Source organism: Nicotiana sylvestris, chromosome 7, assembly GCF_000393655.2.
Source record: "Nicotiana sylvestris chromosome 7, ASM39365v2, whole genome shotgun sequence".
Classification (NCBI taxonomy): Eukaryota; Viridiplantae; Streptophyta; class Magnoliopsida; order Solanales; family Solanaceae; genus Nicotiana; species Nicotiana sylvestris.
In genome coordinates this window covers 100,147,400-100,219,488 of record NC_091063.1, presented here as the reverse complement: position 1 = coordinate 100,219,488, position 72,089 = coordinate 100,147,400, and the positions used below count along the sequence as shown (strand labels likewise).

The 72,089-nt window shown below is 40.3% G+C and overlaps 1 protein-coding gene across 1 annotated transcript; it reads left to right on the top strand.

Annotated features, from left to right (window-relative positions):
* The first annotated feature begins 46,836 nt into the window (after window positions 1-46,836).
* On the top strand, window positions 46,837-47,606 carry LOC138873510 (uncharacterized). The gene is made up of 2 exons (XM_070151980.1): window positions 46,837-47,135; window positions 47,180-47,606. Exons 1-2 carry the CDS (start codon window positions 46,837-46,839, stop codon window positions 47,604-47,606), a joined length of 726 nt encoding a protein of 241 aa, XP_070008081.1.
* The last annotated feature ends 24,483 nt before the right edge of the window (window positions 47,607-72,089 follow it).

Sequence of the window (72,089 nt, the reverse complement as noted above, 5' to 3'; positions counted from 1 at the left end):
TATACATATATATACATACATATATATACATATATATATATATATATATATATATATATATATATATATGTATCTATTTTACTCTACCTAGCCACGCTATAGTCTGCAATGTACAACATTTATTGTGCAACTATTGATTAGTTGGTTTTACCAAGCTCCACGTTGCCGAGTACAATTCTATCAATCCTTATGATGGCCGCGTACATTTTTACCGAGCCTATTACGACTGGGTATGACATGATGATACCCATAGAGGCATATGTTTTTAAAGTTTATGTGTGTGTGTGTGTCTATATATATATGTATATGTATATGTATCATGTATTTTATGTTACTAGCCCTCAGAGGCACTCAGATGTTATAGGTTGTATCTTCTCTATCTCTCATTATATTACCATTCTTATTTATGCTTTCCAGCCTTGCATACTCGGTACTTTATTCGTACTGACATCCCATTTGCCTATGGATGCTGCATTTTATGCCCGTAGGTCTCGATAAAAAGGTTGAAAGTCCTCCTAGTAGGCTATCAGCTTAGTGGAAGGTGTTGGTGCACTCCACTCTCTCCGGAGTTGCCTATTTGGTCAGTATGCTTTGGACATGTATTGATTGATATGGTGGGGTCTTGTCCCGACCTTTATGACGTTTATGTACTCTTGGGGACTTGTAGACAGATGTCATGTATATGGATAATTTTATTGCCTTGTCGGCCTATGTTTTGAGTATACAAATGACGGTCTTATAGGCCCATATGTCACATATATAAGTTTGTATATCATGTTGTCCGACATTACCTTTTGTTTTATTCTAGTTATCAAATGATGACCTTTTCAACTCATTTACCCATGATAGTATGATAAGAAAGATACATTATGTTGGTACTCTGTTGAGTAAGGCACCAGGTGACCATCACAACCATTTGGTTTGGGTTGTGACAAACTTGGTATTTGAGCAATTCTATCCTAGGGACTCTACAAGCTTTATTTATAGATGTGTTGTGCACCACATTATATAAATAAGAAGCTACAAGGCATTTAGGAGTCTGTTACCCTTCTTTCAAATACAAATTATGCTATGGAGATGAGTTATAAGAGCTTAAGCCATGACATATGTTTGCTAATGATATAGAGATGCTTGAAATTAGACAAATTACAACTATACAGAAGGCTAATATAGCAACAGGTAAGGGCACTAATAGGGAGAAAGAGTTCTCGATGATGTGGCCTTGTTTGAGGCCCTATAAGGTCATGCGTACCAGATGTGCAAATTTCCAGCTTAAGGCCCTAGGATGGGAATATCAAACACACCCCGTGAATAGTAGGCCATGGGAGTATCAGAAGGTAAAAATATAAGTTTCAACTAGTAACAGAAGCAAGGTGAAGGAGGGTACAAGGTACCTAGTTAGTGAATATTATCAGTATTTATAATTCAGGTAGAGAAATAAAAGCATTCTGAGTTACCTTCAACAGTAACAAATGTATGTACAATTGGCCACACCAAACTCAGTTATGCCCTATGAGAGCTCACATATATAGTTTAAGAGATGGATGGGATATCATGATCCAGCTGGGGTTAGAGTAACCCAAAATGGTGGACGGGTTGTTAGGGTTAGCTGATATGAATGTGGTAATATTTCTCCTTGTGAGACACCGAGATGGCGCATCTAGAATAGTAAAGTTATGAATACTAGAATGTTCAGAAAATTCAGAAGATAAGCATTCGAATCCTAGAAGGGATAAATATTTACCTTAGTATGGCTCCTGTCACTAGTATAGAGAGAATGTTAGGAGACCTGAAGAGGCAACCCGAAGAGCTAGTGGATGGAGAAAGGGGAGTTAAAAGCAAAAGAATATTTTGTTGAAGTTTTCAGAATAAGGTAATAGACAGAAATATTAGCAAAAGAATAAGAAGAGAGTAAATGAAGTATTATGAGTAAGATGTGATAAATGGGTGATAACGGTAAATCAAAATTTGACATGATGATAGAGTCTATAATCAGGTGATGGGAAAGACAAGAGGTGACAGGCCTTGAGACAATGAAAGAGTATAAGTCATAAAGTCATATCCTCATTTCGAGAAATGAGTTGATAACTCCAACGTGATTACCAGAAGGAAAAGAGAGACCCCCCTGAGTGATAGAAATTAGTATGGGATAGTAAACAAGATAAAAATTGAACATGAATTAGGACTGAAGGATATGATATTAGTCGGCATCGTGAGAATTTTAGAGATCGCGTTCCGGCAATGATAGAAGGGACAATATGAGAATAACCTTTAAAGGTCATTAAGGAAGACACTTCCCTAAAGCAAGCACTGTGAACACAGTTAAGCTTAAGGAACTTGTGTGCCAGTTACACTAGGCGTCACCCTCAGGCATAAGGAATTCAGCTGTCCTTGGTACATAAGGCCTACTGCAAGGCGAGTAAGAGTCATTGAAGATGTGAAAAGATGCAAAAGATGAAGAAGTAACTATGAAATAGTAAATAAGAATGCAGTAAAAAGACGAAAATGATAAGATTGCGTTTAATCAGATCCTACATATATGTTACGACTGTAGAACGTTATGAAAGCACGACGCGGGGGAGAGGCAGCAAGGGTTCCTACCCAAGATGTTATTGATAAATAAGTGCGAATGAATACTTGATACATAAGGATCCAGTGCGAGAGGTAAGTTAAGACAAATGAAATAACCCAAGAGAGATTACGAGGACTATAGATATGAGAATAGACCAACGAGTAGTTAGTAGTTGATTCGGGAAGAGTCTAGTTATGGCTAGGCAAGAGGATACAGATAAATCAGTAGATCGTGCGAGATAAACTTCGCAAACCCTAACATAAGGAATTCAGTCTCGCAGATATGACATCGTAATCCTTGAGAAATATTCAGATAAAAGTTGGGGTACTTAAAAGTACCATATAAGTGTTATGGAAATAAAAGAGAGTGCCAATGGGGAGACAGTCAAAATTTAGTTCAAAATCCACCATACGAGCACAAGGGCACGGAGGTAAGTAACTAAGGATAATTATAGGAGAGTAAGAACATTAAAAATTTCGCGGGGTATACAATGTAATAAGTTCACAGCTTTACAAGAGTTAGAGGGTCTCCCCTAAGTACTACAATGAAAGAATAGCTGAGAAAATAAGCAAGAAGGCTTAAACCTAGGCATAATGATCTAAAGAAGAAATGACCTTGTAACAACTATCTCACTATAGTATTGTATGCACTCCATAAGAAAGTGACACCTATTGTGACTAATGAACGTGATGTAAAATCAAAGGTAATGTTTGAGTTTATATGGGTTGCATGAAATTCTGATATGTGTGGACACTAAGATAAGCCAAGTATTCATGCAACAAGAGGCAGAACGGCCAAGAAAAGTAATTTCATACATTTAAAGACAATTGGGAAGGTACGGAAAGACATATATGGCGCTAGCAAGTTAGAGGAAGGTTGCAAGTAGTATAAACAAATATATGTAGGTTGAAAGCTAAAGTATGGTAGAGAGACAAGGTTTTAGGTAGATAGGAGTAAGTATTAAGACTAGGTAAGGCCCCAGGATTAAGACTATCAAAACAAGAGAGCTGATGATTTCTTTAAGTTATAGAAAAATCAATATAGCCTGAACGAACTCGGAGGAGCCTAAGACTAGGAGATTTTAGAAGAGATGAAATGTTGTCCTGGTAGTAGAATGAGGGTGTAATTATGATAGACAAGATGATGATATTTAGGCCTTTGATTGGGTAATGATCCAAAGAAAAGGAATTTAATAAATTCCACTGGATTGTAATACCCCCATAAGATGATCACGTTGGGATGATATGAAGCACGGTTACTGAAGTATAGTATCTTCCCTAGGTGGATCAGGCAAATCACTTCAAATGTTCCCCGATGAGACGTGAGTCGTAGTGACAAGGTATTATGTAAGCGGTTTCAAGTTATCAGTGGTAGATTATAAATCAACATTAAGGTGAATCAATAATGGATGGATAAAAGTTCCAAAGCATGAGAGGAGATTAGGATGACATTCTTTAGATGAACAATAATAAGGAAATGTTAAAGGATTTAGATTTATACATATAGGATAAGTAGTGAGAGAGTAACCTGGAGTTGTGTAGCAGATGTTGATACCCAATTTTTTCCTCATATATTTTAAATATGCATAAATACATAAAAAATATTGTACACACATTTACAAACATGCACAAGTGTTTTACAATTTATTTACAATTTTTAAAGGCCCTAAGTCCATTTATTTCTGTATTTTTAATTACATAAATGTTCAAAACTATCCCTCCTATTATTTTATGATTTTTTAATCATCTAAATTCATCATTTATGTTCATTTGAGTGTTCAAATGTTTTAATTATATTTTTTATAATTATATTTGCATTTTTAAGACTATAATTGCATATTTTGCAAATATAACCCATACATATGCATAACTACATTATTTATACAAAAAATGAATTTTTATATTTTGATAATAATAAATAATTATTTTAAATCACCTTCATGCCTGAAAATCATTTTTATCATTAAATTAGCTATTTTTAAAATTATTTTATTTAGTAAAATGGGTATTTAACAAATTGCCCCTAATTTACACCAAAAATCGGACCCCCCAAATCCAATTTAATTAACCCAATCCCAATTCAAAACAAGCTTAAACCAATTAAAATCCTACCCGACCCAGACCCCTTCTCATCCTGACCGTTGATCTCTGAGATCAACAATCCCCATTCTCTCTTACCATTTTTAATCCAAATAACCCCCTAACCCTACCCATTTGTCACACCTCACCTCCTTTGAATCCCTCATCTTCACTTCTCTCTCAAATTACCCTAACCTTAATCGCCATCACCGGCGGGAACCTCCTTTCTATGGTGTCTCTGACCACCACCAGTCTCCTATACCCTCTGGCTGTTTGATTTCATGAGTCCTTGAGAAGATCTCATGGAAATCCAACATGTTCTGGCTTGAAAGTTGTTTACCGGACTGTCTCATGCCACTTTCGTTTGTGAGTATGGATTTCCTCTTGTTTCTAGTACGAATCCATGGGTTTTCGACCGATTCTCTTCATCTCTACTATTTTCTAAAAAGCCCTAGTTTCACTACTATTCGAATCTTCTCAGATCTTTCTAGATCTGAAGTTATTCGAGTATTATTGGGTATTTTCCTTTAAAAATCCCTTTGTTAAATTAATTATTTCGACTTTGTTTACTCTTTCTGAAATTAGGGTTCATCCCAGACTTTTCTTCAAAAAATTTTCTAACGTCCCAGTATTTTTATTAATTGTTTCTTCACTATCTTGACTAATTTCCGCATGCATGCATGCTCAAATCCTAGATGATTCTATGTGTTATACTAATTTCTTCGATTGTGTTTCGATATTGTGTTTATCTCTGTGAGCCAGTCGTATTAACCTATTCTATTTAGAGACCTAAATGATTTTCCCTGTTAAAATAAGTATTTTGTGGAATTTGTTTCTTAATTTATTTCTGTTAAGGATATGAACGATCTTCTTTCTTGTTAAAATCAGAACCCTTTGGGATTTTTACTTGGTTAATTTCTATTTAAGGATTCAAATAATTCTTTCCTATGAAATTAGTACTCTTTGAAGATTTTTACCGATTGTTTCCTGTTAATTTCCCTGTTAAATTTAGTGTGCTGGGATTACTGGCTTCCTTATTTGTGACCTGCTTCCCTATTTTTCTTACTTGCCTTAATTAGTCGACAATAGTTTGGGGATTTTTTGCTGACTCCCTACATAGTATAATTTTGATTCATTGCCTTAATTGTACCCCTATTTTGACTGTTAATTGACTATTCCCCAATTAACGGGGTCTTTCCCAGACTTCCCTATAGAAATTGATTCTATGATTGGTTGATTGATCCTTAATTGATTGAACTCTAATTCTCTTTACCTTATTTTTTCTACTCCCTAAGTGCTATATATACACTCTCATTCTGCCTCTCAAGCATATGAACAATAGTTCAACACACACACAGAGACATAGAAGAGTATACACGTTCTTGCCCTCTTCTTCTATCACAATTTTCTACTAGTTGTTGTTACATCGTCTAGCCGGGTGGAAGCCAGGACTAGAACTTTGGATCTTGTTTGCTTCACTCTTCTATTCTAAATCCTTAACTGGTATGCTCCCACTATTGCCATTCAATTAAACCTCTGTGTTTTTCTTATAATCAACATGTCTTTCTTCTGAACCTGTATGTTTTTTCCTACTCAGCATGTCTACTGCTATTTAATTCAAATATGTGCCCTGTTATCAACATGTCTACTTATCTCATTAGACCCATGTGCTTCATGATTATTGTTCCCAATCAGCACGTTCACTGCTGGTCAATTAGACTCTATGCTTACTGCTATTCAATTTGACCTATGTGTTTCCTTATAATCAGCATGCCTTTCTTTTGCTTAAGCAAACCTATGTGTTTACTACAATAAGCATGTATACTTCTGTTCAACTTATGTGTTTACTACAATAGCATGTCTACTTCTGTTTGATTGAACCTATGTGTATCCTACTTTCAACCTGTTTACTCCTGTGCTTCTGCTCTCACCAAGTCTGCATGCTTGTTTATATATAAACTAGACCTATGTCTGTTTACTTCTCCACTAGCATGTTCTTTCATCTTATATTCACCTCTCACAGGCTTCTGACCAACATTGCTCCTAAGCCCTACTATCCCTCTGTAATTGACTGTATGCTCACCTAGTAATAGTTAATAAACTAAGTTGAAACTCTAAGTGATCCTATTCCTGTATATTGTTTAATTGCTGGGACCTTTGTTTGAGTCACTAGAATTGAGTGACCCTGTTTGCTTTTTAATTCCCAAGAATCCAAAACTATTTTCTTAAACACTATCTCCTGTGTTCAACTCCTATTCTTAGAACACCTAGGGTCTTTCCCCTCCAGTGTGAGCATTGCTTAGGAGTCCATGAGACTACTGTGAACTTTGATGCACTGGGGGTTGGCTTTCCAAACTTGCTCACAAAAAGGGTTCCTTTGAAAGTTTTCTGGTGGGAGCATTGCTTTGGGTCCCCGAGGCCCTTGGGAACTTTGACACACCAAGATACCACTGGGTGCACTATGAGAATATTGGCATGTTCATACTTGGATGAAGGCCTGATTTTTCAGGTTTATTGTTTGGGCCTGTTCGGGCTCCCTATAGTTGTAGCAGTTTCACTTCGGTAATTCAGTATTAATGTTAGTTTGTAATAATAATTCCTTTGTAAATAGATATTGGGGAGATTAGTGAAACTGGGAAGTGTTCTTATACATATCTTGTTGGGAAAGGGTAGATACCATGCTTATAGCTTGTTACAATGTTTGTTTATTTAGATACCACGCCTATAGGGTTTTAAAATTGATCATGCATTCTAGATAACATGCTTGTAAATTTGCTTATGTACATTCAGGTACCATGCCTATGAATCACTCCTGCATTCTAGATACCATGCCTATAGGGGTTTAAAATCAATCTTGCATTTTAGACACCACGCCTGTTACTTTGAAAAAAAAAATCAGTCTCTACATGCCAACAAGTTTTAAATTAGTTTTCTGCATGTCATAAGATTTTAAAGCTAATTGTTGCATTTAGATGCCATGTCCATAGGATTTTAAAACAATTTTTTTTGCATTTAGCCATCATTGTCTATAAATTTAAAACTAGTTTCTCTACCTAGACAGCATGCATATAAGGTTTAATCAGTTCTCACATCTATATACCATGTCTATAAGTCTAAAATCAGTCTCTACACCTAGATAGCATGCCTATAGGATATAATGAATCAAACTGCCTGCTTAAAATTGTTTTGCTGGTTTATTGCACTTCTAATTAATGACTAGGTACCATGTTTATAGGACATCACTATTACATGCCTAGGCAAGCCTGTAGGGCGACTGAAATCCTACAAATGGTAAAATTGTGCTTTTGTTATTTGTGAATTATCCAGATTTAGCAAGCCCTAAAATTAGTAGGCAAACTGATTAGGTCCATATTACCTTGTGTATGTGGTGAAATCAGAGGGGTCTATTTCTCGCCGCTAAGGTGCATTTGGGGAGTCATATCAACATCTTGAGGCTGCAAGATTACGATCGAGCTCCCTCCTTTGAGGTTCGTCCGCGACCTAGTAAATATTCCCAGGATGGGGGATTCCCGAGGCGAGCAGCTAGAATTAGCAAACACTAGCACCGTGCCTTGCCATCCCATCCCAGTATCTTTACATTTAATGCACTCTGTACTATATTGTATTCCCTCTCCTATATAAGGGAAATCCATTCCACTTTGTAAAAGGCTGATGTTGCTCCCACGATTCTACACAATATCAATAATATCTCTCTCTTTCTTCTCTCTAACTTGCTTGTTCTTATTAGCTCGAGGCCACTTTAGCACTTACTGCTCTCCCAATTGTTCTTCATTTATAGCTTGGTATTGGCCATAAAGGGCCTTGTTTAATCATGTCTTAACTATTATCCCATTCCTGACTATCCCCGATAACTCAGGATCGAGCCCAGGTATCGACCCCGAGGTCCCCCATCGACCAGTCCGAAGCCAGGGCTGTAAGCCCCTCTGTCCGATCACTGTCTAGTTTTAGCATGCATTTCATCGTTTAACTTCATATTCTTAGCATCATCTACTCTAACAACTAGCAAGAAAATAGATCACATATTTTTAGAATCCCATTTATAATTTTAATTGTTGTTACCATTTTCACGATAAACAGTTTGGCGCCCACCATGAGGCTAAAAATAACAGTGATTATTTTCTTGTTGGTACCATCACAAAAACACAAGTTATCTTTCACACTTTTTCTTGTCCAAGATCTCTTGATTTCAGGTCAAAATGTCTGGCTCGATGAACAGAGTTGAGAACGACAACCTCGAAAACCACGGGGAAAATGGCATGGCTGCTCCATCTTTCGGAGATCAACCATAAAATCCTAATGACGCACTCGGACCAGTTCTAGCGGATGCGGATTCATAGGACGCACAATAGGTCGATGAAACCTTACACACCGATAGGAGCGTACGACATAGTGACCGACAGGAAGCCCAAAGAACCCCAACCCAGGAAGAACATGAAGTTAGTCTTCATGTTATTTTTGAAATGCTGCAGGCACAACAGTTGGCCATTGATCAGTTACAAAGCCATCCAAAGACTCCCAGCACAGCAGTGCCGGAAATAACTCCCCCCGCCGAACAAGCACCCGAGAGGTCAAGCAACGACGGATCGATAACCGATCCTGCCATCGTGAGAATGCTGGAAAATCTCACCAAAAGGATCGAGTCAGGCAAGAAAATGGTAGAAACCAATTGTAAGAAGGTCGAAACCTATAACATCAGAGTTGACCAAATCCCGGGTGCACCCCCGGTCCTGAAAGGGGTAGATTCGAGAAAGTTCATGCAATGGCCTTTCCCAGAGGAAGGGGCTCCGAAACCTATTCTGAAAGAGTTAAGAATGCCAGAACTCCCAAAATACAAAGGGCCCTCGGATCCCAACGAACACGTCACCGCCTACACGTGTGCGGTAAAAGGCAACGACATAAAGAACGATGTGATCGAGTCAGTCCTACTGAAGAGATTTGGAGAAACGCTCTCGAAGGGGGCCATGATGTGGTACCACAACCTAGCTCCCAACTCCATAGATTCGTTTGCCATGCTGGCAGACTCCTTTGTAAGGGCGCACACCGGTGCCATCAAGGTAGCAACAAGGTAGTCCGACGTGTTCAAGATTAAGCAAAAGGAGAACAAAATGCTGCGAGAATTCTTGTCTCGTTTTCAGAAAGAACGAATGGGGCTACCCCAGGTGTCTGATGATTGGGCAGTACAAACATTCACTTAAGGCCTGAATGAACGAAACTCAGTGGCATCAACGCAGCTGAAAGAGAATCTGATCGAGTATCCCACCGTAACCTAATCAGATGTTGACAATCGATACAGAGTCGAGGATGACCAGTTGAGAGCCCCTTCGGGCTTAGTATACCCGAGCAGGCTCTAGGCAAAGGAGTCAAGGTTGAATAAAGAGAGGTACCAACCATACCCTGATGATAGGAGAAATGCTCCAAAGTGCAATCTGCCCCGTAACAACCGATTGGTAAACCAAGGACAGAACCCTCGGGGACCCCTTAACAGAGATGGCTTTGACGGGTACGTAGGGCCAACAGGGGCTCCTCGCTTACCAGAGTATAGCTTCAATGTTGATGTGTCAGATATCGTGTCACCATTAGCAAAATCAGGGATGCCAGATGGCCCAGACCGGTACATTCGGATCCTTCTCATAGGAACTACAGTTTGATTTGCGAGTTTCAAAACTCGCACGGGCACCGAAGATTGTAGGCAGCTATGAGGGGAAGTGGCCCGATTGCTCGATAATGGGCACCTTCGGTAATTTCTCAGCAACCGAGCTAAAAACCAATCGTATGAAGGAGAAATATCCAAAAGGTACAAAGCAGATGATCCCCAACACGTCATCCACACGATTTTTTGATGGTCGACCCAGACACATTCAAATGAAGGACCACTTAGCTATCGTCAAATAAGCGCCAGAACTCGAGAGCATTGTCGCCACCAAGGTATAATCACCCATCCCTCTTTCCATATTCTACTTCACGACAACTCTTACATAGGCCAACGACCAAGGTAATCGGGATGCCACTCCGGCTCAAAGACCCTGAGGCTTCAAAGTATCCGTTGCACTCTTTTCCTTTGATCGGTGTTTTATTCTGAAATGGGTTTTTACTGGCAGGGGTTTTTAACGAGGCAATGCCTGTGCACTTCCCAAGAAGGAATCAGCGAGCCTGCGGGACTTTCTCTACAACCAGCCCCACTCTGGGAAATGACAAACGGAGCTACAATGGGAAATGGTGCACCAGACCAAACGGTCCAAGGAGACGCGCCCGCACGGGCCGAGCTCGCAATAACAAAATAACATGTATTTACGCCAAGAAATAAAGAATATCTTTCAGCATCTTGTACTCCAATAAAGGGAATTTCAACATGCTCACGACAAGGATCCCTCCACCGAATGCATCCCGAAATACTCAGAGACTTAGAGTCAACAATTTGGCACCCGCACGACCCTAGGGTCGAAACTCCGACCTCTTAAGGCCCCAACGAGGCAGTTCCAAGCTCATGAATAATAGCCTTCGAGCCTAAGCAAACTCGCTGACTCGGAGACTATCACCAATCGCCATGCAGTGGAAAACCCAAAATTGTAAGACCTCGAGCGGGCAGACTCGGCATAACCAGATCTATTCTACATAGCAACAAAAAACTGTAAGACCTCAATAGGTATGGCAAACTGTAAGACCTCAACATGCATGACAAACTGTAAGACCTCAACAGGCATGACAAACTGTAAGACCTCAATAGGCCTAAAAATTTTGTAAGACCTTACGATAGGAGTAAAACTCAATCTTGAAGTTTAGGCTATATGTCGCATTTGTAAGAATCCCGAAAGGGCATACCCTCGGTGTAGACGCCTAAACTATCACTCGGGATCAAAAACGGCTCCGGCCGAACACATATGACTACCGTCAATACGGCTTCTCCAGCCAAATTAATGCGACTCGGGGACGCCCGACTGTTGCTAACAAAATTGCAGGCCATTACTTTGAATATACTTTGAAAAGAACCGGTTAAAACATGCTTCCCTCAACAGGCAAAAATGAGCTTCGACCATGTCAGCTCCAAATCACAAGGATTCGAGCTACTCAGCCTATGAGCTAAGAACCTTCCGAGGTGCTCGAACATCTCCGCTAACGACTTGAAATCGAGGTTCTTCCAGAACCGGCGACGGGTCAGGCAAAATCATTTCAAAAAGACCTTAACGAGAAGAAAACAAAGCCTACAAAAAAGCCCATGGGCAAAAGTGTAAGAGCCATTGTCGCCAGCCAAACCAGCCTCTGGGCCCCACACCAAAAGGTCTCAATGACCAAACAGCGTAAGAGCTATTGTCGCCAGCTTGAAAATTGAAAACTTGAGGATTAAAATGAGCTCGACTCGTAACCCAATTCGGAAACCGGATCCAAAATAGTTAACTACATATGCCTAAGGTCCATATATATAAAAGGTCGCTCCGACCCAAGTCGTAAGAGCTACTATCGCCAGCCCATGCAAATGCAAAACTCGAAGGGTAAATTGAGCTCGAGTCGGATCCCGACTTGGAGACTGGACCCGAAGAAGGTTAAAGCACGCAAGCCTAAGGGCAAAAAATGAAAGCCTCTATCGCCGACCTAAAAAATATCGGGGCCACATTGCGAGTTTGGAGGTTTTTGCCAATCCAAGGTAGAATTGACTCAATTGAAACTCCGACGGGCAGGAATGTAGAAGATACAAATTGCAGGGTTCCCCCTCTTTTTCTTACATATTGGCGGTGGAGCACTATCTCAACCTACGATATATAATGAATGCTATATACACAATGAAGAAGGCAGGGAATAGACGTTCCCCCTTTTTTCGGCAACTATGGTCCGGTGGTCTTCTCCTCATCATCCTCAGCATTGGACAGAAGGAACTTGGCATCATACTCCTCTCCTTTGGCTTGCTCGATCTCCCTTGAGAGATCGAAGCCCCTAGCATGAATCTCCTCGATGATTTCCCTTCGAGATCTACACCTCACATACTCCTTGCTATTGTTTGCACGATCGAGGGTCTTCTTCATCTCAGCTTTAGCAGCGACAACATTCTTGAATAAGCCGTTATTTTCTATCCCGCCCGGGTATTGTTCATCACAACCTCGACTTGGACATTCACTGCCTTAGCTTTTGCCCTCGAAAGCTCGGATGATAGTCTTGCGACCATCTTCGCCCGAGCGGAATCATTCCCATGGGCGGTATGAATTTGTGCCTCAAGAGCGGAAGCCCCGGCCTGAGCCCTCTCTTTGGCCACAAAATGGGCATTCACATGCACCTACAGCTCGGTGAATTCGCGTTTGGCTTTGCCAACCTCACCCCAGAGTTGTTCAAGCTCATCCGCCTTATCCTTCAACTGAAATAGCAAAATATCAAGGCGACAAGACAAAAGGGAACATGCCAGCGTGAAATGCAGGGTATCTGTTTCTCCAAGAGGGCCTCTCGGGCCCGGCTCCAGTCTACCTCACGTCGTAAAGAGATGAGCTCTTCTTTCCTTTGCCACATAAAGAAGCTTGAGGGATTTCTCCCTATATCGAGCCTCCCACAACAGGGCCTCGCAATGAAGAAGTTCAGCTTTAAGCCTATCGAAGGCCTGTGAAAAAAGCCAGATAAATAATAGAAAAAAGGGGAACACAGGGCCAAATGATTCTTACAGCAGTCGAAACTCACCATAAGGACAAAACGCTAAGACTCGCTGAAGGCCGAAGTAACTTTCGATGGTGTACCACTCCCGGAAGGTTGTTGATCGACCGATTTGCTTCCCCTTAACTGCTGCGAAGAAGTCGCCTCGCTACGAGCCTTCTCGCACCCCAAAACATCTTTCCTTTTACCGGCACTCCTTGGCCCCGAGGCCAGCAACCTCTCCTTCTCGCTTGAAGGACTTGGCCTCGCCTCGAAAGGACTCCCGTCACCTGCAACAGATAAATCAAATAAGCTGGCAAGAAGGAAGCCATCTCTTAGGAGACATAATGCCGAGCTCCTTCCATGATGCTTTGCCTCCCATCTCCCTTTTGACAGATCTCGCCACCGACACCTATCATAAATCGAGCAAGCTGCTAGGTTACGAAACCACTCGGCTAAATTAGAGATCTCACCGAGCGACCAATGAGTTTCTATAAACAAAGAACAGAAAGATATCATTACGAGGCCAACCTCAGGTTGAGATAAAGGCAGTTCAAACGAAGCATTAACATGTGAAGTTCCATTTCTTAGGAAATGGCAAAAATTCTCCAGGGATAACATCGGTTGTTTGGATTCGAACGAACCGATTTATCCATCCATGATCCTCATCCTCTTAGCTACCGATTACAGGAGCTCGGGTAGATCGATATTGAAGAGCAATTTGGCCCCAATAGTGTAATGGCCGATACAACCTCCCAAGGTGGCTGAGGGTAAATTCTATCCCGGCCTTGTCAGCAAAATATCTCATTGACTGCACTATTCTACAAAGAAAGGGATGAACTTGCGCCAACGTTACTTGATATCTCCTACAGAAATCAAGCACGACCCGGTCCGGGGAACCTGGCGCAAGAACATGAATATATACGCTCAAGAATCCCTCAACATATGTCATGATACTCTCCTCGGGGGGAAGGTACTTGCAAAATTGCGCCTTCTCCCCATCCGCATTCTTTTCTGATCATCTCGAGGTTTTCCTCCCTCACCGATGAAATGATCCTTGACACATGCTCTCGATGGTTCGGCACATTAGGAGGTTTTCCTAGTATAACAGCCCTCCTTAAGGCAGGGCACCTTGAGCCTCGATCTCCCGATATTGGAGGCAAGCCATTGGTACCGACCGAATGTGGAGCACAGGAGAGACTCCCCTTCGCCCGATGATCAGGCGTCGAAGCAGCGGCCATGACTATGGCGGAATAAGGGGGAGAAGGTGAGGATTCAGGCAAAAAATTTCCTGAAATAGGGAAGCGGAAAGACTAGCACAAAGCGCCAGGCTTTGCAGAAGAGATAAGCTTATCAAGAACTGCAAAATCACCACTTAAGAGGCAGATGAGCAAATATATAGGGGCAAAGCAACAACTGCCCGCTTACCCAAGAGGGACAATTAATTTTAGCCGCATTAACATCACCCTCTCCTAGGGTAGTGTACTGGCGGAATCACTCCGACTCCCACAATGACTCAGAAAACTGCGGGACCTCGGGAGACCCCCGACGTCATAAACATCGGTTCGAGAGAAGCTATCGATTCAACCTCGGGACACGTCCAATTTCAGTGCCCTGGTTTGTCCAAAGAGCAGGTCCCAAAGGGCCGACGGAATGCAAAAACAAAAAGGCAAGGAGAAGGTCTGACAGAATGAAAGCTCCTTTTATACATTGACAAAAAGAAAAAATTATCTTTACACTGTCCATTTTTCGGGGGGTGGGGGGGTGGGGGGGCAGCATGCAAAGCAAAAGGGAATGCATACAAAAAAAGATTCTGAGACTACTCTTCGTTACTATTGTCTTCGCCCTTATCAGGGGCAATCAAAAGCGTCAATCTTTCCTCCACTGCACGGGCTTCCTTAAGATCAGCTGACAGGTCGATTCCTCTGGCCCCGAGTTCCTCCAGGGTCCCTCTCATCGCCTCTACCTTAGCATACTCGATAGCTCGGGATAGTTTCTGCTCAGCAGCCATGGATATGTCATGAGCCATTATATGCTCTGTGTCCGCATCCTCCCGATAAGTAGCAACATCTCATTCGGCCTCGACTTAGCCATGGCCAAAGCAGCAATCTCCCTGCGAGTATCTGTGAGAAGATCCCGGGATGCCACCAACTCCCCAGCCATTATTTCATTTCGCTCTCTCAGCCCAGAGATCTCCGCATTCAACTGATTAATCCGCGAGCCACTCGGCTCGACCTACGGAAGAAGGACAAGCCAATGAATATACGAATACAGAACGTATGTGAATATGGGGTAAAAGGTCGGGTATGAGCAAGGTAAAATACCTGAGCAACAAGATTGGCCTTCTCCCGGAGCGCCGTCTCCAAAGTGGCCTGAAGTTCTCCTAGCTCCTTATCTCTCCGGGCAGAGCGAGCCTCAGAATCCTGCAGCTTCAAAGTAACTTTCTTACGCTCCTTTTGTGATAAGAAAGCTCCCCGCGGAGCCGGAGGATGGCATGATCGTACATCTTCTTACACTGCGGCACAACATAAAAGTTAGAAATAAGACGAATGATGCCTGAGGACGAAAGAAATGTACGAGGAATGAGTATCACATGCTGCATGGACTTCTCTGCCGCTTTAACGGCACTAGGAATATCGAGATCAGATCTATCAATAACGCCATCGAAAATGTTGGCAATAAAGTCCCCCCTTTGGGAAGAGTACCAACTGTGGCGCCAGTAATCCCGTGGGCATCTTGCAGTTACCCTGATGAAACCGGAAAGTTTGAAATAAAATCATTTAGTTGGCCGATTTCTCCAAGTGGAAACCCACATTCCTGGAAGGCCCCGAGCTCCGATCCCTAAAGATCAACGCCAACGGTCCCCCTGGTAGAAGCTGCATTAAATCTCGCTGTGCGATTTGAAGCTACATCAACATCCTCTTCAAGGACCCCCGGCCCACGAGCCCAATCGGAGCCAACCGTTCCGGACTCAGTAGCCTCCTACCGGGGCGCCTGCAAGTCTCTCGCACTCAATCTCTTTCTCCTCCTTAACATGCTTCCATCATTGACCTCTCCTTCGGTACCAAGATTTAACCCTGTGGTTAGAGCAGCAGTCCCGACAGTGGCTCGGCGCTCGAGTGGCCTGATTTTCTTTATCGGAGGATGGATAACGGCTGCCCTACTTTTCCTTTTCCTGCTCGTGCCGAGCTCCAAGGACCCTGCTTCACCATCAGGGGGCAGCCTCATCTGCATATTCTCATCAAGACCTCCACCAGCACAATAACTGCAATACGCTTTCGCTAAGGGCTTAGAAGGAAACACTAAATACAAAGCATAGGCGGTAAAGGAACCTCACCATGATTCTTGGCCACCCAGCGCTTCTTAGCCAGGCTGGTCCAAGACCGAACGTGGTATGGGAATTTCTCGCTCAACCGCCCGATCCATCCCGATAAATCTAAGACCACCTCCGGGTGCCAAGCAGCGGCTACAAAAAGAACAAAGAGATTATTATGTCATGCTGGAGAATAGTCGAAAAGAGGCTAAAGGTAAAATCGCTTATGTCGGGCATTCCACCTCTCCGGAAAGGGCATCCTCTGGGCCAGGATAATATCTGAGGTCCTCACTTGGATAAACCTGCTCATCCATCCTCGGTCCTTTACCTCATCGACTCTCATGAAAAAAGCTTTTTTGGACCGATAATGGAGCCTAATTAAGCCTCGATACAGTCAAGGGTTGTATATTCCGATTAGATGATTAATTGTAAAAACCTCACCTTCAACCCCTTTGGTGAAATGTCTAAGCATCAACACTATCCTCCAAAAAGAAGGGTAGATCTGACCAAGTGTCATTTGGAATCAGTCGCAGAAGTCAAGAATAACCGGTTCGATCTCATGGGGAGGAGATTCGACGGATTTATCCGGGCCCAAGGTGAATGGGTAAGTGTATACATAAAGGAATCAATCCTTGAAGTCAGTAATATTATCGTTGGGACCTGGAATCTCCACCTCCACTACCTTGCTCCATCGGCAGTCCTCATTCACCTTGCTAATATCGGTCATAACGTTAACATATTGGGACACGTGGTCATACTGGCCCAGCGTAGATGAAGTAGTATCGACATAAAAATCATCTGACGTGTCAATATCAGGTGGGGTACATTGTTCCAAAGTGGGAATCGATCTGGTTTCTTCCCTAGGTGATCGGGGCAACGATGCAATGTCATTCCGTCGGGTAACCGTCCTAGAAGTCCTAGCCATATCAATGGTAAAAATCCTTCTATAAAAAGATGAAAGAGTGGAAAATACAAAATTTGACTCATGGGCTTGTAAGTGGGGTGAAAATGGGAAGTATCTAGCAACCAGTGCATTTATAGGAATCACTGGGGAAACGAAAAGGACGAACCGACGGCAGTTCGTAGGTTCCTCGATTACCGCATCTGACGAAGGCCTTACACGGTTCTCTAGGGCATGGAATTTAATGATCTTAGATGGTTGACATCACGATAATAATGACCTCGAGACGACGGTTCAATATCATTTCCTATTACTTCACTCTAGGAAACGCGGAGACTATCTGCATGCGGTGAAATCAGAGGGGTCTATTTCTCGTTGCTAAGGTGCATTAGGGGAGTTATCAACATCTCGAGGGTGCATGATTATGATTGAGCTCCCTCCTTTGAGGTTCATCTGCGACCTAGTAAAGATTCCGAGTACGGGGGATTCCCGAGGCGAGCAACTAGAATCAGCAAACACTAGCATCGTGCCTAGCCGTACCATCCTCATTTCTTTACGTTTAATGCACTATGTACTATATTGTATTCCCTTTCCTATATAAGGGGAATCCATGCCACTTTGTAAAGGGCTGATGTTGCTCCAACGATTCTACACAATATGAATAATATCTCTCTCTCTCTCTTTCTTCTCTCTAACTTGCTTGTTCTTATTATCTCAAGGCCACTTTAGCACTTACTGCTCTCCCATTTGTTCTTCGTTTATAGCTTGGTATTGGCCATAAAGGGCCTTGTTTAATCGTATCTTAACTGTTATCCTATTCCTGACTATCCCCGATAGCTCAGGATCGAGCCTAGGTATCGACCCCGAGGTTCCCCATCGACTTGTCCGAAGCTAGGGATGTAAGCCCCTCGTTCCGATCACTATCTAGTTTTAGCATGCATTTCATCTTTTAACTTCATATTCTTAGCATCATCTGCTCTAACAACTAGCAAGAAAATCGATCACATGTTTTTAGAATCCCATTTATAAATTTAATTGTTGTTACCATTTTCACGATAAACACATTACTTTAATAAAACACTGCACATATTCTGTTTGTCATGCTTACCTAGATATTCTACTCTAGGATCCTTTGAAATATCTGAAATCTTGCTGTTTGAGACATGCTATTAGCTGCTTATGTGAGGAGGTAAAAGTGATCCATTTTTCTTTTATGTTAATGTCCTATTTGTTCTTTGCTTGTCGCTTAGATTTTTTCCTTTTAAACACCTTAGGAGAGTCTAGAACTGCCCTAATTAGAGGTCATAAACACCTCCAGGTCCATAAGGAAGGGACGGGTAACACGCATAGAGCACGTTTGATTAGAATTGCTTATATAACCACTAAGAGGAGGGTAATTAAGTAGTAAAGGATATGATGACCTGTGCGATAATGCTATGTGTAGCACCCCAACTTGGGGACGATTACCAAGCATTGTACAGAAGTGATCCTATAGGTTAAAGAACCTAGGACCCCTTTTACTCCTTGTTTTAAATATAATATCAATTTGTCTAAATTACTTTATCTGTTTATAAGACTAGTTCACATAATTTGAGTTCGACGGGGACCCATCATTGTGGACCGCGAGGGGTGCCTAACACCTTCCCCTCAAGGTTATTTCGAGCCCTTACCCAATCTCTAGTAATGCAAACCGGTTTTATGAGTTACTTGCTTTAGGTGCCCTAGCGCACCTTAAATCTATTAGGTGGCGACTCTTCAAATTCTGTACCCAATTCCCAAAAGGAAATGAGTTGTTTCCAATGAATGTCGAAACCCGGACTCTGTAAGGAAGAAGGGGGCGCGCCATTATGGCGACTCTACTGGGGATATATTTTATGCTATTACCATAACAAACTTGTTTTGTAAATTAGTCTTAAACATGCTTTATTCTGTTAATACATGTGCACCCTTTCCCATTTATTTGGATTTAAATGCTTATTATCTCAAGCATTTATGATTTCATTTATTTCCTGAAAATGACTTGTCTCTTTGTTTTCTTTTTGTAACTGTTTTTAATTATGTAAATACCGCATTTATCATTTTTAAACGTGCAAATACTTGACAACATGTTATTTATTGTTGCATAAATCATGGTCAACATCATATTCCACTCATGCGTAATCAATCCTACAGCAATGCTTGATGAGTGTTTGTGCTCTTCCTATATATATCACCCACTAAATGTGGAAAGGCGTATTTGCGGTAAAACTAGTGGATCAGCTGTGCAGTCGACGGTTCCGTGCCTTTCCCCCTCAAGTTGTTCGCTTGAAGGTCCCAGTCTAGACCTCTATAGGAACCGTACTCTGATTAATTGTACATGCATCATGGTCAAACCTAGCCAGGTTAATATGTTGTCCATATTAAACCTTTAAGGCAAGCCTCACCCAAAGATCCATTGGGTTTTCCATAATCCCAACGGACGCAACCACGATTGTGTGTATTAATTTGGAGAAATAAGTGCCAATGTGCTAATCATTACTATATAAGTAGATGAACCTAGAGGAGGAAAGGGCCTAATTATATTTTTTTTTGTAGAAAATGAGGCACGAAATCCCGAGGTTTGGCATGGTTGGTAACATACCTTCACTTTTGCTAGATTAGTGGAGGATCTTCCTTCAAGCGACCAAAATCATATGAAAAGGGTCTTATTAATTTTGCCTTCTTTGCTGGACCTTCAGCCAAACAAAATGTTGATAGAAGCCGCCACCATGTTCTGGGACAAAGAAAGGGTTATGTTCCGCTTTGGAAACATAGAAATGACCCCTCTTTTGGAAGAAATAAGGGGATTCGCTGGGTAGCCTTGGGATAGATCTAGTCTATTGATACATAAAAATCGCACCGCTTAGGGGATTTCTTAAGATAATAGGGTTAAAGAGAATGATGACTTGGAGTGCCTGAAAAACTCCTACATACCTTTCGACTTCCTCTATGAAAAATATGGTCACAACAAGCCTTACCGTATTTTTGATGATGAATTCTCCATCACCTCCTTGGGTTGGATTCACCGCAGGGCTTGTATGTTCATCGTATGTTTCTTGGGTATGCTAGTGTTCCCGATCCCAGGGGACAGAATCTACACCAGGCTGGCCATGGTGGCCAAAACTTTGATGGACGTGATCGAGGGGCATACATATACCATTGTCCCTATGATCATTGCAGATATGTAACGGGTCTTGGAGCGTTGTCAGAAGGGGCACAAATACTTCGAGGGTTGCAACTTGTTGCTGCAAGTTTGGTTGATAGAGCATCCCCAAAAGGGTCAATACCGTCAGGAATTTTCGCGAAGGTCGTGGAATGATCACATAGCATTCCATCATCCCAAGAGAATGATCTATATCCCAGACAGGTTTGCTCAACCAAAGAATGTTATAGGGTGGGTGCAGTTTTTCAACAATTTGATCGGGGGCCAGGTTCAATGGATGTTCGAGTGGTTCCCTACATATGAGTTCATCATCAGATCCATGGATCTTCCACACTTGGTATTGATTGGGTTAAGGGGCATATACCCTTATGCTCCCCTCAGTGTTATGAGACAGGCAGGCAGGAGGCAGGTCATACCACGAGTTGCCAAAATGAGTCAGTAGAGGGCGGATTTTCAGGATGATGATGTCCCATACAAATGTGAAGCTCAGCACATGTGGCATTTGAAATTATCGTGGAAAAGGATACCATCGAGCCGGATCGATATCATGCTGGTCATGTGTACTTTTACCCGTCATGGTTAGAGGATGACATAGTAGGAATATTCGAGCCAAGGGTTGGTCCAGGAAATAGGGTCATAGATGATGTTGCTGAAGCATAAGTGAAATATAACAAATTGCGCAAAAGAATTTGCGAGTCTAAAGCCGAGCATATGGAACAACACAAGGCTGATATGAAAATGATCAATGAGTGGAAAGAGAGGGTTGTTAAATCCAGTGAAAGGCTGGAATATCTGTAGTACAGTCTGATGGAATTAGAAGGAAAAATGAGGAAGAGAGTCACCGATTGTCAGAACACTGAGGGAAATGAAGGAGGGCATTTGGCAAAGGCATTCTTACTGCTGAACCTGCGAACTAGGGGAACTGATCGACAAGGGCATCCAGCCTGGAGAGGGTCCTTCTTGGACCAAGTAGATTAGGTTTACTTACTTTTCAAATGTAATAAGGCTAAGTGACATTAGTGACTTATCTTATTTAGTGTCGTTTTGGGTTGTCTATCTTTACATTAATGAAATGAGGCTATTATTGGCACTGAATTTCTCCAAATCTATTTGTCTCTAGGCCTACTTGGGGCATAACGGGGCTCCCAAATTAGGGCGCGAATTTACATTCCCGCAATATGTGTTTAAATACCACAAATATTTCAAAATCCTTACTAACTTGTTTATCTTTTGTTATTTATTTTATTATTATTCCCATCCCCTAGGGTTGGTTCGCACATACTGGCATCATCAGCATATCACACCAGATCTAGAGGCCCTTCAACTCCTCCTCCTCCAAGTAATACGAGAAGTAGAGGGAACTCTAAGATGGATGACTTAAATTTTATTCGAAAGGAAAACACTGAGAATGCAGAAACTTCAGATGGTCGAAGTACTCCGGCACCAAATGACTTTGTTTTGCGGTTGGAACAAAAGATACTGGAGTTACAGGGAGAACTTGAGCAGGTCCGCAACTTAGCAAACATCTCCCTCACCCTAAACGTCCCTGACATCAACCAACAAAGTACCAAAAACCCAGCACCTCCCCAAAATACACCAAACCAGCCTCCTCTCCTACCACATCAATATGCAACTCCACCTCAAATTCCCAATCCTTTGCCAATACTAACTCCACCATAACTCCATCATCAACCAATCCAATACCCATAAGCCACTACCTATCACACTCCTCAGAAGACACTACAACCCATTCTCGATCCTCAAAACTCAACAAACGACCACCACTACACCCAAGTCCCTAGCACTCACCAAAACAACCCTATATATATGGAAATCATACCTCACTCTACTCAACCAATCTCCTATACACTAGAATTTGCTAAGAAGGACCCGCTCATCAAGAACATGGCTGAGGAACTCAAGAAATTGACAAGTCGAGTTCAGGGTATTGAAGGAGGCAAAGGGGTAGAAGGTCTGAATTATGAGGATCTGTGCATACAACCAGACATGGAACTGCCGGAGTGTTACAAACCTCCCAAGTTTGAAATGTTTGATGGAACAAGTGATCCCAAGGTTCATTTGAGAACTTACTATAACAAGCTCGTGTTGGTCGAAAAAGATGAAAGGATCCAAATGAAGCTCTTCATGAGAAGTCTTACTGGAGATGCCCTGTCCTGGTACATAAGCCAGAACCCTAAAAAGTGAGCCAATAAGGTAAGAGTGGCATTAGAATTTATGGACCGGCTCAGGTTCAATACAGAGAAGGCATCGAATGTACTCTACATCTAGAATTTAAAGAAGAAGCCAACTGAGACCTTCCGCGAGTATGCTACGCGGTGGAGATCAGAAGAAACCAAGGTCAGACCAGTACTAGAAGAAGAACAAATGCACAAGTTCTTTTTTAGGGCATAAGACCCACAATATTATGAAAGGCTAATGGTCATTGAGAATCATAAGTTCTCCGATATCATCAAACTCAGAGAAAGGATTGAGAAAGGTATCAAAAGAGGGATGGTGACATATTTTGAGGCACTACAGGCCACGAACAAAGCATTACAATCAGGCGGCATATAAAAGAAAAGAGAATTAGGGGCAGTAAAGGTGGCTCAAGGCCCAAAATCTCAGCTCACATACCAAACGCCTCCACCCACATACCAAACACCTCCACCCACATACCAACCCCCATCTCCCAGATATTCTCAACCTACCACCGCCTATCATACTTATAACACTTATCCAGCCTACTATCATTCAACTCCAACTCATCTAAATTACCAGAAACCCCGACCTGACTTTGATCGCAAACCACACAAACAATACACCGCTATTGCTGAACCCATCAACCAACTGTATGAAAGGTTGAAGGCCACTGGTTATGTCACTCTTATTCTTGCTGTGGCAGTGGAGAACTCATCTCAATGGGTCAACCCAAACAAAACCTATGCATATCATTCCAGTATGAAGGGTCACACCATTGACGAGTGCCGAACATTGAAAGATAAGATCTAGACATTGATTGATAGTAAGATCATACAGGCAAAGGAAGCTACACCCAACGGCCGCAACAATCCTCTCCCAAATCTTAGGGGTAATGGAGTACATGTGATAGAGACGGATGGAGAATGGGACCTTGAGGGGTCAATCGGGCTTATTCAGGAAGGCGATCACTTTAAACCTGCAGTCACACTCACTCCTATTGTGGTGAAGACGCAGTCGCCAATCGAGGTTGAGGTAACCACATTGGTTACATTTGAGGTAGAGGTAGCCTTGCCTATAGCCACACATACTCCATTTGAGGTAGAAGTGGCCACACCTTTCAAAGTGACACTATCAACCACACCTCATTCCAATTCCAAAGCCATACCTTGGGATTACGTTGCCAAAGCTACATGAAAGGGAAAAGCAAAACTGGAAGAATCTGATGCTGCACAAGGAATGACCAGAACGGGAAGGATATATACACTTGAACACTTGGGAGGATTGAGCAAGGAGGCTGCTACTAAGCAACCTGTCATTGAAATTGGACCGGATGATCTTTGGAGGAATGTATAGGCGAGGGAATACTCCATTGTCGATCATTTGAACAAAATCCCCGCTCAGATATCCATCTTATCGCTATTGCAAAATTCATAAGTGCACAAGAATGTTTTGAGGATGAACTACCGCCCGAAGGGTTAAGTCACAACTAGGCATTGCATATCACGGTGCAGTTTGAAGACAAATTCATTGCCAGGGTCCTAATAGATAGAGTTTCAAGCCTCAACATTTTCCCATTGGCTATTCTGAAAAGATTCGGTAAAGATTTCCATGAGATACGAGCAGGACGTATGAAACGTGAAAGCCTTTGATGGGTCTCAAAGGGCCACAATTGGGGAGTTTAATCTTTGTCTACAGATGGGGCCAACTGTCGTGCCTCCTTTTTCCTTCGCAGAAACGGGTACATGACATTTTTGTTTATGGCAACTCTTTCCCTTTGGAAAGGTGGTTTGCAATTTTGAGCGTTTCCACATAATGATTTAAGGTGAGTTAGGGCACCTATAGGGTTCATTTATAACTACGTTTGGTAACCAGAGATAGGGTACAAGCTTAAAATTATCCTAAAGGGGAAGGTGTTAGGCACCCCTCAGGATCCACTAGTGTGGTTCCCGACCAAACAGTTTTTGTGAATTTGTACAAATAGCAAACAAACAATTATGGCTCAAATAGTATGGGATTTAAGTTTAGACACACACGTGTTTGAAAAAGGACAAATAAAAGGCAAGATTTTGAAAAGAATTGCAATCTAAACATACTTGGGAATGTAAAAGGGGGTGTCCTAGGTTTTCTTATAATATGGATCACATCAATGCAATACCCGGTATGACACTCCTTAGAGAGGGGGCTACACGCGGTATTAACGCACCGGTCATCATATCCATATCTACCCTTTCCCGCCCTGTGAAGATAATTAAAGCGAGGGTTGGTCTCGACCCCTATTGCATGCTATTACCCGTCCCTTTCTATCAGTCCCGGAGAAATTTAGGACTCATATCCTATAAAAGTGGGAAGTTCTAGGCAGACCCTTAAGTTTAAAGGCAAAATACTAAGGCGACATATAATAACAAGTAGGACTTCAATTAAAAGGAGCATGGAAGACAAACAAAAGGCTCAAATATTCCTCCACATACAGCGCACATAAATAGCATGACTCATACACAATTAAGGTCTAAATTTAGATCCTATGCATGGTATTTAAGTGACAACGGCAGAATCAGATTTATTACATGACTCAGAAAAGAAGTCTGAATCAAGCTTTCCTAGTGATTTTAACAGTTGACAAAGCAGCATAAAGAAGCATGTTTCCAGTTTTGACAAATTTAGCACCTAAGGCTTGCCTAGGTGTAAAACAGTGTCCCAGTTATCAGGGTTACTTAGGGAAGGCAGTTTGAATTGTTTTACTAAACATGTTGTTCCAAATGTTAAGAATTCTGGAATTATTACCAGAATTCTGGCATCCACTAGAGATGCCTAAGCGGGTGTGAATGTGATCCTAAATGCATGATATCTAATGCACAACAATGCAGAATAATGTATATGCAGAACCTGAGCAGGATTTCTAAATGCATTAGTATTACATACTTTCAAAATATGTCGAAGATATGGAAATGAACTGTATATTAGCATTGTTTTTATCCTAAGGCAGGATCTCTAAGTGTACATAGCAGCACATAACATAATGGTAAAGTACTAGTTATTAGCATATTTTAACACATGATTTTGTAAGTATGCACATGATGAAACAATAAACATGGAAACTTAAGAGCATGATTTCTAATGCGTGTATGAATCCTAAGCATGGTTTCCATTGCACAGTTAGGAGTATAAACCTAATAACATGTTTTCTACCCTTAGCAACTATAGCATGCACATTTACCCTATCCCTTTTTCACTAGACACCCCAATACTTGTTTACAACAGGTTATTACATACCAATATTGAAATAAATGCATAAGTAGAAATGAAAAACAAGGAAGTTACACTATAGGGAGCCTAATTAGGACTTCCTCCTTGAGTTATGTAATAAATAACTTCAAGTGCCAAGATTGTTCCATAGTCTTTCTCATATTTGGGTGTGTCAAAGTTCTCTAAGGACCACAAGGGATCCCGAGAAGTGCTCACACCTATATTTCATAGCCAAGACAGAGTAAGTGCAGTGTGGAAAAGGCCAGCTTTTATGTGTCCAAGTTCAGAGGGAGCTCAAGGGTCCCAAGGCAAGGCTCACACAAAAGGGGTACAACCTAGTGGTCTAAGAGTACATGTGAGAGTGCTTGGCATAGTTTTAAAAGGGTTAAGTTGGAAAAAGTTTTGTCAAAGCATGTTTGAAATAAGTTTGCAAAATAACAGAAGAATTGCCTAGGGAAAACAGTTTTGAAAGGAGAAGGGGATAGGAGCAACAACAACTTGGAACAAGCCAGCACACATAGAACAAATTCAAAGAATAGTATCATGTCAACATTCACAAGCAGGGAAGTAAGGGGTTGGGGACATAGAGGGCCCAAATCAAAAACACATAAACATGGCTGAGAAAAGATGCATATAAACCAGCAAGTACAAAGAACAAGTAGGAACTGATTGGCCTTTAGAACACAAACAATTACTACTTCAAAGTGTTAACAAGGGAATCATGCTTGAAATTAAAATAGTAATAAGACATAGTAGTTATGTTGAGGACAGGGGTCTGCATAATTAGTCATGCACTTAGTGTTAATCAAGTACCTTATTATACTTGAACAAGAGAGGGCAAAACTTAAGCATGCTGAATAAAGAAGTAAACAAGAAAGGCAAGTAAACACATGAGCCATTAAGTTAGTGCAGAAGGAGACATGGATTAACAGACAAGGAGCACATAGAGTTGAGTTTCAGAATTGAACTAGGAACATTTCAGTTAAGGAAGCAAAATGCAGAAAGTAAAGCAAGTAGTGTTCCACAGTCTAGCCTTGGCTTTCAGCCAGCTAGACAAGTAGTTAGCACAAGTAGTAGAGAAGGAAGAGAGAGTTTGAGTGTGTGTATATGTGTATTCTGAACTAATTGTCCGTGTGTTGAGAGGTAAAACAAGAGTGTATATATAGCACTTTAGGAGTAGAGACAATAAGGTAAAGAATCAGAAGCCAGTCAATTAGTGACAATCACAAAATTACAAAATCAAATTACCTAAAAGGGTTCGGAATAGACCCCCTTAATTAGGGTAATTGATTAACGGTAACAACAAGGGTTTAATTAAGGCAATGAGTCCAAATCATACCAAATAAAGAATCAGTAAGAATCCTAAAATTATACAGGCAATGAATTAAGACAGAGATGATCAATTAAAGTCATAAACAAGGAAATAAATATAATCTATGCACACGAATCATAATAGAGTAAAGTAATCAACAAAACCTTCAAAAGAATAGTGATTTCTGGAGAGAATTACTCAAATCCCATAGAATAGATATTAAGCCGAGTAAGACCTCAAAGAAAATACAGTACTTAGCCGGAAAAGCGGGTTTGAACTCTAACAAAGATCAATTAGGGAAAAACCACAAAAATATCGAATTTAACAAGGAAAAATGTTTAAGTCCAAAGATAGAGTAAACTAACACGACTGGTACCACAAAAATACCCAAAATCGAAGCAAAGATTCAAGGAATCACATAGAATCAACTAGGGTTTTGTATTCTTGCACAAATCAGTCATGAAGATGAAAGGGTAATTAATCAAATACTTAGAAGTCAGAAAAACCCTTGAAAAACAAGTTGGGATGAACCCTGGTTTAGGAGAAGTGATTAAAAATTCAAAATAGTTAGTTAAAATAGGAGATTTTAAAAGAAAAACGCTTAATAATACTCGAATCACCTCCCATCTAGAAAGATCTCAGAAGAATCGAACAATAGCGAATCTAGGTTTTTTTCGGAAACTGGTAGAGATGAAGAAAAATCGGCTAAAAACTCATGGATATACCTAGATCTAAGACAGATCTAAAGAAATGTGGAAAATCTCAAGAGTTAGGGTTTTAAAGAATCCAAAGAAGATGAGAGGACCTTAAAATGTCACCGGTTTTAATCGGAAAAAGTCATAGATCTTACTCGAACAACCATGGATGGCCGGGAAAAGGCATGAAAGACAATGGATAAGAGTTGAACCACTCCAGGTTCAACTGAGGACCTCATGGTAGTGTCAAACTGGTGTGGAGTGAAGTAGGGGCCAGGAGATGATGAGAGGCCATAGTTTTCGGCGAGGGAGGTGGCCGGAGAAGGGTGGACAGTGATTACGGTTTTAGGGTGTCTGAGAGAGAAGATAAGAGGAGACGATTCAGAGACGACTCAAATGAAAAATGGGGTTGGGTTTGGGGGGTTCTTTGATTGAAAAAGGAAATAAAAGGTGTGGACCGTTGATCTGAGAGATCAACGATCGAGACTAAATGGGGTAGGTGGGTTCCGGGTTTGGGTATGGGTAGATAGGGTGTGGGTCAGTTTTTAAATTGTAAATTGCGCTGGGAATTAGGGGTCCGATTTGGCTACATTTGAAAGCCAATTTGGCTATAAACAGGTGAGTGTAAGGTTTACGGGAATGGTTAGGTTTGATATGGCTGAGGGAACTGGAGAGGGATCACTCCTAGTGGGATAGTCATTGCTAGCCGACTTACCTGTAAATAAGCAATACGAGCATATATTGTGTGTAAATTTAAATATGATATAGATTCCCGTTGGACCATGAATGTTGTCTTTGGATGGTTAGGAATGGTGTCCTCAGACCATGATGTCCTAGTCCATGAAATGATGTTCTCGGGCTATGAAGATGGTGCCTCCGAACCATGACGCCTTTGAATAATGATATGCAAAATATTGAAAGAGATCCTCAGGCCATGACATGGTGTTCTAAAGCTATGAAGATGGTGCCTCCAAATGATGACGCCTTTGGATGAGTTGACGATAATTCAGCCTATAAAGGATGCAATAGTATGATGCAGACAAGACAGAGCTTAGTCTTGCAAATTGAAGGGCAGAGCTTAGCAGAGAAGCGAGATAAATAGTGCTTGGGATAGCGCTTAGTTTCAAAAAAAATGGTAGGCATAGCTTAGCCTCGGAAGGCAGAATGATAGCATTATGCAAAGATGCAAATGCAGATGGAGGTAGAGCTTAACCTCAGAAGGAAGAATGGTAGCCTTATGCAAGTTGGAAGGTAGAATGGTAGCCTTATGCAATGCAGATGCAGATGGAGACATCATTTAGTCTCAGAAGGCAGAATGGTAGCCTTATGCAAGTTGGAAGGCAGAATGGTAGCCTTATGCAAGTTGGAAGGCAGAATGGTAGCCTTATGCAATGCAGATAGTAGAATGATAGCCTTATGCAATGCAGATGCAAATAGAGACAACGTTTAGTCTCAGAAGGCAGAATGGTAGCCTTATGCAAGAAATAAGATAATAACTGACAGTAGAGTTTTCTTAGATGATAGTAGATTGCGGCGTTGTGATTACTGGGAGCATTGTGACATACAGAACATTACTGGTGTGTGCTGATAGCAAATGTTGGTAAGTGCAACGATTTTGAAAATCGTATTTTGAACAATATTTGTCCCATGGGCACATAGTATGTCTAATGATTTCACAATCCTAGTGCCTGCATTCAAAGAAAAATCGTGAGCTTTTTAAGGGGAAAGGTTAGCTCGTATCCCCGATGGCTTTTACTTGACTCGTTCGGCTATGATCTGGTGATGTCGTCTGTATTATTGGGGTAGCATTGCTAAACAAAGCAGTTTCAATAATAACATGCATGATTTTGTAAAAGTATGACACAAATTAAAAATAACTTTTAGATGAACCAACAACTATGACGTAGTTCAGGACATTGCGACCTCTCCTGCTACGGAATGTTGAGGGTCCTCCTCAAAATTCTGCCCCAATTTGATGGGTCGATGTTTATGACTACTGCTCGTGCAGCGATTGGCTGAAATTACTTTGAAATTTTGAGGGTTCTCCTCAAAATTCTTCCCTAGTTTCCAATTGTGGGGGGAACTGAAATTTTTATTGGACTGTGACTGAACCCATAGGGCTGCCTACGTATCACCTCATAAATGGGAATCAGGTCAGGCATAGTTCAATTACATCATATAAGGAAAGCATAAAGTTTACACATAGTAACACTTGACTGCATCTGAATTGATTCGCTTTGGCCGGACCTGTCCATCCATTTCTGTAAGTATGAGGGCTCCTCCAATCAAAACCCAGTGAACCATGTATGGGCCCTGCCAGTTGGGAGAGAACTTCCCTTTAGCTTCATCTTGATGCGAAAAATTTTTCTTTAACATCAGCTGCCCCGCTGTGACTGTCTTGGCTTGACTCTTTTGTTGAAGGCTCTGGCCATTCTGTTCTGATAGAGTTGACCATGGCAAATTGCATTTATTCTCTTTCCGTTTATAAAGGCTAGTTGCTCATAAAGACTTTTGACCCACTCTGCGTCGTCGAGCTCAGCTTCTTGTATGATCCTTAAGGAAGGAATTTCTACCTTAGCGGGAAGGACATCCTCTATACTGTAAACCAGCATGTAGGGGGTTTCCCCAGTTGATGTGCGGACTGTGGTGCGATACCCCAGTAGAGAAAATGATAACTTCTTATGCCACTGTCAGTGATTCTTTATCATTTTCGTTAATATCTTCTTGATATTCTTGTTGGCGACTTCTACAGCTCCATTCATCTGAGGTCTGTAGGCTGTGGAATTCTTGTGTTTAATCTTGAAAGTTTCGCACATAGCTTTCATCAATTCATTATTGAGTTTGGAGCCATTATCAGTAATGATTGACTCTAGAATCCCAAATCGACAAACAATGCGGTCGCAAACAAAGTCTGCCACGAATTTATTAGTCACTGATCTATAAGATGATGCTTCAATCCATTTGGTGTAATAGTCTATAGCTACCAGGATAAACATGTGGTCGTTGGAAGCAGTAGGCTCGATTGGTCCAATAACATCCATCACCCAAGAGGCGAACGACCATAGTGAGCTTGTTGTGTTAAGCTCGCTCGGAGGCACCTTTATCATGTCTGTATGTATCTAATAGCGGTGGCATTTCCGGACATACTGGATGCAGTCCGTTTCTATAGTCATCTAAAAGTAACTAGCCCGGAGTATCTTCTTTTCTAAGACAAAATCATTCATATGTGGACCGCAGGTCCCAGCATGAATTTCCTCTAATAGCCTGGATGCTTCCTTTGCGTCGATACATCTTAATAATCCTAAATTGGGAGTCCTCCTATACAGGATTCCTCTGTTGTGAAAGAAGTTGTTGGACAATCTTCGAAGTGTGCATTTCTGAGTAGGATTAGCAAGCTCCAGGTACTCTCCTTTTGCCAAATATTCCTTGATATCATGAAACCAAGTCTTTCCGTCTGCTTCTTCTTCGATATGGGCACAGTAAGCTGGCTGATTATGGATTTTCACTAGAATGGGATCAATTAAATTCTTGTCGGGATGTTGTATCATAGATGAAAGGATGCATTGGCGAACTCATTCTGGATTCTGGGAACATGCTGGAATTCCGTCTTCGTGAACCTCTTTCTCAATTTCTATATGTGATAAAGATACGGGAGTATCTTGGAGTTCTTGGTTGCCCATTCTTCTCATACCTTATGTATAAGTAGGTCTGAATCTCCAATCACTAGCAGCTCTTGAACGTTCATGTCAATGGCCATTTTGAGTCCTAAGACACAGGCTTCATATTCGACCATATTGTTGGTGCAAGGGAACCTAAGTTTGGCAGACACTGGATAATGCTGACCGGTTTCTGATATTAGGACTGCTCCTATGTCAACTCCTTTAAAGTTTGTTGCTCCATCGAAGAACATTCTCCAACCGTCATAGGATTCCGCAATGTCTTCTCCTATGAATGATACCTCTTCATTAGGAAAATACGTTTTTAGGGGTTCATATCCTCCATCCACGGGGTTTACAGCAAGGTGGTCTGCTAGTGCCTGTCCCTTGACCACTTTCTAAGTTATGTAAACAATGTCGAACTCACTCAATAGCATTTGCCATCATGGGCTTCTGAAAGATGTACTTCAAGGGATCCATCCTTGATATGAGATATATAGTATAGGCGCAGAAGTAATGTCTCAGCTTCTGAGCTACCCAAGTCAAAGCACAATAAGTGCGTTCCAATAAAGAATACCGGGCCTCGTACAGGGTGAACTTCTTACTGAGATAATAAATGACTTGCTCCTTCCTCCCTGTTTCATCGTGCTGCCCCAGAATGCAGCCGAAAGCCCCATCTAACAATGCAAGGTAGAGTAATAAGGGTCTACCTGGCTCGGGTGGGACTAAGATTGGTGGTGTTGACAGGTACTCATTGATTTTGTCGAAGGCCTTATGGCAGTCATCGGTCCATTTGGTGGCGGCATCTTTCTTTAACATCTTAAAGATTGGATCACAGATAACTGTAGACTGCGCTATGAATCAGCTAATATAGTTAAACCTTCCCAAGAAACTCATCACATCCTTCTTGTTCTTTGGCGGTGGTAGTTCTTGAATGGCTTTGATTTTCGATGGATCCAATTCTATTTTTCGGCGGCTCACAATAAACCCAAGCAATTTCCTGGCGAGAACCCCAAACACGCACTTCACGGGGTTTAGTTTCAAGTTGTATCTACGTAGTCTATTGAAGAACCTCCTCAGATATTCTATGTGATTAGTGGCCTTCTTGGATTTGATAATAACATCATCCACATATATCTCTATCTCTTTGTGTATCATATCATGAAAGATGGTAGTCATGGCCCTCATGCAGGTGGACCCTACATTCTTCAGGCCGAATGCCATCATCTTGTAACAGTACACTCCCCACGTCGTAATGAAACCTATTTTCTCAACATCTTCCTCATCCATCCATATCTGATGATAACTAGCAAAGCAATCTATGAATGATTGTAGCTCATGCTTGGCGCAATTATCAATTAGGATATGTATATTTGGCAAATGGAAGTCGTCTTTTGGACTGACCAGATTGAGATCCCGGTAGTCGACACAGACTCTGACCTTCCCATCCTTCTTTGGCACTGGTACAATGATGGATAACAATATTGGGTATTCTACTATCCTGAGAACCTTAGCTTTGATCTGTTTGGTGACTTCTTCCTTGATTTTCAAACTCATATCAGGCTTGGACTTTCTGAGCTTTTCCTTTATCAGTGGACACATTGAATCGGTTGGCAGTTTGTGAGCCATAATAGACGTGCTCAGACCAGGCATGTCATCATACGACCAGGCAAATATGTCCTCATACTCCTTTAGAAATTCTATTTATTCTTTCTTCTCTGATGGCGATAGGTGAATGTTGATTCCTGTTTCCTTGACGTTTTCTGCATCTCCCAAGTTGACAATCTCAGTCTCGTCCAGGTTGGACTTAGGTATGTTCTCAAAGTTCTTAACTTCTTTGACAATCTCATCAGGTATGGCATCTTCCTCTAAATCAATGTCCGTTTGTTGCGTTGTCTCATTGCATGTCACAGTCATTGGTTCATCAAGACAAGTAATAGTAATGTTGTATTGGTAAAGCAAGGAGAGAAAATGATAGCAATAAATATTATTTCATAAGAAAAATCGAAAATGCTTTTGATAACTGAATATTGTTTTGAACATCGAATATCTTATTGCGGGAATTGAAAAATGTGAAAAGAAAATCATTTAGTAAAAACAGTGAATAATGCTTGTTTTAGCCTTGATACCCCGAGGCTCGCCGGGCTTTGGTTGTCCTGATGGTCCAATTCTTGAGATGTTCCCCTCTGCTCATCGCCTTATGGAAGGGCCTTCTTCCCCCTCCTCCTCGAGAATAACGCAACAGTCCGTATCATTGTCTTCTAGAAACAAGTTTTTCACTGCTGCAAGTGTTTCTTCTTCATCTGACCCATAAATAATGTCGGCCTATTGGAAGGTCTGCTCTAGATGTGGTATTAGCTCCTCTAGTGGATAGTAAGGACCGCGCCATGGTGGCGACCAGCTATTGAATTCTTCCTAGGTATATTCACATCCCAAATCGAAGGTAGTGACATGTTTCTTGAGTTTTATGGGTTTAGAGATTTCTTGGAGGTTCTAGCCGAGCCCTTTGTTGGGTTCGTACCCACTCTAACTCAGTATACACTCAATTTTTCTATCCCACCATTTGTCTTTGTTGATAGCATTGACCCTCTCAATGTGGTGGTAAGTTTCTCCCCCCAGCTTCCTTCTTCCCTCGATCGCCAGAATGGTCTAGCGACTTTTTATAAGGTTGCTACCGTCGCCGTGAATGATCACTTCCTGGTGATTCCATTAGAACTTTACTGCTTGATGCAGCGTTGATACTACAGCCCCAGCAACATGAATCCATAATGGTCCCAGTAGCATGTTGTAAGACACTAGTACATCTATCACCTGGAAATCGACCTCGAACCAGGTTGGTTCCATCTGCAGGCATAGAAAAATCTCGCCAATGGTGGACCTCTAAGAACCATCGAAGGATTTCACATTGATTGCTCCATCCTTTATCTCATGCAGCCCTTTACCCAACTTCTTAAGTATTACCAGCGGACAAATGTTAAGATTGGAACCTCCATCGATCAGGATTCTGGTGATGAAATAATCTTCGTGTTGCACGATGATATGCAGTGCCTTGTTGTGCCCCAGCCATTCAGGTGGCAGCTCGTCCTCATGAAAGGTGATCTTATAGATTTCCAGCACTTGTCCTACCATATTAGCCACTTCCCCACTAGTGATGTTACTTTGTACGTATGCTTTATTTAGAACCTTTTAACAAAGCATTCTTGTGCATCTCAGAATTTTGCAGCAAAGAGAGGATGGATATTAATGTTGGCGTCTTGATTAACTGGTCAATAATCGAATATTCCTTAGCCTGTATTTTCCTCCAAAGGTCGTCCGGGCCTGTCTAAATGATGGGTGGCCAATTGGAGGTCTGCTTGCTTGATTCGGCTAGATGTTTAGGGGTATAGAGTCTACCAGTCCTTGTCATACCCTATGCTACGATAGTTTCTTCAATCCTGACCTTTCCCTTCCTTCTCGCCTCGGCTGTATAGTCCCAGGGTCATTGGATTGAGAGTAATTGTTGGTTTCTTTGGGTCATCACCTTCTGCAATCAACCCGATTGATCCCTCAGGATCCCAGCCATCTTCTACTTCAATCATGTGGATACCTTCACCTTTGTAGTCTGGCAGAGTGTTGTTGTGGACGTTTGGAGCAGGCTCTTTTGCCACAATGATCTTATTATCAATCAAAGACTGTATCTTGTCTTTTAAGGAGCGACACTCATCGATGGTGTGCCCATTCATGCCGGAGTGGTATGCACAGGATTTGTTTGGGTTAACCCACTAAGAAGGATTCTTAGGGGTTGCAGCAGGGATGAGGGTGACATAACCAGTAGCTTTGAGCATCTCATACAGCTGGTCGATGGGTTCAGCGATGGCTGTATATTGTTTTGGAGGTCCGCGATCAAAATTAGGTCGGGGTCTAGGGAAATTTTGGCGTGCAGGGGGTGACTGATAGTGGGATGGTTGAGCATTATAAGTTTGGTAGACATAAGCGGGTTAGGAGTATCTGGGTAAAGTAGGTTGATATGTAGGAGGTGGAGATGACTAATAGGTTGGTGTCGTATCTTGGTATGAAGGTGAGGGTGCTTAGTAATTTGGGGTTGGCTGGTATGTGAGTGGAGGTGTTGGATAAGTTTGGTATTTGAGGGGAGACTTGGTCACTTGTGCAACCATTACGGCCCCTACGTCCCTTTTCTTGGACACACCACCGAACTGTAAAGCCTTATTCGTAGTTATACCACTTTTAATAACTTCCTCAATTCTTTCACATAATTTGATAATGTCGGAGAACTTGTGGTTCTCAATCATCATCAGCCGTACATAGTACTGCGAGTTCTGAGCCTGGACAAAGAACTTGTTCATTTGCTACTATTCTAAAGCGGGTCTGACCTTAGCAGCTTCTGACCTCCAGCGAGTAGCATACTTGCGAAACGTCTCTGTGGGCTTCTTCTTGAAATTCTGGATATAGAACACGTCTGGTGCGTTCTCTGTATTAAACCTGAATCTATCCATAAAATCAGATGACATGCCTACCCAGCTTGACCACTTCTTGGGATCTTGGCTGATGTACCAAGATAATGCATCTCCTTTCAAACTCCTCATGAACAACTTCATGTGGATTCTTTCATCTTTCCCTACTCCAACCAGCTTGTCACAATATGTCCTCAGATGGACCCTTGGATCACCCGTACCATCAAACATTTCGAACTTAAGAGGTTTGTACCCCTCAGGCAGTTCGACATTAGGTTGTATGCAAATGTCTTCATAGTTCAGCCCTTCAATTCATTTGCTTCACTCAATGCCCTGAATCTGGCTGGTCAGTTTCTTAAGTTCCTTGACCAAGTTCTTGATAAGCAGATTCTTTTCATCAGACTCAGGTGTGCATGAGATAGGTTGGGTGGAGTGTATCATGGTCTCCACGTAGATAGGAGTGTTATGGTGGCCAGGTGTATGGGTGTGGAAATGGTCGTTTGTGGAGTTTTGAGATTCTGGGATGAGTAGTGTAGTGTAGTTTGGGGTATGAAAGGTATTACATTGGTTCTTTGGTGGAGCAACGTGATGATGAGGCGCGGGATGATTATGCTGTTTTGGGATATTTTGAGGAGGTGTAGGGTTTTAAGCATTGGGGAAGTTGATATCTGGGGTGCTGAGGGAAAATGACAGGTTTGCTAGATTTCGAACCTGATCGAGCTCTTCCTGGAATTTCAACTGTTTCTGTTCAAGTTGTGACACATTTTAATTAGAAATCGGAATACCCTGGTCATCAGTGGCCTCTACCCATTCAGTTGTGTTCTCCTTCCTGATGTTGTTTAAATCTTCCATTTTTCCTTTGTTCTTGCTTTTAATGGGACTAAAAGGAGTGGTGGGTGGAAGGCCCTTAGATCTTGTGAAATAAAATTATGAAGCCAGAGTGCACGAACTAACCTTGGGGAAGGGGAATAAAAAAATTAAAACAAAAGGTAATCAAGTCAGTGAGGATTATAAAACGTATTGCAATATTTAAACACATAGTGCGGGAATGTAAAGCACGTCCTAATTTGGGAAGCTCTTTTGTGCCCGAGGAAGGCCTAGAGACAAATAGACTTGGAGAACTTAGAATGCTAAATGCTTCATTTTATTGATAAAAATAGACGAATCCCAAAACGACACTAAATAAGCAAGAAATAAAAGTCACTAATGACCATTGACCTTATTACATTCATAAAGCGAAAAGTAAATTCCTATCTATTTGGTCCCAGAAAGACCTTCCCCAGACTCGGCATCCTTGGCTCCTTCGAACAGCTTCCCCAATTCACGAAGTCCCAGCAACAGGTATGCTCTAGCTAGATGTCCGCCTTCGGTCCCTTCAGCCTTTTGAAAATCTTCAATCCTCTTGAGAAATTTTCCTTCCAGTTCTACTATGCCTTGCTCCAAGTATCCTAGCTTTTTGTTGGCACTGATAGCCATGTCTTTCCATTCCTCAATCAGCTTCTGGTTGGATTCTTGTATCTCAAGGTGTTCGCTCTTGCATTCACTGATCCTTTTGCATAGCTGGTTGTACTTGACTTGCGCCTCAGCCTTTTTATCTATAATTCTGTGACCTCGAACGAACCCTGGCTGGCGCATACCATCCCAATTGTCTTCCAATCAACCCGAATAGAAAGGGGTACAACCGGCATGATATCTATCTAGCTCGATGGTGTCTTTCCCCATTACGATATTGCAGTGACACATGTGTTGGGTTTGGCACTTGTGGGGACTATCATCATTTTGGAAGCAGCTCGAAGATGGCTCATCTTGTCGACCCTGGGTATGACTTGCTTCCTACTTGCTTGCCTTATAACTTGAAGAGGTACGTAAGGGTATGTTCCTCTTAGACCAATCAGTATCAGGAAAAGTGCATCTCTGGATCGGGCGATGAACTCCTCTGTCGGAAACCACTCGAACATCCACTGAACTTGTTCTTCAATCAGATTATCAAAGAGCTCAACCCATCCTTTGGCATTCTCAGGCTCAGCGAACATGTTGGGGATGTAATTCATTTGCTTTGGATGGTGGAAAGTGATGTGATCATCCTAGACCCTTCACTGAATTTCTTGTCGGTATTCGCCCTTTTGGAGATGTTCCATGAGCCAAAGCTAAAGTAGTAAATTGCAGTCTTCGAAGTGTTTCGCTCCTCATTGACACTTCTCTAAGGCTCAGTACATTTCTGCGATGATCATGGGTACAATGCTGAATGTCTGCCCACCAATCCCCTCTATTAGGGTCTTGGTTACCATATCCAGCCTAGTATGGATTCTCCCTTTCTTCATTAGAAGCACGATCAGACCAAGAAAGCAAAATATGAAGACGAAAACTCTACGATGGATATGTACCAAAGACGTGATGGCAAGCTTGTCATGGTAGGTACGGTATGATTTGCTGTGACCGTACCTTTCATACAGGTAGTCAAAAGGGATTTACGATTCCTTCAGGCATACCAATTCTGCATTCTTCTTCAAACCTATCATTTTCAGGAAATCCTTGCTTCTGCGGTTCTCAAGCATCAGCAAATCCGGAGTTTCCCACACTAGACCAGCCAACCCTCCTATCTCTTCTAGAAAAGGTGTCATCTCGATGTACCCAAAGCGGAACACGACCCTTTCACAATCCCAAAATAAGGTAGCAGCTTCTATTATCATGTTGTTATGTTAGATCTCCAGGAGGGATGACAGATTACCTGATATTTTCTGACGAGGGTTTTGTAACTAGAATGTAAATCTTTCCACCAACTTAGCAATCTTGGGTGGATATTGGTGACCATGCCGAATTTGGGGACTTCGTACCTCATATTTCTGCAAAACAAAAGGGTTAAGATCATACCCCCACCGGACTCAACTATTTAACATCAACAATTAGAATGAAGCATTTAGTTCTCCAAATAAATGCACAGAGCGTGATGATATCCGTTTGGGTTTAGAGAAATCCAGTGGACTTTGGACAAGTCTATCTTAAAGGATCATTATGTGGGCGACATAACTGACCCGCTAGGTTTGACCATGATGCACGTGCAATTTAAACAAAGTAAGGTTTCTATGGGGTTTTAGACTGGTACCCTTGAGTGGACAACTCAAGGGTGGAAGGCACGGGACTGTCGACTGCACCGCTGATGGACTAGGTTTACCACAAATAAGCCTTTCCGATTTAAGGGGTAATGATATAGGAAGAGCGCAACCACTTATCAAGCGTTGCTATAATATTTTGGCATGAGTGGAGTATGGTGTTGAGCATGATTATGTAATAATTAAAAACATGTTGACATGTATTTGAACGTTAATAAAGCAATAAATAAAGTAGTTTTATAATTTAAAGAAATTATAAAGGAAGGAAACAAAAAGATATGTCAGTTTTGCTTTTAAAAAGAAATTAAATGCTTAAAGGAATTAAACAAGTAATTGCACATAGGAGAGGTACAAATTCACAAAAACGGTATGAAATGGTAAAAGCCTAAAAATTCCCAGCAGAGTCTTCATGCTGTCGCACCACCTTTTTCCTTCGAGGTATCGGGTTCATGACATTTTTGGTTATGAAAACTCTTTCCATTTGGAAAGGGGGTTTGCAATTTTGAAGAGTTGCTACCTAACGATTTAAGGTGCGTTAGGGCACCTATATGGTTCATTTATAACTACGTTTGGTAACCAGAGATAGGGTAAGGGCTTGAAATTATCCTAAGGGGAAGGTGTTAGGCACCCCTCAGGATCCACTAGTGTGGTTCCCGGCCAAACTATTTTTGTGAATTTGTACAAATAGCAAACAAACAAGTATGGCTCAAATAGTAGGAATTTAAGTTTAGACACACAAGTGTTTGAAAAAGGACAAATAAAAAGAAAGATTTTGAAAAGAATTGCAATCTAAACATACTTGGAAATGTAAAGGGGGGTGTCCTAGGTTTGCTTATAATATGGATCACATCAATGCAATACCCGGTATGACACTCCTCAGAGAGGGGCTACACGAGGTATTAACGCACCGGTCATCATATCCATATCTACCCTTTCCCGCCCCGTGAAGGTAATGAAAGCGAGGGTTGGTCTCGACCCCTATTGCATGTTGTTACCCGTCCCTTCCTATCAGTCCCGGAGAAATTTAGGACTCTTATCCTATAAAAGTGGGAAGTTCTAGGCAGACCCTTAAGTTTACAGGCAAAATACTAAGGCGGCATATAATAACAAGTAGGACTTCAATTAAATGGAGCATGGAAGATAAACGAAATGCTCAAATATAACTCCACATACAGTGCACATAAACAACATGACTCATACACAATTAAGGTCTAAATTCAGATCCTATGCATGGTATCTAAGTGACAACAACAGAATCAGATTTATTACATGACTCAAAAAAGAAGTCCGAATCAGGCTTGCCTACTGATTTTAACAGTTGATAAAGCAGCATAAAGAAACATGTTCCTAGTTTTGACAGTACCTAAGGCTTGCCTAGGTGTAAAACAGTGTCCCAGTTATTAGGGTTACTTAGGGTAGGCAGTTTGAATTGTATTACTAAACCTGTTATTCCAAATAATCAGAATTCAGGAATTATTACCAGCACTAGAGATGCCTAAGCGGATGTGAATGCTATCCTAAAGGCATGATATATAGTGCACAAAAATGCAGAATAATGTATATGCAGGACCTGAGCAGGATTTCTAAAATGCATAAGTATTACATACTTTCAGAATATGCAGAAGATATGGAAATGACATGTTTATTAGCATTGTTTTTATCCTAAGGCAGGATCTCTTAGTGTACATGGCAGCGCATAACATAATGGTAAAGTGCTAGTTATTAGAAGATTTTAACACATGAATTTGTAAGTGTTCACATGTTGAAACAATAAACATGGAGACCTAAGAGCATGATTTCTAATGCGTGTATGAATCCTAAGCATGGTTTCCATTGCGCACTTAGGAATATAAACCTAATAACATGTTTTCTACCCTTAGCAACTATAGCATGCATATTTACCCTATCCCCTTTTCACTAGCCACCCCAATACTTGATTTTAACAACTTATTATAGACCAACATTGAAATGAATTACATAAGAAGAAATAAAAAACAAGGAAGTTACATTATAGGAAACCTGATTAGGACTTCCTCCTTGAGTTATGTAATAAATCACTTCAAGTGCCAAGATTGTTCCATAGTCTTTCTTATATCCGGGTGTGTCAGAGTTCCCTAAGGACCTCAAGGGATCCTGGGCAGTGCTCACACCCAGATTTCATAGCCAAGACAGAGTAAGTTCAGTGTGGAAAAGGCTAGATTTTATGTATCCAAGTTCAGAGGAAGCTCAAGGGTCCTAAGGCAAGGCTCACACAAAAGGGGCAAAACCTAGTGGTTTAAGAGTACATGTGAGAGTGCTTGGCATAGTTTTAAAAGGGTTGAGTTGGAAACAGTTTTGTCAAAGCATGTTTGAAATAAGTTTGCAAAACAACAGAAGAGTTGCCTAGGGACAATAGTTTTGAAATGAGAAGGGGATAGGAGCAACAACAACTTGGAACAAGCCAGCACACGCAGAATAAATTCAAATAATAGTATCATCTCAACATTCACAAGCAGGGAAGTAAGGGGTTGGGGACATAGAGGGCCCAAATCAGAAACACATAAACATGGCAGAGAAGAGATGCATATAGACCAGTAAGTACAAAGAACAAGTAGGAACTAATTGGCCTTCAAAACACAAACATTACTACTTCAAAGTGTTAACAAGGGAATCATACTTGAAATTAGAATAATAATAAGACATAGTAGTCATGTTGAGGACAGGGGTCTACATAATTAGTCATGCCACTTAGTGTTAATCAAGTACATTAGGAGTCTTTGATATTAACATGGCATATTAGCTGAGGGAAATAAACAAAACTCAATTAGACATGCTGATTACACTTGAACAAGATAGGGCAAAACTTAAGCATGCTGAATAAAGCAGTAAACAAGAAGGGCAATTAAATACATGAGCCATTAAGTTAGTACAGAAGGAGACATGGATTAACATACAAGGATCACATAGAGTTGAGTTTCAGAATTTAACTAGGAACATACCAGTTAAGGAAGCAAAATGCAGAAAGTAAAGCAAGTAGTGTTCCACAGTCTAGCCTTGGCTTTCAGTCGGCTAGACAAGGAGTTAGCACAAGTAGTAGAGAAGGAAGAGAGAGTTGTGTGTGTGTATGTGTATCCTGAACTAATTGTCCGTGTGTTAAGAGGTAAAACAAGAGTGTATATATAGCACTTTAGGAGTAGAATTAATAAGGTAAAGAATCAGAAGCCAGTCAATTAGGGACAGTCACCAAATTACAAAATCAAATCACCTAAAGGGGTTCGGAATAGACACCCTTAATTGGGGTAATTGATTAATGGTAACAACAAGGGTTTAATTAAGGCAAGGAGTCCAAATCATACCAAATAAAGAATCAGTAAGAATCCTAAAATTATACAGGCAATCAATTAAGACAGAGATGATCAATTAAAGTCATAAACAAGGAAATAAATATAATCTATGCACACGAATCTTAATAGAGTAAAGTAATCAGCAAAACCTTCAAAAGAATAGTGATTTCCGGAGAGAATTACTCAAATCCCATATAATAGATATTAAACCTAGTAAGCCTTAAAGAAAATATAGTACTTAGCCAGAAAAGCGGGTTTGAACTCTAACACGTAGATCAATTAGGGGAAAGCCACAAAAATACCGGATTTAACAAGGAAAAATGTTTAAGTCCAAAGATAGAGTAAACTAACACGACTGGTACAACAAAAATACCTAAAATTGAATCAAAGATTGAAGGAATCGTATAGAATCAACTAGGGTTTCGTATTCTTGCACAAATTAGTCACGAAGATGAAAGGGTAATTAATCAAACACTTAGAAATCAGAAAATCCCTTGAAAAATAACTTGGGATGAACCCGGTTTAGGAGGAGTGATTAAAAATTCAAAATAGTTAGTTAAAACAAGAGGTTTTAAAAGAAAAACACTTAATAATACTTGAATCACCTCAGATCTAGAAAGATCTTAGAAGAATCGAACAATAGCGAATTTAGTTTTTTTTCGGAAAATGGTAGAGATGAAGAAAAATCAGTTAAAACTCATGGATATACCTAGATCTAAGACAGATCTAAAGAAAGGTGGAAAATCTCAAGAGTTAGGTTTCAGAGAACCCAAAGAAGATGAGAGGACCTTAAAATGTCATTGGGTTTAACCGGAAAAAGTCATAGATCTTACTCGAACAGTCATGGATGGCCGAAAAAAGGCATGAAAGACCATGGATAAGAGTTGTACCGCTCCAGGTTCACCTGAGGACCTCAGGGTAGTATCAAACCGGCATGGAGTGAAGCAGGGGCCAAGAGATGATGAGAGGCCATGGTTTCTGGCGAGGGAGGTGACCGGAGAAGGGTGGATAGTTATTAGGGTTTGAAGGTGTATGAGAGAGAATATAGGAGGAGAGGATTCAGAGGCGGCTCAAATGAAAAATGGGGTAGGGTTTGGGAGGTTGTTTGATTAAAAAAAGGAAAGAAACGGTGTAGACCGTTGATCTGAGAGATCAACAGTTGAGATTAAATGGGGTAGGTGGGTTCCAGGTTTGGGTATGGGTAGATTGGGTGTGGGTCGGTTTTTTTAATTGCAAATTGGGTTGAAAATTAGGGGTCCGATTTGGCTACAATTGAAAGCCAATTTGACTATAATTTAAATAGTCAGTTTTTCCGTTTTTTAATTTATAAAATTAGTAAATAATTTCTGAAAAATAATTTTAAAATGATAAAATGATTTATAATATATAATTAGCAATTGAAAAATATAGGACCCAATTTTATGCATATAAAACATAATTAAATCTTAAAAAGGGCTAATATTATAATTATGTGTAATTTAGCTTTAAAAATACTAAATATCATTATAAAAATATATGAAAATTAATTTAGCCATATTTTGGCATAAATATAGAAATTTAATAGGTGAACTATTAAAATGATAATTTTGGAAATAATTAGTGGGGTTTTATTGTTAAAAAGGGAGAAAATAAATTTATTTAAAATCTTAAAATTATGGAAAAAATAATAAAAACCTTGGACATGCTTATATATGCATATATATATATATATATATATATATATATATATATATATATATATATATATATATGCTATTTTGAAGGTATTTTGCATATTGAAAAATATATAGGAAATAATTGGGTATCAACACCAACTTGGTTCGATGTTGAATTCCAAGTGTTTGACATATCAACTACATACAATCTTCTATTGGGTCGACCTTGGATATATGTCGCTGGGGTTGTGGCTTCCACACTACACCAGGCCGTAAAGTTTGAATGGAACCATCAGGAGGTGATCATTCACGGAGATGTAGGTAGTCCTATTTACACCAGTCAAACCATCCCGGTTATACGAGAACAGAAGAAGGCTAGGAGGGGAAACTTATCACCACATCGAACATGTCAATGCAGTTGAGAAAGACAAATGGTGGAGTAACAAAATAGAAATCATACTGGCATGGCCTGGGTATGAACCCGACAAAGGGCTTAGGAAGAATCTCCAGGGCATTACTAAACCAATATAGTTGAAACGTCATGGTACAACCTTCGGGCTCGGATACCAGTATACATGGCAAGAGTATGATGATTGGTCACGTCCATGGCGTGGTCCTTATTACCCTCTCGAGCAACCAGTGCCACATCTGGGACAGACTTTTCACCAGGCTGATATAATATGGGGAACTGTAGAAGAAGAAGCTTTAGCTGGGCTGAGGAATTTGTTACTAGAGGACGAGGATATGGATTGCAGTGTGATAATTGAGGAGGAGGAGGAAAAAGGCCTCACCATTTAGACTATGGATAAAGGAGTCATTGTCAGAAACTGGACTGCCATACGATCCTAGGCCTACCGAGTCCCTAGGTAGCTTGGCATTTAGCCTAAATTTTTTTCTATAGCCACGCTAGGCATTTCAGATGTTTTTAGTAATTTTATTTTTAAGAGACACGTTTTGTTTCAAAATAATTGCTCGATTCATCGAGCCGTACTTGTTTTGGATATATTCAATTTTTTTATCATTGAATGGCTATTATAATTCATTATTATCTTTCACATTTTTCTTTCTACAACATTATTATTACTGTTCCTAGTGAACCTATGACTGTGACATGTAATGAGACAATACAACATAAGGATAGTGACTCGGAAGAAGAAGATGAAATACCTGAGAAAATTATCAGAGAGGTTGAGAACTTCGAGAATAAACCTAAGTCCAACCTGGACAAAACTGAAGCAGCAAATTTAGGAGATGCCGAAACCGTCAGGGAGACTCGCATAAGCATTCACTTATCACCGATAGAGAAGGATGAGTACATCCATTTCTTTAAGGAATATGAGGATATCTTTGCATGGTCATATGATGACATGAACGGTTTGAGCACATACATAGTGTCTCACAAATTTCCTACCAATCCAATGTGTCCGCCAATGAAGCAAAAACTCAGAAAATTCAAACCAGACATGAGCCTGGAAATCAAGGAGGAAGTCACTAAGCATATCAAATCCAAAGTCCTCACTCAGGGTAGTTGAGTACCCAACCTGGCTAGCCAACATTGTATAAGTTCCGAAGAAAGATGGGAAAGTCAGAATATGTGTTGACTATCGAAACTTAAATAGAGCAAGTCCCAAGGACGACTTTCCACTGCCAAATATACACATCCTATTCGACAATTAAGCCAAGCATGAACTCCAATCCTTTGTAGATTGCTTCGCGGGTTATCACCACGGGGAAAACAACTTTCATTACACCATGGGGAGTGTACTGCTACAAGATGATTCCCTTTGGTCTAAAGAATGCTGAGGTTACATACATGAGAGCCATGACAACCATCTTCCACGATATGATACACAAAGAAATAGAGGTGTATGTTGACGATGTCATTATCAAATCCAAGAGGGCCACAGATCATATAACAAAGTTGAGAAGATTCTTTGACAGGTTAAGAAGGTACAATCTGAAATTGAACCCCACAAAATGTGCATGCAGGGTTCATACAGGGAAGTTGTTGGGATTCATTATCAGCCGCCAAGGGATCGAGTTGGACCCGTCCAAAGTTAAGGCTATTCAAGAGTTACCTCCACCAAAGAGCAAGAATGACGTAATAAGCTTCGTAGGATGTCTCAACTATATCAGTCACTTCAGAGCACAGTCCACTGTTATATGTGAACCCATCTTCAAAATGTTGAGGAAAGATGCTGAAACGAGTTGGAGCAAAGATTGTCAAAAGGCTTTTGACAAAATCAAAGAATACTTGCCCACACCGCTAGTCCTAGTCCTGCCAGAACCTAGGAGACCTTTGCTACTCTATCTATCTGTATTAGATTGAGCTTTTGGATATGTTTTGGTACAACATGACAAGACAGGGAGAAAGGAGCATGACATATACTACTTGAGTAAGAAGTTCACCTTACGAAGCACAATACTCTCTGTTGGAACGCACTTGCTGTGATTTGACCTAGACGGCTCAGAAATTGAGGCATTACTTCTGTGCCTATACCACGTACCTCATATCCAGGATGGACCCTCTAAATTACATCTTTCAGAAGCCCATGCCGACCAGGAAGTTAGCCAAGTGGCAAATATTGTTAAGTAAGTTCAATATCGTCTATGTAACTCAGAAGGCGGTCAAAGAACAAGCATTGGCAGACCATCTTGCTAAAAATCCTGTGGGAGGGGAATACAAACCCTTGAAAACGTATTTTCCTAATAAGGAAGTATCATCGTATGAGAGGACATTACTGAAGCTTACGACGTTTGGAGTATGCTCTTCGATGGAGCTGCAAACTTCAAAGGAGTGGGCATTGGAGCGGTTTTGGTATTAGAAACAGGTCAACACTACCCTGTATCTGTGAAGTATAGGTTTCCATGCACCAACAACATGGCGGAATATGAGCCTTGCATCATGGGGCTTAATCTAGCCATCGATATGAATATACAAGAACTGCTGGTAATCAATGATTCAGATCTTCTAGTACATCAGGTTCAAGGCGAATGGGCTACAAAGAACACCAAGATACTGCCATACTTATATCATGTGCAGGAATTAATGAAGAGATTCACAAAGATAGAATTCAAACATGTGCCCAGAATTCAAAATGAGTTCGCAGATGCACTGGCCACTTTGCCATCAATAATACAATATCCAGACAAGAATTTCATTAATCCTGTCCAGGTGAGGATCCATAATCAACCGGCTTACTGTGCTCATGTTGATGAGGAAATGGATGGCAAACCTTGGTTCCACAACATCAAAGAATATTTGGCAAGAGGAGAATATCCAGAGTAGGCAAACCACACTCAGAAACGCACGCTGCAGAGGCTATCCAATCACTTCTTCCAAAACGGAGGGAACATGTATAGGAGAACTCCTAATCTAGGGCTGTTAAGGTGTGTTGACACAAAGGAGGCTTCCAGATTGCTCGTAGAAATACATGTCGGAACTTGTGGACCACATATGAATGGTTTTGTTCTAACCAAAAAAATACTCAGAGCTGGATTTTTTTGGATGACCATGGAGACGGATTGCATCCTATACGTTCAAAAATGCCACCAATGTCAGGTACATGCAGACATGATAAGGGTACCACCCAATGAGCTCAACACAACAAGTGCACCTCTGTCTTTTGCTACATGGGGAATGGATGTCATCGGTCTGATCGAGCCCACTGCTTTAAACGGGCACAAGTTCAATTTAGTGGTCATTGACTACTTTACAAAATGGGTATATGCTTCATCCTACAAAGCTGTAACCAAGAAAGTCATCACAGAGTTTGTCAAGGATCGTATTGTTTTCCGATTCGGAGTTTCCGAGTCCATTATCACTGATAATGCCGCCAATCTCAATAGTGACTTGATGAAAGCCATGTGTGAAACCTTAAAAATCAAGCACAAAAACTCTACAGCATACAAACCTCAAATGAATGGAGCTGTGGAAGCTGCTAAAAGAATATCAAGAAGATACTAAGGAAGTTGGTAGAAAACCACAAACAATGGCACGAGTAGTTACACTTTGCCTTATTAGGGTACCGCACTACAGTCCGCACATCAACTAGGAAACTCTCTATTTACTAGTTTATGGTACCGAAGCTATCATTCTAGCAGTGGTAGAAATTCCTTCTTTAAGATTCATACAAGAAGTCGAACTCAGCGATGCAGAATAGATAAGGAGCCGCTATGAGTAATTGGCTCTTATAGATAGAAAAAGAATGAATGTAGTATGTCATGATAAGTTTTATCAGAATAGAATGTCAAAACCTTTCAACAAAAGGGTCAAACCAAGACAGTTTGTGTTGGGACAGTTGGTGCTAAAGAAGATCTTCCCGCATCAAGATGAAGCCAAAGGGAAATTCTCTCCCAACTGGAAAGGTTCCTACATGTTTCACAGGGTACTAACAGAAGAAGCACTCATACTTGCTGAAATAGACGGAGAAGTTTGGCCGAAACCAATCAATTCAGATGCAGTCAAGAGATACTATGTTTAGATTGTTTACATTACTTCATCCAATGTAACTAAACTATGTTTGACCCGATTTCCATTTGAGAGGGGATACATAGGCAGCCATGTGGGTTCAGTCATATCATAATAAAATTTCATTCTCCCTCAGAACCAGAAATTAGGGCAGAATTTTGAGGAGGACCCTCAAAATTCTAGAGCAAGTCCAGCCGAGGCCATCATATGCCAGAAAGTCAGAAATTAGTTAAGAAACCGGGGTAGATTCTCAAAATTCCGGAAAAGATTCAGCAAGTTTCGTCGCCCGTAAATGGCCAAAGGACCATTTACCAAACTGGGGCAGAATTTTGAGCAGGACCCTCAAAATTTTAAAATAAGAAAGCACAATGTCTCTAAAATGTGTTACAGTCACTAGTTCATCTAAAATTACTTGATATTTCACTATGTTTTCCAAAAAAAATAACTCCATTTTTATCAATAAATGCATATTTTTGAAAATTCTATTTCCGTGACAGTCAGGTGTTATATAGGGCAACTCAAACAAAGGCCTCCAGAATGGAGTGAAGCAAAGCCAGTAGGCGAAGGCACGAACCAACCTCCCCTTATAAAACTTACAATTTTTCTTTGGATGCAGGCATGGTGAACATAACAGAAGTATTCACAAACATACACATACCAAAGACTTAACGATCAGGCCACTAGACGCAAATATATCTCCAGCTAAGAAATCTTCTATTCTTCTTTGTTCTTGCATGAGGGTAAGCCCTGCCTCCATATTTGTATAAGGCTAAGCATTGCCTTCTCCTTGCATGAAACTAAGCCCTGTATTCAATATTGCATGAGGCTAAGCCCTGCCTCTCATCTACATAAGGCTAAGCATTGCCTTCTCTTTGCATGAGACTAAGCTATATCTCAAATCTTGCATGAGGCTAAGCCCTACCTCGCATAAGGATAAGCATTGTCTTCCCCTTGCATGAGACTAAGCTCTGTCTCAAATCTTGCATGAGGCTAAGCATTGCCTTCTTCTTGCATGAGACAAAGCCCTGTCTCTAATCTTGTATGAGGCTAAGCCCTGCCTCTCATCTGCATAAGGCTAAGCATTGCCTTCTCCTTGCATGAGACTAAGCCCTATCTCTAATCTTGACTGAGGCTAAGCCATGCCTCTCATCTACATAAGGCTAAGCATTGCCTTCTCTTTGTATGAGACTAAGCTCTGTCTCCAATCTTGCATGAGGCGAAGCCCTGCCTCTCATTTGCATAAGGCTAAGCATTGCCTTCTTTTTGCATGAGACTAAGTACTATCTCTAATCTTGCATGAGGCTAAGCCCTGCCTCTCATCTGCATAAGGCTAAGTATCGCCTTCTCTTTGCATGAGACTAAGCCCTATCTCAAATCTTGCATGAGGCTAAACCCTACCTCCATATTTGCATAAGGCTAAGCACTGCCTTCTCATGGGACTAAGCATTGTCCCTCACTGAATAAAGTTTCTCTATTCTTGGCACTATCTTCTTCTCTCGGGCTAAGCTTTACCCCAAACTCCGTGCAAGACTAAGATTTGTCTTGCTATCACTTTCAGTATCATAACTCTGCACTTCATGGGCTGACATATAGCCAACCTATCCAAAGGCGTCATAGTCCTAAGGCATCATCTTCATAGCCTAAAGATACCATGTCATGACTTGAGGATCTCTCAATGCTTGCACATCATTATTCAAAGGCGTCATGGTTCAAAGGCACCATCCCCATGGCCCGAGAACATGGCCTAGGACATCATAGTCTAAGGACGTCATTCTCACTGTCCAAAGACAATCCTTCATGGTCCAAAGGGAATTTGCATCATCTATATACTCACATGCATTGTGTTTCAAGTTTTACGGGTAATCCAGGAGGTAACCGTTCTTCAAGCAGGAGCAGCCTTTGCTCCGGTTTCCGCTCATACCATTTTCACTTTGCCATTATAACCGATTCCCATTAATTACCCACCTTACTCTGTGATATCCAAATATCTTTCCTATAATCCCTTTGTTACACTCCAGACCCATAATCATAACTCTATCCGACATCACCCTTCACAAAAAGAACCTTTTGATGAAACTGGCTACCATTCTTATAACAACTTCGTCGGTTTCATTCACCGTTGAGTACAGAACTACACATGGCATGATTCCTGTAAAACCAGGGATATGTAGGAAACTCAAAGACCAGGGTTCGGCCTTTAGGTTTTTCAAAACACCCATTCGGTCAAAATCGGTCATCATTTTTTTACCCGAAAACCCTTTCATCCTTCCTAGGTAAAGAGGGGCAGCTGTTGATACACAATTTTTTCCTCATATATTTTAAATATGCATAAATATATTCAAAATATTGTACACACATTTACAAACATGCACAAGTGTTTTACAATTTTTTCTACAATTTTTAAAGGCCCTGAGTCCATTTATTTCTGCATTTTTTAATTACATAAATTTTTAAAACTATCCCTCCTATTATTTTATGATGATTTAATCATCTAAATTCTTCATTTATATTTATATGAGCGTTCAAATATTTTAATTGTATTTTTTATAATTACATTTGTATTTTTTAAGACTATAATTGCATATTTTGCAAAAATAGCCCATGCATATGCATAACTACATTATATATACATAAAATTACTTTTATATTTTTATAATATTAAATAATTATTTTAAAGCACCTTCATGTCTGAAAAGTATTTTTATCATTTAATTAGATATTTTAAAAATTATTTTATTTAGTAAAATGGGTATTTAACAAAATAGCCCCTAATTTACACCCAAAATTGGACCCCCCCCCCCCCAAATCCAATTTAATTAACCCAAGCCCAATTAAAAAAAAACCTAACCTAATTAAAATCCTACCCAACCCACACCCCTTCTCACGTTGGCTGTTGATCTTTGAGATCAACGACCCCCATTCTCTCTTACCATTTTTAATCCAAATGACCCCCTAACCATACACATTTGTCACACCCCTCCGCTTTTGAATCCCTCATCTCCAATTCTCTCTCAACTCATCATAACCCTAATCACTGTTACCATCGGGAACCTCCCATCTATGGTATTTCTGTGCATTCTCCGACCACCACCGGTCTCCTATACCCTCTAGCTGTTTGATTTCATGAGTCCTTGAGAAGATCTCATGGAAATCCAACCTGTTCTGGCTTGAAAATTGTTTACCGGCCTGTCTCAGGCCACTTTCATTTGTGAGTATGGATTTCCTCTTGTTTCTAGTACGAATCCATGAGTTTTCGATCGATTCTCTTCATTTCTACTATTTTTTGAAAAACCCTAGTTTCACTACAGTTAGAATCTTCTCAGATCTTTATAGATCTGAAGTAATTTAAGTATTATTGGGTGTTTTCCTTTAAAAATCTCTTGATTTAATTAATTTTTTCGACTTCGTTTACTCTTTCTAAAATTAGGGTTCATCCCAGACTTTTCTTCAAAGATTTTTCTAACTTCTCAGTGTTTTTATTAATTGTTTCTTCACTATCTTGACTAATTTCCGCATGCATGCTCAAACCCTAGATGATTCTGTGTGTTATACTGATTTCTTCGATTTTATTTCCATATTGTGTTTATCTCCATGAGCCAGTTGTATTAAATTATTCTATTTAAAGACCTAAATGAGTTTTCCTGTTAATATCAGTATTTTGTTGAATTTTTTGATTAATTGATTTCTATTAAGGATTTGAACTATCTTCTTTCTTGTTAAACAGAACCCTTTGGGATTCTTACTTGGTTAATTTTTATTTAAATATTCAAATAATTCTTTCCTATGAAATTAGTACTCTTTGAAGATTTTTACCGATTATTTCCTATTAATTGTCCTGTTAAAATAAGTGTGTTGGGATTTACTGGCTTCCTTATTTGTGACCCGCTTCCCTATTTTTCTTACTTTCCTTAATTAGCCGACAGTAGTTTGGGGATTTTATACTGACTCCCTACATGGTATGTTTTGATTCATTTCCTTAATTGAACCCCCTGTTATGACCGTTAATTGACTATTTCCCAATTAAAGGGGTCTTTTCCGGACTTCCTTATATAAATTAATTTTGTGATTGGTTGATTGATCCTTAATTGATTGAACTTTGATTCTCTTTACCTTATTTGTTCTACTCTCTAAGTGCTATATATACTTTCTCATTCTGCCTCTCAAACACATGAACAATAGTTCAATACACACACATAGACATAGAAGAGTATACAAGTTCTTGCCCTCTTCCTCTATCACAATCTTCTACTAGTTGTTGTTACATCATCTAGCCGGCTGGAAGCTAGGGCTAGACCTTTGGATATTGTTCGCTTCACTCTTCTATTCTAAATCCTTAACTGGTATGCTCCCACTATTGACATTGAATTAAACCTTTGAATTTTTCTTATAATCATCATGTCTTTCTTCTGAACCTGTATGTTTTTTTCCTACTTACCATGTATACTACTATTTAATTCAACTATGTTCCCTGTTACCAGCATGTCTACTTATCTCATTAAATCCATGTGCTTCATGATTATTGTTCCCAATCAGCATGTTCATTACTGATCAATTAGACTTTATGCTTACTGCTATTCAATTTGACCTATGTGTTTCCTTATAATCAGCATGCCTTTCTTTTCCTTAAGCAAACCTACGTGTTTACTACAATATGCATGTATACTTCTGTTCAACCTATGTGTTTACTGCAATAGCATGTCTAGTTCTGTTTGATTGAACCTATGTGTATCCTGCTTTCAACCTGTTTACTCCTGTGCTTCTGCCCTCAGCAAGTTTGCATACTTTTTATATATAAACTAGACCTATGTCTGTTTACTTCTCCACTAGCATGTTCATTCTATCTTATGTTCACCTCTCACAGGCTTCTGACCAATATTGCTCCTAAGCCCTGCTATCCCCCTGTATATGACTGTATGCTCACCTAGTAACAGTTAATAAACTAAGTTGAAACTCTAAGTGATCTTGTTCCTGTATATTGTTTGATTGCTGGGACCTTTGTTTGTGTCACTAGAATTGAGTGACCATGTTTGCTCTTTACTTCCCGAGAATCCATAACTATATCCTATTTTCAACTCCTATTCTTAGAACACCTACGGTCTTGCCCCTCCAATGTGAGCATTGCTTAGGAGTCCATGAGACTCCTCTGAACTTTGACACACTGGGGTTGGCTTTCCAAACTTGTTCACAAAAAGGGGTGTCTGAAGTCCTTGCACAACCTGCTTAGGTGTGCGAGCAACGGGAGTCTGAGTGCCTTCCCCGGCCTAAGAAGTAGCTGCAGTTGTAGTAACTGAGACCGCCTAAGCCAGGATAGTGCATACTGATAGAATCGTAGCTAGAGCCTCCAGAAGGCCTAGAATAACAATAGGTACAGTCGGTGCCTGAGCTGGTGTTGCTGGAGCATCCACAACTGGTACCTGATCATGAACTAGGGCTGCTGGTGGATCTACAGGTGCTGCCCTAGCTGTTGTGCGGGCTACACCCCTGCCCCTACCACGGCCTCGACCGCGACCTCGGCCTCTAGTGGCCCCAACTGGTGGTACTGGTGGTCATTGATCCTGACCGGTAGCAGGTGTCCTCACCATCTGTGAGAGAATAGAATAACAGATGTTTAGTACTAAAATCAACAGATTCACATGACAGTAATTTCAAGAATGTGAAGTTTCCTAAAGGTTCTGCAGCCTCTCGAGGATAAGTGCAGACGTCTCCGTACCGACCCGCGAGACTATACTAAACCAGCTCATGACCCATGAGACCTATGTAACTTAGGCTCTGATACCAACTTGTCATGACCCCAAATATCCCGGTCGTGATGGCGTATATCACAGTACTAGGCAAGCCAATTCAACTTTTACCACACCGAAATCTTTTAATAAATTCTTTTTTTCCAATACAGACTGAGTCTCGAATCTTTCATATGAAATATATATATCAATAGAAATATGCGGAAACTAGTATGAAAATACAATAACACATTCTGAATCTGGTGTCACTAGTCATGAGCCTCTAAGTATAACCCAACACTATCTAAATAATAGATAATAAGTCTGAAAATACAAAGTACTAGAATAGGAAAGAGAAAGGCAGGGCTGCGAATGTCGTGCAGCTACCTTGTGATCTCCGGATACGACTCTAAGAGTGCTGGAAGCTCTCACTGTGATGCTCGGGCACCTAGATCTGCAAATAAGGTGCAGAGAGTAACGTGAGTACGCTAACTCAGTAAGTAACTAAAATAATAACTATTGCGGCGTGCAGCCCGATCCATAGTTTATAGTCGACTACACTCACTAGGGGTGTATAGACTCCGGAGGGGCTCCTACAGCCCAAGCGTCATATCGTTATGGCCTCAGCCCGATCTAATACATATCGATGTGGCGTACAGCCCAATCCATGTAAATATCGCTACGGCGTGCAGCCCGATCCAAATAAATATATAATCCTCATCATTAGGTCCTCAACCTCTCTCAATCATTAACCTCACGGCCACTTGGGCATATCAGTGAAAATCAGGGAAACTCAGCCCAAACAGTTTTCATATATTAAGAAGTAAATTGATGAAACCGGATTAAACAATAAATAGGTAAGTCATGACTAAGGATGTGCTTCAAATCAAAACAGTGTGAGGAAAGTAGTAAAATATCCCTAAGTGTCTAAATAGCTCAGTACAAAGGCCCCAAACATGGCATTCAGCCCAAGTTATCAATCCAATTTCTAAAACACATGGATATCATATACAATATATCAAAATATGCGACTATACAGTCGTCACGGGATGGACCAAGTCCCAATCCCTATAGGTGCACGCCCAGATGCCCGTCACCTAGCATGTGTGTCACCTGATTTATCAAAACAATGCAAAATTTTGGGGTTTCATACCCTCAGGTCATTTACAATCGTTGTTTACCTCACACCGGATGAAATACTACTCCGCGACACCCTTGCCTCTAGACTCGGCCTCAACGCGTGTCGAATCTATCCAAAATCATAATCATAATATCAATATATGCTAATGGAACGAGCCCATACGAAAATAATCAAATTACATCAAAAATCCCAAAACTGATCAAACCCGACCCCTAGGACTACATCTTGGAATCCGATAATAATTACATTAATAGAATTCTTATCCTCCCACGAGTCCATACATACCAAGAACATCAAAATCTGACCTCAATCGGTCCCTCATATCCCCAATTTTACCTCTCCAATTTCAAGCCCTAACTTCCTCAATTTTTCACCCTTAATCTCATAAATTTCATGCTTAAACAACTGAAATCAACATAGAATCGTGTTTTAGATTTAAGAAACTCACCCCAATGGAAACCCCCTTGATTCTCTCTTCAAAACCCTCCAAAAAGATTCAACCCCGGATAAAAATGGTGGAAACAACTCAAATTTCGTGAAGGAGGTCTTATATACATTCTAGCGTAGGGATTTCACACCTGCGGTCCTTTTCTCGCTCCCGCGGTACCGCTTCTGCATTCAAACCAACCGTAATTGCGGTTTTCACTTATTACACTGGAGCCGCACCTGCGCCTCAAACCTGCGGTTTCGCAGGTACGTTCAACCTTCAGCACATGCAACTTATGGACTTCTTGCTCATGGCCGCATTTGTGGCTTCTCTAACGCTTCTGTGATCTCGCGCCTATGGTCCCCAATCCGCAGGTGCGGTTATGACAGGGTAACAGCTGAAGCTACTCACTTCCAAACCCAAACTTTCTGAAAATCTTCCGACTTCATCTTGAGGCCCCCGGGACCTCAACCAAAAATACGAACAAGTCACATAACACTACTCAAACTTATACCAACCTTCGGAACACTCAAAACAACATCGAATCATCAAAACACCCTCGAATTCAAGCCTAAGGTTTCCAAAACTTTCAAATTCCGCTTTTGATCAAAAAGTCTATCAAACATTGTCCGAATGACCTAAAATTTTGCACACACATAAAGACACAGCGGACCTACTCCAATTTCTAGAATTCCATTCCGACACCGATATCAAAATTTTCACTACCGACCGGAAAGCGCCAAAATTCTAATTTCGCCAATTCAAGCCTAAATCTACCACAGACCTCCAAAATACATTCTGATCACACTCCCAAGTCCCAAATCACCTAACGAAGCTATCTGAGCCATCAAATTTCACATCGAGACCTTTTTCACATAAGTCAACATCCGGTTGACTTTTCCAACTTAAGCTTACTCAAAAGAGACTAAATGTCTCATTTCACTACAAAACCACTCCGAACCCGAACCGACCAACCCGATACCACAAAATACAGTTGAACAGTACATAAAGAAGAAAAAATAGAGAAAACGGAGTGGTAACTCATGAAACGACCAGCCGAGTCGTTACAAGAAGGTAATCATATGATATACCACATAGCTAAGATACTCCTAGCATAACTCCCGACCACAATTGCTGCTCAATTACAAATATGGTACCTGTAACAAACCTCATATAAAATAAAATCTTGTTCTAACCCTTCGCACAGTGCAAATGATGAAAGAAACACGCAGAAACTGATAACCACTCAATAGATCAATAAGTCATGTAGCTCTCACATCCGACAAAAATCATAGCCAAATTCTAAGCTGATTAGTGACATTATTCTTCCAAACGTACCGTAATCAAATCTGATAGTACCCATTCTAGGTCCAAAGATCTCGTCTCATCAAACACAGCTACTCTAATGACACGCCACACCAATACAACCTAATGTCACAAACCGTGCAATCCATGCGCCAATAAGCAACAATTTAAATCTACCCAAAAATTAAAAATTACTCAAATGAGAGGACCGTCCCACAAACTCAACAAGTACCCCTACAAGACCAATATTATAAACCCATCATACAGGGAGAACCAAAACACATGAAATCAATAAAAAGGATCATAACCCAACATGACTCCAATGTGACGCTTGACACCATCCAAACACTGGTCCACATGAAATACCTCAAGTCATGATGCTTAAATAACAAACCATATGCAAATCAACAACGAGCACATGAAGTGCATGACCATAATTATGGAGAAAGTGGTAGCACGATATACCCCAAACAGGAAAAGAACATAACCAGGGTGCAATTGTCATGCCCCAACTTCGAGAGGCGCGACCGGCGCTCAATCAAGTGGACCCAACTGAGCAAGCCTTATCAACTGCTATCTACCCAACTCGATAGGAATAAGGAAGTCATGCTTACCTTTATTTAAACTAGGAAAGATAGTACATTCAACATCTTAGTACATTTTATATCACAACATTTAGAACGTGGTTAAACTTCCAAAGTTCCATACAAGTTATAGTGTAGAATAAAGCAAGAGTACAAGGTTAAAACACGGTCCATTGACCTATCCAATACCCATACATAACTCACACAAACGTCTACGGAGCCTCTAAGGATACAAAAGACGTGATAACAATGCCGGCAACAAGGCCCCAGCTATACCTCAAAAGTGAAAGTCCAAAATAAGAAGATGTACAATATAACCCCTTGAAGGAGAAAGGGGCTCACCAAGACTTTAGAAGAAGGTACTCTGCTATGCGCATTTGGCACTATTCGCAATGGAGCCACCTACATTCATAAAATAATGTAGCGCCCCCAGCAAAAGGGACGTTAGTGCCATCGAATAGCACAAGTGTATAACTAAACACAATTTTACTAGAAAGAACTATCAAGCAAGTACAAGTTAAATCACATGAGTAAATCAAATATGCAATTCATTCAATCCTTCATATAATTTCCAAAACTTAGTTTGGGGCATTTCTTTCATATCTTCATCATTGTTCTCAATACCACCGCTATCTTGATCAGAGTCCGATCACGACCCAACCAGCTAGGTTGCCTCATTGGAGGCATATATCTCAATCACTATTTCATTTCCCTTATCCGGAATTCAATATCAGCACATTACCACCATGTGTGCGGCATGGTGTCCGATCACGAGCCGATCAGCTAGGCCGCCTTATCTAGGCGTTGTTCCCTTCTCATTAGTCATCACATCTGAATCTTTCTTTCATATATATATCATATCAATTCCTTGGCACTCAGGGGCACCATTATCACGTCGTTTTCCATTTTCAGTATTCATCTTGCAGGTTGTGATCATAGTCATATACAAAGGTAATTCAAGTTGCAGTACAGGTAAGTGGGCACATAGCTAGCACTAATAATTCTCAGTTTCTATCTTGGCTTATAGCCTAAGAATTTCAACACATAATTGTATTCTTCATACTTCTCTAATTATCAAGAATGGTACATTACTCACATTGAGGCACATCCTTCAGGTATATGTGTAGTTAATTGCAAATCAATTAATGCGCAATAACAATCAATACATTAACCAATTCAAATTTTACCACACTTCCGTAAACGCCAACGGATCTCAATTTTTTATAAAAGGGAGTTTTGGCCATACATACCTCATTTAAGCTTTCATTAAATTACTACGATGTTTCGAAAATTCTAGCAATCTCAATCTACTTGAGACATAACAAGATTGAACACAATTTAGGAAGGTTTTCATGGTTTCAGCTCATTTGAGCATTTTATCAAATACTAGTTGAGCATCTTGATTTCAAATCTCATTTACAAGGTTTCCTTCATTCCCCAACCCAATCTTTACATATTTATGTTCAAAAATCTTCCCACAAACGTAATTCGTACATGCATGTATACATAATACTATTACACCCAAGAATCATACCCCAATATCTCATCTCACAATCTCTACAACACCAACACAACCTAGGTTAGGCACCTATGGCTTCCAATCACTATCCCATGAGTTCTAATATATATATCATACATAGATAATCACCATAGAGTAGTTAGAGATGATAGACATACCTCTTGTAGTAAGAATTTTTAGAATCCCCACTTGTAGAGTTCTTGATCAATATAGGGATTTGAATGGGAATCTATGAATTTTCAAGATTAATCCTTGTTAATATAAGTGTTTAGGAGTAGTAATCAACTCAAATTACTCCAAAATCATTACCTTGGATCATAGGAGGGAAGTATGGGACGGATTCCCCTTGATAAAACAAGCCCTACCTCAAAAATATTACTTAGGGACACTCCATACCCGGTCTTGGGGTATTTATAGGGCTGTTGAGCACGCGGCCATGGTTTGCCGCGGTTTGCCGCGCCGCGGTCGCGCGTCTGACACATGTCCGGTAAAATGGTCATAACTTTTTGTATACACCTCCAAATGACGAACGGTTCAATGCGTTGGAAACTAGACTCAAATTGATTTAATTGGATAGGCTGTGAATCACTCAAAACTTTATATAACTATAGATATGCTTGTCCAAAGTGAGGTCTTGTGCGCATTCACTTACAACTTTAGCCTATTATGAAATTTTTTCCAACTTGGCATAGACTTAGGCCTCTCCTTAGACCCCAAATCACTTATAATATGACTTATACACTTATTAACGTATCTAATTGATATCAATTATATCATGAACCCTCACTTGCACACAAGATAAAATAATTAGCCTATCTTGGCACCACGAAATCTTAGATTACTTACCAAAATTTTCTGGGGCTTTACATTCTCCTTCGCTTAGGATCATTTATCCTCGAATGAGGATCAAGGTTCATTCACTAACCATCCTTCTATAACTTCAGCTTGTTCACATCATGAAATATATCAACAGCCCCGAATTTGGCTAACTACTTAAATTTCCGAAAATTTCGCCAGAGTTTCCTTTGTAACTAGACCTATCCACCTGTTAGAGGGCCCCAGATACATATCTTAACAGCATATACATGTTTCATAGACATAACATAACTTGTACAACACCAACCATGGCCGCATAGGCAACACATATAATCAAAATGGAATAGTTTAACATGGATCAAATCAAAAGATAAGAGTTCATAGGGATCAAATGCATAAAAGCTATTACATGAATATTCAAACAAATGTGGGTACTTCTTTCTCATTTTTTCCTCGGCTTCCCAAGTGGCTTCCTCAACCTGCTGGTTCCGCCATAGCACTTTTACGGAGGCAATTTCCTTATTTCTCAATTTCCGGATTTGCCTATCAAGAATGGCAACAGGAATTTCTTCATAAGATAGTTCTTCATTAACCTCAATAGTTTCAACTGGCACAATAGTGGACGGATCTCCCACTACCTTCTTCAGCACAGACACATGGAAGACCGAATGTACCAACAACATCTCGGGAGGCAGCTCGAGCTTGTATGCCACCTGACCAATCCTCTGAATGATTTTGTATAGTCCGACATACCTCGAACTTAATTTCCCTTTCTTCCCAAATCGCATAATGCCCTACATGGGGGAAACTTTCAAAAATACCCAATCATCTTCTTTGAACTCCAAATCTCTGCGACGAATGTCCGAATAAGACTTTTGGTGACTCTGAGCAGTTTTCAACCTCTCCTTAATAATCTTGACTTTCTCCATGGCTTGATGCACCAGGTCCGGCCCTATCAATTCTGCTTCTCCTACCTCGAATCACCCAATGGGAGACCTGCATCTCCTACCATACAGTGCCTCGAAAGGTGCCATCTGGATATTGGTATGAAAGCTGTTGTTGTAAGAAAATTCTATGAGTGGAAAATGGTCATCACAACAACCTTTGAAATCAATAATACAAGCACGCAACATGTCTTCAAGCGTCTGAATAATCAGCTCTGCCTGCCCATCAGTTTATTGATGAAAGGTTGTACTAAGATTTACTTGAGTACCCAAACCTTGCTGAAATATCTTCCAAAACGTTGTCGTGAATTGAGCCCATCAATCTGAAATGATTGAGACTGGAGTGCCACACAACCTGACTATTTCTTTGATATATAACTGAGCATATTGTTCTGCTGTGTCGGTAGATTTAACTGGCAAGAAGTGCACTGATTTTGTGAGTCGGTCAACGATCACCCAAATTGAGTCGAACTTGTGCGTAGTGCGCGACAGCCCTACTACAAAATCCATATTGATCATCTCCCATTTCCACATTGGAGTTCCTATGCTTTGAGTCAATCCATCGGGCCTTTGATGTTCGGCCTTTACTTGTTGACAATTTGGACATTTTGCTACAAAATCCGCCACATCCCTCTTCATGTTGTTCCACCAATAAAGTTCCTTGAGATCATGATATATTTTTGTAGAACCGGGGTGTACAGAATACCTGGATGTGTTAGCTTCTGCCATGATCCTTTCCCGAAGACCATCGATATCAGGAACACATAGGCAGTCTTGGTATCATAGAGTACCATCATTCATGCCAAAGGAAAAAGCTATGGTCTTGTATTTATGAATCCACTCCTTCAGCTGTGCTAACAATTGATCGTTATATTGCTTTTCTTTGACCTCCGCTACACGATTCAGCCTTATTCTGCACAATTACTCCCCCTTCACTAGAGTCCGCAAGACGAACTCCCAGACTAGCCAACTGGTGAACCTCCCTGGCCAACGGCCTTTGATATATCTCCAAGTGAGCTAACTACCCATATAGTTCCGTCTAAGAGTATTCGCCACAACATTGGCCTTTCCTGGGTGATAGAGAATCTCAACATCATAGTCCTTGAGTAACCCGAGCCATCCTCTATGTCTCAGATTCAACTCCTTTTGTTTAAAAATATATTGAAGGCTCTTGTGGTTCATAAATACATCAACGTGGACCTCATACACATAATGTCACCAAATCTTTATACAAAAACTACCGCCGCAAGTTCTAAATCATGTGTTGGATAGTTCTTTTCATGGTTCTTGGGTTTCCTAGAGGCATAAGTGATCATCTGGCCATATTCCATCAATAGTGAACCATCTATATCACATTTCTCTTGCATATGACCTCCTAGAATTTGAGTTCTTCAATAATTTTCTTGATATGGTTACAATCTTATGTGAGTACTTGCAACTTGCTCTACCAAATTCTCAGCAGAAAACATTACTGGATGAGTTTTCTTATAGAACCTTCTATGTCAAAGGAATAACATCTTCTAGCCTGCGCACACACCTTAATATCATCAACATGCACGACATTGCATCAAATATAATGTAACATCGTGCTCAAACTTTCCTGGTCAACCTCTTTCCTCCTTGTGTGCCTTATAGGATTTAGGAACCACTCCACTTTCCCTTGTGAACATTCTCATGATATCTCTTTACTGTTCAACACCACCCAAAATGCATATCAACACCCTTCATACATATTCAATTCAGAAAGCGCCACTAGCCCGAACAATATGTTGGTACCATCTTTTCTTTCTAACTGGAATATTCATTCCCCTTCTATTTTGCTCATAGTGCATAGTTGATAGCTTTATTTTTCCACACACTTGTCTACCTCCATGGACTCGTGGTATCATTGTGTCTGGTTTGTGAGTTTATCACACCACTATTTCACCACCAGTAGTCTCACTTTCCATTGTAATATGTAGACATGAACTCCCTCTAAATATTTTAGTTGATATTCAGTGTCACCCAAGTCGGTAGCATTACGGTTAGTCCTTTATACCTTCTATTAACACTTGTGCTCCAGGTGAGTCCACCATTCTGATACGAACTATTTTGCGATAACCATACACATCTAAATTTATAGATTTTCTTCCCATTTCTTTTCGCCTCATTATTCCTAGCTAGTGAATAGCCACGCACTCTTCCACATGTTACGTGGTCTTTTTCCTTATTTTTTTCATCCCGCTCACCTTTTAACTCTTGTTAGGATATCCATGGGAAAGTGTGTTCATCGTCATATCACTTAACACTTCTTTGCTTGTAAGATTCTTTAGAGGCTCTCCATCAAGTCCAAATATCCTCTTGGGTTATTATAGAATCACATTTATTTCTCCCACTAGTTTCGTCTTTCTTAACACCTTGGTACTTTGGTTAAATCACATATCTATGATTAACCCATTCTAAAAACTCGCAACCTTCCACATTTGACCTATAGTACTTCCTTAGGTTCCATTGTTCCTGACCCTCTAACAAGTATAAAATTCCTTTAAAAACATACTCTTAGTTTCTAGAATCGTTGACCCTATCATTCACATTGCCATGTATGAAGAATTTACCTTCCTTAACCTTCCACTTTTTTTTGGGGTACTAGTGGTCTATCATTAGCATATCCTTTCAGATAATCACGTTATCCATTATCACCTTTCTAGACTACGCATGTCTTCAACAAAATATTCAAACATCATAGCTACATGGTCTTACTCTTGTTTCGTTATATTTAAGTGGCCTTAATATGGCCCTTCCTACCCCACTTAGGGAGAATGTTCCAGATTTTAAAACAAGTCTTGAATTTAGCAACTTCATTGACATATGTTTCATATCTCTATCCCTCACATATATGTTCGACTATTAGGGAGATTGAAGTCACCATTGTGTTAACATCATAAGTTGTCTACTCTTATTTAGCCACACGGACTTGGGATTCCAATTCCTCATGTCAATATCCTTCAGGAGTGTAACACAACTTCATACACTTATGGGATTCTTATAACATTCATAGCACAAGCCTTATCAACCGCTATCTACCCAATTCGATAGGAATAAGGAAGTCATGCTTACCTTTATTTAAACTAGGAAAGGTAGTACATTCAACATCTTAGTTCATTTTATATCACAACATTTAGAACGTAGTTAAACTTCCAAAGTTCCATACAAGTTATAGTGTAGAAGAAAGCAAGAGTACAATGTTACAACACGGTTCATTGACCTATCCAATACCCATACATAACCCACACAAACGTCTACGGAGCCTCTAAGGATACAAAAGACGTGATAACAATGCCGGCAACAAGGCCCCGGTTATACCTCAAAAGTGAAAGTCCAAAATAAGAAGATGTACAATATAACTCCTTGAAGGAGAAAGGGGCTCACCAAGACTTTGAGAAGAAGGTACTCTACTATGCGCGTTTGGAACTATCCGCAATGGAGCCACCTACATTCATAAAAAAATGTAGCGTCCCCGACAAAAGGGACGTTAGTGACATCGAATAGCACTAGTAAGTATAACTAAACACAATTTTACTAGAAAGAACTATCAAGCAAGTACAAGTAAATCACATGAGTAAATCAAATATGCAATTCATTCAATCCTTCATATAATTTTCAAAACTTAGTTTGGGGCATTTCTTTCATATCTTCATCACTGTTCTCAATACCACCACTATCTTGAGCGGAGTCTGATCACGACCAGATCGGCTAGGCCGCCTTATCTAGGCGTTGTTCCCTTCTCATTGGTCATCACATCTGAATCTTTCTTTCATATATATATATATATATATATATATATATATAATCTTTATTTCATATATATATCATATCAATTCCTTGGCACTCAGGGCCACCATTATCACATCGTTTTCCATTTTCAGTATTCATCTTGCAGGTTGTGATCATAGGCATATACAAAAGTAATTCAAGTTGCAGTACAGGTAAGTGGGCACATAGCTAGCATGAATAATTCTCAGTTTCTATCTTGGCTTATAGCCTAAGCATTTCAACACATAATTGTATTCTTCATACTTCTCTAATTATCAAGAATGGTACATTACTCACATTGAGGCACATCCTTCATGTATATGTGTAGTTAATTGCAAATCAATTAATGCAAAATAACCATCAATACATTAACCAATTCAAATCTTACCACACTTCCGTAAATGCCAACAAAGCTCAATTTCTAATAAAAGGGGGTTTTGGCCATACATACCTCGTTTAAGCTTTCCTTACATTACTATGATGTTCCGGAAATTCTAGCAATCCCAATCTACTTGAGACATAACAAAATTGAACACAATTTAGGAAGGTATCCATGGTTTCATCTCATTTGAGCATTTTATCAAATACTAGTTTAGCATCTTGATTTCAAATCTCATTTACAAGGTTTCCTTCATTCCCCAACCCAATCTTTACGTATCTATGTTCAATAATCTTCCCACAAACGTAATTCGTACATGCATGTATACATAATACTATTACACCCAAGAATCATACCCCCAATATCCCATCTCACAATCTCTACAACACCAACACAACCTAGGTTAGGCACCTATGGCTTCCAATCACCATCCCATGAGTTCTAATGTATATATCATTCATAAATAATCACCATAGAGTAGTTAGAGATGATAGACATACCTCTTGTAGTAAGAATTTTGATAATCCCCACTTGTAGAGTTCTTGATCAATTTAGGAATTTTAATGGAAATCTATGGATTTTCAAGATTAATCCTTGTTAATATAAGTGTTTAGGAGTAGTAATCAACTCAAATTACTCCAAAAACATTACCTTGGATCATAGGAGGGAAGTATGGGACGGATTCCCCTTGATAAAACAATCCCTAGCTCAAAACAATGACTTAGGGACGCTCCATACCCGATCTTGGGGTATTTATAGGGTTGTTGGGCGCGCAGCCATGGTTTGCCGTGCTCGGAGACCGAAACACCCAGTTTTCCCGCCATTTTCCGCGGCCACGCCGCGGTCGCGCGTCTGACATAGGTCCGGTAAAATGGTCATAACTTTCTGTATACACCTCCAAATGACGAACGGTAATGCGGTGGAAACTAGACTCAAAGAGCTTTAATTTGATAGGCTGTGCATCACTCAAAACTTTATATAACTAGAGATATGCTTGTCCAAAGTGAGGTCTTGTGCACATTCACTTACAACTTTAGCCTATTATGAAATTTTTTCCAACTTGGCTTAGACTTAGGCCTCTCCTTAGACCCCAAATCACTTATAATATGACTTATACACTTATTAACTTATCTAATTGATATCCATTATATCATAAACCCTCACTTGCACTCAAGATAAAATAATTAGCCTATCTTGGCACCACAAAATCTTAGATTACTTAGCAAACTTTTCTGGGGCTTTACAGCAATCAACCATTCAACAACCTAAGAACAATCTTACACAAATTCCACCACAAGGCCCAAACATAACCACATTATGTGTGTGAATAGTCAACAGTATCACAACCCCTCATAGAATAGAAGAGTAACAAATAGAACATATCAGAATGGACAAGCTCAACTCTAAATGAATGGCACATCCCTAAACAGTAGCAGTTTTGAGTTAATAATTCTGACCTGGTAGCAGAATGGACATCCTCATTGGGCCTACCAATGGGCCCCCAAATCAACTCCGACCATCCACAGATAGGTAAATAACCCTATAAAGTCCACAATAACCTAACCATAACACATACTATTAGTTGTCTATCTTTGGCCATACCTTCACAGTCCGCAACCAAGTAACAATCTATCTCTGAGAATTCCCAGTCTCCAAATCCCTAGAATACCAGATCACCATATTCAATCCCAACTCGACCACTCATCTGACTAACACATCCTTCATACACAATCATTCCACGAGAAATACTTCCAAAATTCTTCTATTCCACATAGAAAAATCTGAACATCAGCAGTCGATCAACCATGCGAGTACTACAATACCAATGAAACATCCATAAGTCAAAACACAGTGCGCCTTCTGAAATGTGCACCCTTCTCAAGTAATACCAAGTAGTACTAGCATTCATCTAAAAATCTTAGATCGTCGATGATGTATAAAATTCATGACCTTCCCTTCTAACTGAATCGCATCCATGTACATGCAGGCCTCAATCCCACACGTCACATCGCATCTACCATGCCATCATATAAAAAGTACAAGAATCTCATTAACAACTTTAAAGCACCAGTAAGATTCATTCTCTATTAGGCAGAAACCTACCACTAGACCCTATCCGTGAGAATCACAACACTCAATACACTCTACGTACCTGTAGAAAATATCCATCTCAAGTTGATGTTAACACCGTTGAGAACTCTTCGCAACCCATATGCACATAACCAAGCCATTAGAATTAAATCCCTCTAGCTCAACCAAGTCATGCAGGTCGCCAAACCCAAGAATATTTCCACAAAACACCATCAAAGCCTCACCATATCATAAGAACCAAAAGTAATGATCATATCCATTACCATGTTGATCCAACCTCTACCAAGCTGTCCTATATCTCTGAGTTCCTTCCGAACTACCCCCAAGTTGACACTTACTCTTGCCAGAATACCATGATCCTTACCCAAAGCTCACCACAAGATATCCTATGAAATCACATCGTACTAAATCCCATAAACCACTATATTCCCTTTTAAACACTCAAAATACCGCATCTGAAATACTCACTTTGAAGTGACCTTTAGTGAATCTAGAGTTGTTTCTTTAAACTCTTAAATGCTGAAATGTAGAATCAATAATGATACAGAAATACCGCAAGTCTCGGCACCATCCAATGCAAATTCAGATCTTAGCCATATACAAATTCGAAAAAAATCCTCAAATTCCACATATGAATCTTGAACTCATTAGAACCGTCCTCAAGAGTCATCCACCATATTCTAATCTCAAATGCACCGCCCAGGCGAGCCGAATGATCTGTGCTCCATCATCACACCAACATTCAAAGAAGTAACCCCATCTTAATGCAACCTAGTAAATCCCTATTCCATGCACATTACATCCCTCACGAATAACAAATTCAAATCATTCCATAATTTCCAAGTGCCCATAAAGTGTAATATATCTTGTATCCAGAAATTTCCTTACTCAAATCATCCTCGATCTCAACCTCTGCAAGTAATAATCGATCCACAAGTAATGCCTTATACCGGAAACCAAGACAACACACAGCCATACAACTGGATCGTTGATAGCAAACTCCCCAACTTGGCTCGAAGCCATAGAACATAATATCCAATAACCCATAATACTGGAACGTAGATAGATCTTCAAGGCCAGCTCTCGCTATGCACAGCAGCATTAGCTCCAAGATCTACACGCAAGGTGTAGAAGTGTAGTATGTGTACAACCGACCACATGTAATCAATAAGCATCCTAACTAACCTCGGTGAGGTAATAGAAGCAAAAACTATAAATGACACTTGTTGTCCCTGTAACAAATCATAAATTCAAAATGTATAGAACAAATAAATGATCATATAAGGAAATCATAGGTAAATACCACCTTAGTGCTCACAATTCTTAGTTTTAAAATATTCTACACAATCAACAATCTAGCATATAAAGAAGGTATGCAAGTAAATAAGGTAAACAGTCAAGGAAATTGCAAGTAAGGATAAAATGCAATAACCAAATATCAGTATGTTGCAGTGTGCAATCGGATCCAGATAACAATAAGCCAATAAAGCCGGTTGCGATGTGCAACCGGATCCAAATAACAATAACCAGCTCTCCAGAGCTCACATCAACCAAAAACCAGTTAGTTTCTCACAATCCGCGTGTACACTATAAAGAGAGAAATATGAGAGGATAAACCTGGGGGGTGGATCCGTATCTACACACAAGCACGGCCACTTCAACGTGATACACAGACAACTTATATGCTAATAATATCAACCACACAGATAACTCACATACTGCACGGATAATTCACCTGCTATAATATAAGTATCTAGATCTGCACGGACAACTCACGCGCCAATAATAATAATTTAACGTGGACACAGGCTCAATATCACAATCTGCCCAGCGTGGTCACATGCATAATAACAGAATCCGCCTGGCGTGGTCACAAGTATCATACACAATCTTCCCAGTGTGGTCACAAGTATAACAACACAATCTGCATGGTGTAGTCACTGGCATAGCAACAAAATTTTGTACGGCGTGGTCACAGGCATAAAGACAAAATCCGTCCAGCATAGTCACACGCATAACAACACAATTCGCCCTATGTGGTCACAGGCATTCGATCTAAATCATATTCAACATAAGCAAGTATACAAGAATGCATGTATAGAAGGGGTGAATTTCATATTTCATGCTCCTGAACTAGTATAAATGACATGATATAGTGTATGCATGTGCAAAGTCTCTATCATAGCTCAAATTGGCAATTTCATCACGAAAATAGCATTTTTCATGTTTATTCAGGGAATTAGCCTCTATATAAACTCAAACATGGATCAAATAGTTCACAACAACATTATAAAATGAGAAACATCACAACTTAAAGCTTAACAGTTAATTAAAGTCATATCATAGCCTAAACATTACCCCGTGCAAAGATGAATACCCCGGTGCTGGAACATGGGCTCAAACCCCACACATATGCGCACTCATAGCATGTAGCTATCATAAATAACTAAGGCAACTAGTACCTCAACTAAACTTAGATAAGCTAGTTATCTTAAGCAAGCCAAAAAAATACCGAGAAAGCCAAACAATACTCTAGATACGGCATCTTACACAAATCAACCTCTGAACGGCCCAAACTAGAAAAAAGCAACTTAAAACATAATTCCTTAAAAAATAAATCCAAGCGATAAAGGTCGAGTCTTTAAATAAAAAATTCAAAGTTAGCCAAAAATTCAAACCCAAGCCCGTATCTCGAAACTCAACAAAACTCACAAATTCCGATAACCCATTTGAATACGAGTTCAACCACACTAATTTCACTCAAATTTGACTCCGAGTCAATATTCAAAACTCAATAATTTACTTTAGAAAAGTTTAGACAAAAACCTCAATTTCTCTTTTGAAATCATCAATCAAATGAAAATCGAAAATGGAATCACGGAATATAATCAAAATCGAGTAGAAAATACTTAACCCAATCCATGTGGTGAAAATCCTCTCCAAAATCTCCCAAAACAAAGCTCTAGATCCCAAAATATTATGAAATAACCAAGCCCTCGATATATATGCTTCTGCCCAGCACATTTGCCTTTTCGGATAAAATACTGCACTAGCGACGTCGCTTTTTTGACCTGAGCCTCGCTTCTACGAGAAACACACATAATACCAACATCCCTCACCTACGGAAGAAACTCCACTTCTGCCACATCACAGGTGCGAGAAAATGCGTCGCACCTGCGCCCAGTCTGCTTTTGTGCCAAAGCTACAGCATCTGCGCGTTCATAGATGCGATGAAATCTCCGCATTTGCGGACTCCTATCCGCATCTCCAAATTGTTCTTCTGTGCTACCTGTGTCGTATCTGCGGTTTCGCACCTACGCCCAAGTCTCTGCAGGTGCGGTCACACCAGGTCTCTACCTAAACCAGCATCAACTAACATGTTCCCAAATGATCTGAACTATCTTTGAAACTCACACGAGCCCCTCATGACCCCATCCAAATATACCCACAAGTCCCAAGATATTACAGGTACCTACTCGAGGCCTCACATCACACATAAGAACATCAAACTACGATTTGTCGATCAATATCAATCTCTTAAGTTCATAAACTTCAAACATCAAATCAAGCATCCGATTCAAGCCTAACCAATCCGAAATTCAACTAAACTTTGCGCACAAGTCCCAAATGACCAATCAAAAATATTCTAACTTCCGATACAACAATTTGAACCCAATAACATCGAAGTCAACTCCCGATCAAACCTATGAACTTTTCAAACCCTCAAATTATCAACTTTCACCAAATAGTGTCAAAACCTTCTAGAAATATCCAAATGCAAATCCAGGCATACTCCCAAGTCCAAATTCACCATCTGGACCTAACAGAACCATCAAAACTTTGATCCGAGGTCAAATACACAAAAATGAAACTTGGTCAACTCTTCTAATTTAAAGCTTCCTAGTTAGGAGTTCTTCTTCCAAATCAATCCGGAATAACTCGAAAACCAAAAACCAACGATACACGTAAGTCATAATTCAACATATGAACTACTCATGACCTCAAACTACCGAACCGCATCTAAATGCTCAAAACGACCGGTCAGGTCATGACATCAAACCACTTAAAATATTTACACTCTTCTTATAAAACAGTAAGAAAGGTCCATAAAATTGGAGTCTTGACAACCAATTTTGAAAAAAAAATATAACTTAAAAAATGGCTTACCCGACCATATTGGAAACCAAGATACATGCGACCTGGATTTTTTAGTGTCCAAGAAATCATCAATATTGCCTTTTTACCACAATGACAATACAAGGTGCCCTTCATTTTTTATAATGCTTCGGAAGAAAGTAAAGGGGAAGATAGAAGTAGAAAAGGATTGGGGAAGAAAGGGGATTTATGTTTAGAAATTTGAGAATTGGGATAAATATAAAAGGAATTCATTAAGGGTATAGTTGTAATTTATAGTATTTTAATCGTTAGAACCAAGAAACATTTAACCTAACATGCTGCTAGCGTTTTTAACTCACTCGTGTCACCATGTCAGATACGTGTGTCTATGAGACACATTAAAACTAACATAAGACGTTTATATAGTTACCTGGTAAGTTGGTGTATGAGATAGACAATTGAGGTCA

Coding starts and splice junctions, on each gene's coding strand:
- LOC138873510 (XM_070151980.1), top strand. CDS start 46,837: ATGGACCCTCTAAATTACATCTTTCAGAAGCCCATGCCGACCAGGAAG. Junction 47,136..47,179: donor TGGGCATTGGAGCGGTTTTG/GTATTAGAAACA, acceptor TGTGAAGTATAG/GTTTCCATGCACCAACAACA.